This window comes from Bidens hawaiensis, unplaced genomic scaffold (genome assembly GCF_021521415.1).
Source record: "Bidens hawaiensis isolate Kalapana, Puna unplaced genomic scaffold, B.hawaiensis_p1.1 tig00001576_1, whole genome shotgun sequence".
NCBI classification, from domain to species: Eukaryota; Viridiplantae; Streptophyta; class Magnoliopsida; order Asterales; family Asteraceae; genus Bidens; species Bidens hawaiensis.
The window spans coordinates 1,575,856-1,642,536 of record NW_027491089.1 but is presented as its reverse complement, the minus strand read 5'-3'; the positions used below and the strand labels follow the sequence as shown (position 1 = coordinate 1,642,536).

Genomic DNA, 66,681 nt, shown 5'->3' with positions numbered 1-66,681 from the left:
ACAACACTTCTACTCCTTGCTCGTACTTCGAGAAATGAACTTTATGTTCCATCGTGTTAATTGAGGTTAAGTGAGTGTTTTTGAAGTGTGGATGGATGAATGGGACATCACCCCATGGCTGCCTATTTATAGGCTAAAATTATGTTTCTTCGCGTCGCGCGAAGCATTTCAATCTTGTCCATATGCGTAGCGCAAAGCACAAGCTAACCGCCATCGAATACTTTTGTCTTTCGTGTATCGTGAAGGATTCATTCGCATAGCGCAAAGGACATAGTAGGTCTGATGAGTCGACATCTAGGTTAGCCACGTGTCATCACGTGGTAACATGTGTCCTATGACGCGTTGCCACATGCCGTTGCATGGTACGATTACTTCATGACTACTTCGCGTAGCGCGAAGTAAAGTAAGTGATTTCTTCGCGTCTCGCGAAGTGACTAAAATTCAAATATTTTCATTTTAGACTCTTGACTTCTAAGCTTGACATTTTTAACCCAAAATTTTAGAGATGTTAATTATATAATCACTCTACTTGTATATATAATTACTCAACTTGTTTGTCACAATTAGCATGTTAATTTCATTTGTATTTGATACAAACCCAGTATATCTTAATCTTAAATATATATACACGAAACCTTTATAAGCTCTCTGGTTGCTAAGCCACCTGATTGTTTTATTTGTAAATGGAGGCTTCTCATGCATTTGACCCGAATTCATGGGTATGCGTCTCACCAAACCCAGATAGCCTTAAACGGGTTATAACTTCTCATTTTATTAAAAATTAATTTTACCAAATATTATCATATCAAATAGGGGTATACTAAAAATTAATATCCAAATTAAAAAAGAGAGAGAGAGAGATTACCACTATATATAAACAAGAACTTTGGTGCCGCAAGTGGCCTATTGGGCCACTGGCGGCACCATATTGGTCGATTAATTTTGTTTTTTAGTTCAGTTACCAAAATAAACGTAATGGAAACTGACCAAATGGTTATAACTTTTTTGTTTTAGTTTCAAGACCATAATAAACTTGAAAGAAAAAGACCAAGTTTTGCACTCGCGGTATTATTTAAAGCCCATGATCGATCGCTTGGGTTTTACCAATGTGCAAGTTTATCGACCGAAACAACCCCCCCCCCCCCACACCAATCGGTCGTTGGTCCACCTCAATTTTTATATTTTTCATTTTTTTAGTTTCGGTAGCGTAACATACGTAATCAAAATCGACCAAATTCGTGTCAGTTTACCTTCTCAGTGATCGGACCGACAACGCTTGGGTTACCATCGTCCGGGTTTGACAACCAAATAAACATCGTTTAGATATTTTGTTTTGTTATATATTAATGTTTTTATATGTTAATTTTGACGAATTAATTGTTTGGGTTTTAACGCTCAAATTGTACCAATGGTGTCTATAACGAATACAACTGGTGCTAACCGAAACCCTGTCTATATCGTGTCGACTCATCGTCGTAATGCTCGGGGCTTACCAAAACCCTGGTTTCAACATTGGGGTTTTGCCAGCTGCCCCGACGTAATGTGTTGGGTAGAAAAAACTAATTATCTATATTTTATAGTAAAAAAATAACCGGGACATGTATCTCACCAAACCCATATAGTTTTTAAATCGGGTTATAACATCTCATTTATTTGTGAAACATTTTAACCATAAAATCATAAGTATATTATAATTTTTTTTTACAATAAATAAAATTAAAATCCAAAAAAAATGTATAAATAAAAAATATATCAATATTAACGGATAATGTAAAACAACTATGAAATGGTTTAATCAACTAGTAATAAATATAACTAAAATAACAAATCAATTAGTAATTAATACATAATTAAAATAACAAATCAATTAGTAATTAATACGTAATTAATACATATTGTTCCTTATAACCCGTACAAAACATAATCCTAATCCATTGCCCTTTTCAACAAATTAACACTAGTGGGGAGTGGTTTAATGCATATTTAAACTGTCATGTCATCTTAACCTATGTTGGGCGTTATAGTATACCCCCATGGCGTAAGTGGTATAAACAACTCAAGTCGTTTGTTAGTTACTCGAGGTCGACTTGTTTCAAGTTAAGCTTAAATAAGCTCAAGCTTAAAGTTAAGCTCAATCCAAGCTTCGCTTATCAAACTCAAACAAACTCACGTGCTTAGTTCTAAGACCCTCTTTAGTGGGGCACTTCCCACCCTCAAAGCGCCCCATAGAGCCGGGAACACCGCCATCTCGGCCGCTATGGGCTCTTGGGAGTGGGAATACCAATTCGAGGTGAAGGTGAAAACGTATCAAATGGGGATGACGATGGTGACAAGGAATGTGAAGATGAGCTCGATGGAGACGAAGACGGCGAAGAATATGAAGACGACGAAGACAACAAAGAAGACGAGAAATGAGTAATTCCTACGGGGAATGTTTCGTGCTCACGAAGATTGGTGGTCGAATTGAGGAAGAAATTGTGGTTAAGTGGCAAGATAAGGAGTACCCGGTTTGGGTGGTATAGGGGATGAAAGCGTGGGTGCCAAACTTCTATGGGAATACTTCTTCCGCCTGGTCTAGCGACTCGTCAAGTGGAACGGAGAACTCGGGTAACAGGGAGGTGGTCATGGAAGAAGGTGAGTTTGTGCCAACGTCGTCGGAGACGCCGGGAGCTGTTGGGATGTCGAATGGTTGGCCGGAGGTAGGGGTACAGAAGGAAGGTGTAAGGTCTAATGCATATTTGATGTTAATGAGGTCGGCGGTAATAATTTTGTGTTGGATAAGGTGGGACCTGTTACCAGATGGGGCTTCAGAAGGTGGGCTGAGTATGGGCCGGGTGTTCACACCAGCTTCAAGAAAGTGTAGAGCGCCCGGTGGATTTTAATGAAAATAGTGAGGGGGGGCTTAGGGGAATTCTGTTTTCTAATTTAGATGTGGAGGCGAGTAAGTCGACAACAGTGGTGGTGAATGGTGAGTTCGGGGATCCAAATATGTCGGATATGATTGTGGAAGAGGTATCGGTTGAAGAGCAGTTGGGTTCTGGTGAGGATTTGGACATGGATGATCCTAGTAAGTGGTTGGATTTGGAGGTGGATGAAACAATCAAGGTGGGTGTTGACTTAGGGTTGGGTTTACAAGATCATCGTGAGCTGGTCAGAGCGGTAATTGAAGGTGAAGGTGGTTTTATTGGTTCCTCATGAATTTTCTGTCGGTAAATGTAAGGGGGGTTTTCGAGTCCAAGAAGGCTGACTGGATTCGAGGTATTAAGACTTCCAATGGGATACATTTCATTGCTCTCCAAGAGACGAAGGTGACTGGGTTCAGTCATTTATTGTAACATATTTTGTGGAAGATCGATATGTGAATTTGACTCGGTGGATGTTGTTGGTAGGTCGGGAGGTATTCTTAGTTTGTGGGATCCCTCATATTTTTCTAAAACATGTTCGTTCAAACACCGTAGATACTTGGTTACTAGTGGGATTATAAAACCGTTGGGTTGTTTGTTGAGTATCGTCAATGTTTATGCTCCGAATGACTCTGCGGAGAGAAGAAAATTTTGCCAGAGCTATTGGAGGTCAGGAGGTTGATCCTGGGCATGTGTGTTTTAGTTTGTGATTTTTGCTGTCAAGAAAGAGACTTTAAAAAGTTGGAATTGGTGGGGGAGAGTAGACCCATGTCGGAGGAGGAGATAGAGGAGAGGTTGGAGTGTTTGGCTTTTGTGAAAGGGGTCGAAAATTGGACGAAAGTGGAGGGTTCGGTGGGCTGTAGATCGAGATTCCTAATATACATGGGTTTAGTAAAGACAATGCATTTTGTTCTTTATATATGTTATTTTGGTATAATCACGGTTCGAGAAGGTTTCATTGTCTGAAATTAATTTCTACACTTGTGGAATTATCAACATTAAGTTCGTTAAAAAAAAGGGGGAAAGAAAAAGAAAGAAAGACGGCTCCAAACAAGTTGTACAGTTTAAAAGCTAAACAGCAATTACCAGATGAATAATCTACTTCATCATGTTCTACAGGATTTGTTACCTTCAGGATATTGTTGTTGTCTAGTCCTCTGCAACAGAAGCATTATTGTAAACGTCAACAGTAACTCGCTAATCTTACATCCAGGCTGCATACAAAGAATTGATAAACATGTTAGTAGTCATATTATTATCTAGTAATTAGTATAGTATATTTAATAAAAATGATTAAAAAAACAAACAAATTTAGGATACAGAAATTACCACCTAAACTTGTGATTAGATTCCAAAGAACACCATCTATCATGCCACGATAGAATACAGCAATGGAAAATTAAGTTAGCTCAAAATCCATTGAGATAAATTACAGACCAATTTTATCGTAAGCATTACTGCTTGACATTTTTCAAAGTTCAACACATAAAAGAAAAAGAGTGATTTGACATAAACATGTTAATACTTTAAGCAAAAACAATGTCTATTAGAAAGTTAAGTAACAAGCAAAAAGTACATAAACAGACGCATACACTGCTTGTTGGATTAAGGGAAAATGTTTAAAACTGTTATAAAGGGTAACTTTTTACATGTTTAAAAAGAGTGATTTGACATAAACATGTTATGCTTTAAGCAAACACAATGTTTTTAAAGTAAAAATGACCCAAGTGATTTAAAGTAGGCTAACTCATTTTGTCAAAAATGAAGTTAATTTATCCATCTAACATCTGTTAGATACGCTAGTTTAACATTTTTTACTTAAATTTTTCATATGAAGATGCCAAGTGTAGAATGTAGATCAACAAAAAACATAGTTATTAGAAGCGACCCTTTTGCGCCTAGGCGTTTTTTAGTCGAAGCGCACCGACAGCGACTTCCTTAAAAGTAGCAATTTTAGGCAATTAGTCGGCACTCGGTAGTTGCTATTTTTTAGCTTCATTTTTATTTGATTTGTTTTTTATTTATCACATAACTTAGTTAAACAACTTACATAAACTTAATGGGTTTAGCAAAATTAACTCAATATCGCCATAAATGATCGATCTCTAGTTATTCAATATCACAAAGCAAGAAGCCAAGAACAAAGCTATAAATTGATCGATCCCTGGTTTTAATATTTATTACTTTTAAGAAAATTTTGTTTTTAAGTATGAAGAATTTGGTTATTTTTGTTATTTTTTTATAATTTTGCTACTTTATGTGGAGGATTATGGTTTTAAATATTTTTGTATTTGAAAAAAAGTGATATTTCCCATTACAAATTTTGTTTTTGATTTTTCTTATTTAAGTGCGCGTTTTTTAGGCCCACGCTTTTTTTACTCCTAGGCCCTCAAAGAGACCTATGCGCCTTAAGTGCGCCTAACGCATTTGATAACTATGACAAAACGACAATCAGTATCGTATATCACACACGTATAAATAACACAACATCATCATCATCATCATCATCATCGTACTCAGTATATCCCACCAATAGCAAAGCTATGGTAGGGTCTGAGGAGGGTAAGATGTAGATAGCCTTACCTCTACCCCATAGGGATAGAGAGGCTGCTTCCGGTAAGACCCTCGGCTCGATAGTAGTTTGGCATCAAGCCTTGGACATAAGGCACATAACACTCAATCATCGGGACACCGGCTGATTAGTGCATGTACCCTTGTCTTTCGGCTATCAACGCCACCACATGATGCCTGATTAACCTTCCGTCACTATCAGTAGTCATAAAAATATACAAACTAACCGCTATCATAACTCTATAAAACCTATTAATGTTCTAACTAAATAACCTTAGTATCTCTTGGTTTCATAGCTATGATACTTTGGCAGCATGCCAAACAATAAAATATGAAAGATTAAATATATAAGTTTAACTAAGTATAATAATTTGGCCAAAAATGAAAAACATACCTCTTTCAATCTTGAAAAACTTTACAAGTGAACCCAGAAGAAACAAGATCACAAACCGCATCTCTTAATCGATTGAAAGTGAGGGGGAAGACTGATAAAGGGGGGTTTAGTTGCAGAGATATATGAAAGGACAAAACTACCCTCACATGAGCCTCACGTGATGGGATTTAACTGACTTTTTCTAACCCAGTTAGCGTAAAGGACAAAACTTGTAGGAAAAAAAAGTTTAAAGTACACCGCCTGCAAGGAAACTAAAAAAAGGACACGAACCGTAATTCGTCTTATTTTAAAGGACAAAATTTGTAATTCTGTCTTCTTTTTTTTATAGAAACATGTTAAATAGCCCAAAATTACATATAAAAAATCTATTGTCATCTGGTATGATAACAATATCTTATTTTTCTCACAACTAAGATTAGTTTAATAACATTATTTTTGGTATTTTAACTAAACTTAAATTAATGATTAAATCAATAAAATGAGAACTTATTTCGAATTTAACTTCAACATTATCGTATTTATCCTGTTTATTTTTTCTCGAAATTAAGATGATATGTGTGTATCATCATTGTAAACGGCCATGTTAAGAATGACCAATGCGTGTGTTAGTATTCTCCAATGAAGTTACATTCACGACATGTTTCAATATATTTACATTATGGTTGGTTTATTTTAATAAACAAATCATGTGTACTAGTTTATGTTATAAAAGAGAGTATCTAAATAACTATTTATTTAACTGAAAGTGAAGCGGAATAAATAAAATTTTGGAAAATACGAATCCAAATTTTAGAAAAAGCCCCCGGATTTTTTACTCGCTTTGGGCCACCAAAATGGTTGGGCCGGCCGTGGTCTAATTAATATTGTTCTTCTAAGTTCTAACGGTTGGACCAAGCTAAGCTATTTAAAAAAAAACGAGACAAACCGAGCCAAGTTTAAGTTTTCAACTTTGTTTAAAATCCCAGCCGAGCCCAGGTTTGCCCTAGCTTGATTCAGCTCGCAAACAACCTACGTGAAAGTAAAAAATAGCTTGCGTTTGTACCTAAAAAGACGACAAACGGAAATTTTCTCATAGTATGGGTCACAACTGGAAATATGTAGGTGTCACAATAGTTGAATGTCACATAACATCTTGAATATAGAAAGAATGTCACTTGATGCAAATATGAGAGACGTTTTATATCGTACTTCAGTATTGTATCCCCAAAATGTGTAAGATATAAACTTCTAAGACTTTATAAAAATTATCTTAATTTGTATCTTATACAAATTTGGAAAGTTGTTACTAACGTTTTTGGAACCTTTAGATTTCGTGCTTTTGAAATGTATGAAATTCGGACGGAATGTTGACATGAAACATGAAACTCAATTTTCTCAAAAGTTTATGTCAAGTGCACATCAATTTGGTATTTTTGGATGTTTAAAAATGTATTTCATGGTTTTATAAACAACTTTATTTTTGGTTATATGACCGTGTAGTTGAAAGAGAAGGCGTCAAGCACTCAAGTCCTGAATTTTGTTTAAACAAAATAATAACTAATTATTATAACATGTAACAAGTTTTAACAGGAATAATTGTATCTTACTCGCTTAGACTTGGAACCTGACCCGGAACCGGTTCCTACCCGTATTAGGCCCGTAGGTACGACGTGGTATGAGGTTTTTCCCAGACATGTACCCGGAACCGCCCAGACACGCTAGAACCAGTTCCATCAAGAGGTATAGGTGATCAAATCGGGTTGGTCAAAGGAACCGGAACCGGTTCAGAACCGGTTCCATTAGTCAACATCACTGTTTAAACCGGTTCCATGGTCGAACCGGTTAGGGAACCGAACCGGTTCCCCAACCCTCGGACCCGGAACCGGTGGAACCGGTTCTGACCGGTTCCTAAACCGGTTCTTACACTGTAACCGGTTCCAACCGGTTACAGTGTAAAATATTATTTTTTTTTCGTTTTTCGTTTCCGCTGCTTGTGTAGGTGATGATTTGTGTTCTTCTGATTTCTGAAGAGGCTCATGCTACTTTTGTTGTTCACCCACAGAGCAATGGTAAACAACATATTGACAGTCAGCGTGTTTGAATTGATTAGTCTGTATCGTGTATCGTGTAATGGTGAACTTAAATCTGTATCGTGTTACATTTGTTGAGTTTGCTATGTATTATAGTCTTTTGGCTTACGCAAGTCAAATGCTGAATTATAATCAAGAGCGGTGTTATACGATTCGTATTTGTATAACATGTTAAATAAAAAAAACAATTAACATAAAATTCATTTTATTTACTTTAAGAAGTTCAAAAAAAAAAGGTTACATGTTTTAAAATATTCAAAAACAAACTAACAAAACATTAAACTTATAAATATAAAGTTGTGACATATTATTTCTAGAAAAGCTTCTTGTTCGTCGTAATTATTGAGTGGCGACTTATTCATCAGAATTACTTGTAGAAACGCCTTCTTGTTCGTCGTGCACTCGAACATCAAGTGGTGTTTCGTCTTCCAGAGTGGTTACGTGTTGAACACGATCGATTGAGTCCAAGTGATCCTTCAAGCAAATGCACATCTCCACCGACTCCGAATTCAGTCTTGTTCTTCTCACCGATATTACCCTGCCACTAAGAGAAAAAGCAGATTCCGAAGCTACCGTAGAAGCTTGGGCGGTTAGTAAATCACGGGCCATGGCGGCAAGAATCGGAAACTCGGTTTCCTTTACCTTCCACCAAGCCAAAACATCAAAAGTGCCATATTCCTCTTCGGATAAACCGGTAGAGAAATCATATGCACTATACCTTCCTAGTTCGCTTGAAGGGGTGTTACCCCTTTGTTTTTTAGCCGTTACGTTGCGATGAACCCATTACACCAAATACCTATTTATACTAGTAGTGGGGTGTTTGGGGAGCCAAAAAACGGCCATTTTTGACCCCAGCGGTCAAAAAACGGCCATAAAACCGTTTCCCAACGGCTAGAACTTCTCCAACGGCTAGAACCGGTTCCGAACCGGTTCCGGTCGAACCGGTTCCAGAACCGGTTCCGGTTCGGTTCCGGTTCCTACCCGGTCTACCTCCAAAAATGTCAAACCGGTCCCGGATGGTCGGGTTGAAACGGAACCGAACCGGTTCCTACGAAAAACGGGTAGGAACCGGTTCGGTTCCGGTTCGGTGGTTCGGTTCCACCGAACCGGTTCCACCGAACCGGTTCCAGGAACCGGTTTTGTTGTCCACCTCTATCAAGAGGTGCACAAAAAACCCAAACCCGGAACCGGACCCGAAAAAAAACCCAGAACCCGTATCCGACCATATTCGTAGGGTACGAATAGGGTATGCATTTTAGTACCAAAACCCATACCCAAACCGGACCCGATCTGTACCCGGTAATACCTGAAAACCCGAACCGGCTCCATACCCGAAACCGGGTTTTTCAAATACCCAATCTATCCCCGAAAAATAACTGGAAAATACCCTTAAAAGTGCAACCCCAAAAAATTCCAATCTATACCCGAAAAATACTCTGAGAAAACCCCAAAAAACCCGAAAATATGGTTTTTTCAATACCCGGAATAGGGTATTCAAATACCCGGTTCTATACCCGACCTGAACCCGATACATAGGGTATGGTTTTTAGAGGCAATACCTAGACCCCAAACCCAACCCGGGCATTGCTAATACTTGATTTTCCAATACCCGATCATACCCAAACTCGGGTTTTTCTAATACCCGGTTGAATTTGTGCACCTCTAGTTCCACCTATGTGGTCAAAACCCGACCCAACCCTGCCCAAAACCAGAATAAAACCCCAGTTTGTGCACCTCTACATCTAACTTGTCTTTGCCGAATCGAAAATGAAGTTCGAACAGTACCAAAAATACTTACTTTCATATGTTAATCTGCCCACATCTCTCTAGTCTCTACTACATAAGCTAATCATAAACTTTCCATTATAAACAAAACACCTCAAAACCCAAAGCAAATTCATGAAACCATTTGCTTATAATAACATACTTCCACCATTCACTCTCATTAACCTCACAGCTTTTCCTTAGAGCATCTAAGCTCATGCCACAAACAAAACAATGTATCATACACATCATCTTCATCACTAACTCCATCACCATCCGCAACGCTTAAAATAGTTTTCAACCAATCCTCATGCAATGTCGAAAACTCCGACCGTTGTTCACTCGACTTAAAACTCACTCCAATCTTCGTTTTCATAACCTCTGCGGCCTTCGCGGCGGACTCCACCACTGTTTTGGGGATTCCTGCCATTAATGCCACTTGCATACCATAGCTTTTTGGGCAGGCGCCTGCAGTTAGACGGTAGAGGAAAACTAACTCTTGGTCGGGTGATGACGAAGTGTTGGATATGGGTTTGAATGTGCATGCCATGTGTTGTAATGTAACGTGTGGGTGGGTTGCGAATTCTTTTGTGAGTGGGTGGTAATGTGTTGCGAATAGTAATCGGCAGTTTACTTTATCAACGAGATGACGAAACACCTGCATTATAAACAAGGGTGTGAATAACTTAGATGACACGGGTTTGGGTTTAGTCTAAACAATTTAGGCCAGTTTCTGGTTAAACGTGTTTGGTCGACCTAATAGGTTCACTGGTTGACGCATTTAACTTGTTTAATTCTAAAACTTTTTTTTCAAATTCTGTTTTATGTCAAAAAAATTGCGTTTAAATGCAATATATATCCATCGTGTATCTGAAAATATTTCTCCTAAACCACTCATTTTAGCAGCATATAGCCTTTTTTAAAAAGAGTTAAGTTTGGTTTTCGCGTCTGAGTTTTGTCCATTTTAAGTTTTTAACTACTTACCGAGGCCATTTCTTTGTCTTTCCATGGCCCGTGGTTTCAAAATTTTAACCATGTTCGTCCATTTTGCTAACTCCGTTAGATTTTACTGTTCAGTAGAAGAGAATTTAAGCCATTTCATCTAAAGGACTGTTTTGTTGAATATAATCGATATAACTAAATATAATTATTTATGCTATTAATAATTATAATAACACTGTTATACCAATTTAAATTAACCAAAACAGGCCCTGAGATAAAAATGACTAAAATGCCCTTGTACTTAACAGCTAGTAAAAAGATGAAAATGGTTAAAAGTTCGAAATCACATGCCATGAGAATACAACCAAAAAAATATGGTCTTCGCAGTCAAGTAGTTAAATATGGCAAACCTAAGAGACGAAAGCCGAATCTAAACTCTTTGTAAAGTTTAAAAGAAAGTATACTCACAGCATAAGCAATAGCATATCCATCAAAAGTGCTCGTTCCTCGGCCCAGCTCATCAAGTATAACAAGAGAATCTTGAGTTGCGTTTTGCAAAACCGATGCTGTTTCTGTACATTCAATCAAGAAGGTACCTAACAAAAGAGGAAGAGGTTAAGAAGTTAACAAATTAACAAGCAGACACTTCAAAGGTATCAAAATATATATTTTTATAAGCAATTAGTGTGCCAAATATGATTACAAAAATTATATTATTCTAATAATAACCTGTAGGATTGTAAACAAACCGAAAGTTCGGTGATTCGTTTGTAAACCATGTGGCAAGAAGTTCGTTTATATAGTAAACGAACGAACATGAACAAAAGTTTGTGTTCATTTGGTTAAATGAGTTAATGAACAAACATGAACAATGTCTTATTTGTTCATCTATGTTCGTGAACATGAAGGTTCCTTTGTTTACGTTCTACATTTGCAATTGTTTAAGTTCGTCCGTTTACATTCGTTAACTTAGGCTAGTTTTAATAACTTTTTAAGCCCAATAAATTGTTCACATTTACTTTTATTGGTTTTAGCTCAGTTATGTCCGTTCAAGTTCTTGAATCGTCTGTTTATATTGTTACCGAACTAACGAAAACGAGCATGAACACATTCGTTTTCTTAACGAACTAACACGAACAAGAAAACCTTGTTCTTTAGATGTTCGTGTTCGATCATTCATTCGTTTGATCAGTTAAAATTAAACAAACGAACATGCACATGCTCCACTTGTGTCCGTTCAGGTAGTAACTTACTTTCACCAGTCATTATACGATCAGTAGCACCGAGACGTGTGAAAATAATATCCGCAGGTGACAAAACACACGTGTCACAAGGAACATAACAGCCCAACTGCAAACAGCAAAAAAACCAAGTTAAAACACGGTAAAGCATGGAGATAACATTTATAATGTTACCATCAAAACTTACCTGAGCAAGAATAACAGCTAAACAAGTAGCACGAAGAAGAGTTGACTTTCCGCCCATGTTTGGTCCGGTCAACAGCAAAGTCCGAGGACTGTATCCAAACTCATTATCTCCAAGACACAAGTCATTTGGAACAGGTGTTCCTCCACTCTCTCCAAGAGCATAAGGATGCCATAATCCTCTCATATGAAGTGTGGGCCCCGTTGACCGTTGACCAAAACCCGATGAGTTTGATCTTGAAACTATCACAGGCCTAGACATGGGCATGCATGAGAAATTTGCAATCATGGCAAAAGATCTAAGCACATCAATACAGCTTAAAGCAAAGATGATTTGAGACCACTCGTTAGCTTTCTCCATTAATAGTTCAATAAGAATTGATAGTATTTCAGCATCCGAGTCTTTGAGTTCATGTGCCTGGCATCATATATCATGTCAGTTATTCGCACACACACACATGCATATGCATGTTTGTTAATATGAAAATGAAAAAGTATGGCCTATTGGCCTAAAACACACAATGTAAGGTTTGTACATTCAATACAGTTTTGAATTAGGCTACCATTTGACTTGGAAAGCTTGTAAAACACTAAGGGTAAATTGGGAATACTAGTAAAAAATAAGGGGTCAAATGGGAAAACTAGTAGATTATTATCCAATTTTGGAAGTATAATTATAATCTACTAGTTTCCATTTTACCCTTAATATTTAACAAGTTTTCCAAGTCGATTGGTATTCTAATTCAAAACTGTAACTATTCAGTTTTGTAAGTGTATATTATAATCTACTAGTTTTCCCATTTTACACTTAATGTTTTACAAGTTTTCCAAGTTGATTAGTATCCTAATTTAAAACTGTAACTGTCCAGTTTTGGTCCTTTTGGAAGTGGCTAACTATAATCTAGTAGCTTTCCCATTTTACCCTTGGTATTTATCTACTTCCAAAAACTGTATAGTTAGAAACCTTAAAATCAAAACTGTATTGAATGTACAGCCCTTAAATTAGGCAGGTTGCGCAAGTTTGTTATTGGATCAAACAGGTAACTTTTATAATGGTCATGTTAAATTTCAACACTTCCGTCCCTATTTTTTATAGAAAAAAATTACATCTATATATAATTAAAAACTTAAGAGGTTTAAAAATACAATTTGGCTGATTTTTGACCCATTTGACCTGATAAAATAATAATAACCAAAGTCAATTCACTGTTCATTAGTGAATATGTTAAAATAGCCACATCTATGAGAATTAAGAAAATGTACAACATATATTATTGAGCCTATATGGAATGAATTAGCCACTAGAAACTTGTACAAAAATAACTACAAAGAAATCATATGAATATCAAAATACCTGATAATTAGGAAAATCACCGTCTACAGCTGCTTCAAATTTGGTTAGGAATTTATCGAGGCCATCAGTCCCACTTAGCATTGGAAGTGTGAATACTTTTAAAAATAGTGAGAATACATTATCTTCTTTTTGTAAAAGCATCAATAAATCCATTCCAACTCGAAGACCTTTAACAAGAGATCCAAATGCTTTCACCTGCATCATTGAAAACCATAGTGCAATATCCGGTAAATACAAAATAAGAAGAAAAAATAACCATAAGCACTATCTTGTTTCATTTCTTTATTAGTGCATTTTTCAAATAAGCTGGTGAGCTTAGAAACAATATAAAGTAAGTCAAAATATAAATTTTACTAGACATGTTTGCTTGCAATAAGGTAATGTTTGATAAATCTGCTATTCTATTTTACAAGTTCAGTAGCAATGAGCAATATACTTGCTAGTTGCTACATTTGCATAAAATAAATAGAAAAACACAATGCAACGGCAAAAGAAAAAAAATAAGCATGTGAAGAAAGAGTTTTAAGAAAAAGAACTTGCTTGATAGTATAGGTGGCAAAGTCAATTAGGAAAATTAGTTAAAAAGGAAACGGGTCAAATGGGTTGAACTAGTACAACCAGTTAAAAGACACCCAAAGTCTAGTTTTATTGTATACAACAACAACCATACCCAGTAAGATCCCACAAATAGCAATGCTATAAGCAGGTTTGGGGAGGGTGGGATGTAGGCAAACCGTACATCTATCCCAAAGAATAGAGAGGTTGCTTCCAGAGAGACCTCGGCTCCAAAAACCATGTGTATCGACAATATAAAAGGACAAAGTTCAACACAACACCTTTGGATATTAGAGAGTATTGAAAAATTAAATAAAGCTAATATTAAATAATAAAAACATTAGTCATAATAAAAATAAATAAATAAAGGTAGTAATAAAAGTACTGGATATTAAAAATAATCTATTATTTAACACTAAAACTAGATAAGCATATAAACAAATTGAATTAAGTTTAGTAAGTATAAGAAACAAAATATAAGAATACTAACAACAACAACAACAATAATAATAATAATAGTAAATTAAAAAGTAATACAAATAAGGATATAGAATAAAAATAAAAACATGATACAAAATAGATAAACTTGAAGATATATGGGGTAAGAAAAGGAAATATCATAATGATACGTGACAAAAATAAGGTAAAGAGAAGTCTCTAAGACATTTGTAACCAAAAACTATACAACCTCCATATCCCTAGTTTGATGCATAATATGACCATTGAATAAAATGACTTTCCAATTATTGTCATTTGTCCATGTCATTATCGTAACACTTTCAGAAATAGATTTTTATAATATACTACTTTTCCAGTTACACCCTTGATTACGCTTATCACCAAACTTTGCAGGTTTTCCAAGTCAATTATTATATTAGTTGCATTAAGGGTAAAATTGGCATTCTGCTAATTAGAATCTGCATTTACTTTACACATCTTAAATTGTGTTTTTCTTTTAGTGGACAACTATTTTGGGGTGACAGAAGTAAAAAAAAAAGTCTTCAAAAAAAGTGTTTTTAAGTAAAAAAATGTCTTTAAAAGCCTTTTATAAAGTAAAAAAGTTGCTCTATCAAATGAATAAAACAAACGACATAAAAGATTTGAGATTAACTTAAATAACAAATGCCAGCATAAAAACAGGCTTTCATTTTTTGGTGTGAATAAAGAACAGAGAACTTACTCGTTGCTTTAATATTTTGCTGCCAATCAAAGGCAATAAGAGTAAAGCAGATGACTTTAAAGTAGCTTTAATTTGTCCAAGAAATCTCTCTAAATGTGGAACCTTTTTAAGATACTGAGCAGTAACCGCCACTATCTCGGCACGTCCCATCAATTCTTCAACCACATTAAGCCTATTATTAATTTCCTCTGCATCTTTCAGTGGATGGCATATCCACCTCCGTAAGAGTCCTTTACCGGATAATGTCAAACAGTTATCAAGATATTTGTACAGTGTTCCTGCAATATGACATCAGTTGTTATGAGAAAAACAAGGATGCTTGTACTAACTTGGACAGTTTGTTACACTATAATTATGTTATTGACTTGCCTGATGGTCCACCATCTTCACTATTGCTAAATATTTCAAGATTAGCCATTGTTTGACCGTCCATTCTAAGGCATCCTCTGTAGACTTCATAGGGGAAAAGACTTCCGTTTTGTAATGCATCATCTAACTGCTCAAAGTTGTATTTGTTGATCAGTGTATCAAAATATCATGTCCAGTAGACCTCAGACAATGTTATTAGTGTGCAAAAAGAACCAAAAACAGAAAACCAAACCGTATCCCTAACCGTAAAAAGCCTAATCAAATTGTGAATTTGGTTTCCGGTTCAATTCCTAACTATATCCGAATTGTAAATTCTGTTTTTGGTTTGGTTACCGGTTCCACAAATCTTGCTTATTCAGATAACCAAACCGAATTCAATAGGATTAACGAATAATAACTGATTTAATCAGATAACCGGTCGAAGCAAATCGGTTGAATTCGGTTCAGTTAAACACATTTCTGATTCAGATTGGTTTCACGTTAGAGACAAAAAATTCAAAACTGAAGAAACCAATGAACACCCTCTGCATAAATTCACATGTCTAAGTGTGTAACTTTTCTACGGAAGAAACGGTTGAATTAACCTGAAAAACTTATTGCCTGATTTTTATTAATACATTGTTAAATGACTAAAAAAGTTTATTTCAAATGCCAAGTCTTTGAAATAAATAATTTAGTAGGGTTTTGCATTAAAAAGTAGAACTTGAGTGACTACCAACCCAGTTGATCCATTTCCTTTTTAGCTAATTTGTTTTGGTTTTGCTTTTGCCCATTTGACCCGGTAGATATAGAAAATAACCGATAATAATCCTCGTACAAATGAGTCAATATTAAGGATAGCCATTCCAGACACATGGAAATACAACACCTATCCGACACAATATAAACGGGTTAAATTGAGTCTGAAACCGTTTAGGTCGGGTTCGTGTTGACCTAAAAAAACCACTCAAAGCTACACTTAGTTACACAAACCAATTGCACCACTATTCAGAAATGTGACCTCTATAAAATCTATCCTTTAGCCTGGATAAATGACTGGTAAGTCCACCAAGAGCACATAATGCAATATCCTGGTGAGCCACTTCATCAAGTGCACGATCCCACACATTGGAGGAACTTCTAAAGTACCCTTTCAGTTGATAAAAATTTCTAACTTCAGAAGAATCAACAAAATCAGTGAAAGGTTGTGCTGGAGTCAATTGTGTGACAGAAGAACCTACAAAAGACAAATTTTAAAACAATTTAGAGGTTAGGATTTTGAAAACAATCATTAAAAGAAACTATTTTGTTGTCATATATAGAAATTAAAGACAAAGAAAACATCATTACCCATAATTGAATACTTGTTAAGGGCTTTCTGAGTCTCTTTAGACAACCCTGCACCAAATATTATTTTTTATAACAAAGCATAGACGAAATATGATAAATAAAACTGGAGGTTAAAAAAAGGACAGTGCGGGTAACGGGTCAAAACAGGTTCAAGTTTACTAAAGAATTTTTTACACTGATCAAAATGAACCATGTCATGATGTCAGATTGGTTGACCCACTAACATTTTTGAAACAATTAATGTGCTATGTTAATATGAGTCTGACTATACAAACAATATTATTACACTAAAAATTTGTAATGTTTGAAGAAATGATTTTAGAGGTTGTATGCATTAATAAAAACACTTGACCCATTCAACCCGTTTGAGATAAAGCAGCCCGCAAACGAACCTATTCAAACGTACGAAGGTTCAAACTGATACATCTAATATAAACTTTATCATCACTCCTTACATAGTCAAATAGATGCAGAAAATTAATGGAGACACACCTTGATTATCATAAATAACTTCTGCTGGTGACACCTGTATGACAAAACCAATTGGAAAAAGGTTAGTAATATATAGGTTGTAAAGTTTTAAAATGAAATCTTCAAACATGACTTGATTATCACAGGCTAATTCAGGTACAGTTCAAAACAATCAATTTTAGTACATATCAAACTGGATTGGGTCCTATGAGTTGGCCCGTAACGCTTTGTCCATAAATTACAACTTTTAACTAATAACAAGAGTGTATATATGTTTTAAAAAGGTATAATACTTCAATAATAATAGAACTTTTGAGAAAGATGATTTAGAAGGTTTTATGCATTTAAATTACACTTTTGCCAACATTGACTCATTTGGCCCCTTTTGTTTTCAGCTATTTAAAATAGTATCCATATGACCCGTTTGATATCAAACAACCCAGATCAACCCGTTCTTAAACAGACGGATCCAAATTGGCACATCTAACCAAAAGGTGTACCTGCATCAAAAGAGCCCCTAAAGCTGCACAGGAAGCATCATCAGTGACAGATCCAATCCAGAACTGTAAGGAGGCACAGTCAACAAATGCAAATCCATATGCAGTTGTACCCTCAGCAAGATCATGTGTACCCTGCACAAAAAAGTAAAGGCAAAGTGACATGGCTATAAGTATATACCACAAAACCTTCACAGTATGCACATCAAAAAAAATATGTTAATTATAATAACATTTGTAATAAGTTGATAGAAAAGTGGATTTGAAGAAATCACTACACTTTGCAGGAAATAAATAAATATGTTGATTTGAGCTGTCAGATTAAAAAAAATTGTTTACTTTTCTGTAGTCTTAAATAATAAATGTGCTACATAGTAAACATAACTACATAAGTAATTTTAAACAAAATATACTTAATTTGTCCACATTAAGTAGAAACTAAATTATGGATACAAAACAATTACAGCAATAGATGTAAATCAGTACCTCCTTTAGAGAAAGAAGATGAACAGCTTGTGGCCCAATATTACCATAAATCAAAGTTGATGGTGTAAGCACCTGTACTAGTTTTCTTTGAATTACCTGTAGATATTTACAAAAAAAAATTAAAATGAGACATTATCTACAACAAAGAAAATATGCCATTGCTCAATAGCGAAGTAACAATAGTAGCACAAGTGACAATACAAGCGATTATTAAGTTGTTAATGCAACATTTATCAACTAGTAGCATGCTCTAAAAAGAAGTTCAAGATATTTTATGAGTAAGCATAAGGGAATTTCAGTTTATTGTGACAACAAACATTTCAATCAAGTTTGTTTTGTTTTGTCTAATGTGAAATAAAACTAATTTAACAGAAGTTTAAACCGTGATCACAGTGAACTTACAGAAGAACCTCCTCTTGATTTTGCTTGATCTGCTGTTTCCATCTGCTCAACTCGCCCAACTTTATACCTTCACAATTTTTATGTTAAAATAATGAATAACGATACAAAGGTAGTGCATGAGTATGTAATAAACCTACAAATTCACATTTCAATAAACTAGATGTTTTGACCCGTTACCAGTCCCTCCCATTTTTCTCTCTCAATGTAAATGGTCTGACAAGAATATTGTAAATGGCAGTATGCAGTAACTTACATGCGAGCAAGAAGCTTTTCAATAGCATCGTCAATTGCGTGCTCGGTGATACCAACCTGAATCACAAGACAAAAAGTAGATGCTAATTTATTGAGATAACTTCAAAAGAAGACATGAATCACAAGCAACGAAATATACTTATCTAGAAGCTTCTCGGCACTGTGAGGTTTCATAAACTTGTGACTAACACTCAGAAACACAGAGTCACAGACTGTCCGAACCGAAATTAACCGAAACCAGCAAAACTAAACCAAAAGTACCGAAATCTAGGTTAAACACAGAAACGTACAGTATGTACCTATTACGAAGACTCAGAACTATTAGGTTTCATAAACTTACGCGTAATACACAGAAACACAAACTGTACGAACCTAAATTAACCAAAAACCGTAAAAACAGAGCAAAAATTAACCTATAATTAACGAAACCGGACCAAAATTAGCCAAAAATCTAGGTTAAGCAACGAAATGTACCTATCTCGAAGCTTCTCAACGCTATTAGGTTTCATAAACTTAAGCCGAATACTAGAAAACACAGACTGTCCTCCATCATTTCCACCTTCAGCATTCACCTTCGTCGAAAACAACGGCCGCTGCTCTTTCTCTGGCGGAGTATCCGTTCCTCTAATTTCATCGGAGGAGGACTGAATAATAATAATAATAAACAAATGTCATCCTAAATTGGTGGTAAGACTCCCGTTTTCTCTTTAAGGCTGCATGTTCAATTATTGATTTATGCATTTATCATCTTTATTTTTTCTCCATTGTTTTATTTTCTGCGATATGGCCTTTTTGCAACACAAAAATAAATCAAAATCAACCTTTTATGAAATTAAATGGTAAATCATTTTGAAAGAATAGAATATATAGAAGACAATGAACTTAGATTAGTTTGAACATATAAAATGTGAGTTCATTGACTATAATTGTTTTTCACAACTTTCATGTGTTCTTTATTCATTTGTTCTTTATGTAGTTGATATTTTATAACTTTATTACATCATTTTAATTCAAAGTTCTACTCAATTCACAACATAATAACATACACCAATGTAAAATTAAAAATTAGGATTGTTCATTGAAAATAATCAGGGGGTGAGTGGGTATAAATTGGATGAAATGACGGTATTGCCCTTACGTGAACAACACATGACTTAACTTAACGAATAAATTTAACAGAGGGCTAAAGGATAAACGTTGTAGGATTTTGACACGTAAAGGTCAAAAAAACATCTAATTACATATTAAATGATAATGAGTGAAATTTAGGTTAAAGAATAAGTACAAATTCTGTATTAACAGGAATTAACGCGATTTCGATTAGTATTAGCTATGATCGTTACGACCCGAAACTAAACTTAAAAAAATAAATTCAGCATGCTAACATAGTTATTTAATAATTAAAAAAACAAAAAAGTTAGTGGCACGCGTATTATAAAATAAATTAACATATTCATTCTGTGTGTAAACTCAGGTGTTGGTAAAACCCGAGCGTTACAAAATTGAGTCGACGTGAATTTGGTTAGTGTAAGTCACGTTCGTCACGGTATAAACAACGTTGGTAAAACCTAAGCGTTAAAACCCCCCAAAAAAAGTTCGTCAATTTAACATATGAAAAATATAATATTTAAAACGACACTTATTTACTCAGTAAAACCCAAACGTTGTAGTTTCCGGACGTTGAGGCGTTAACTCGACGTGAAATCGATTGGGTTTGGTTACGTTCGTTATGTACCAGAATTAATATAAATTATAAAATTTGATGTGGGCCAATGGAGTGCCGTGGTTCAATAAAACTCGGTGTTATGAAAACCCAAGCATTGATGTAGTGACTCTACGCAAATTTTTCCGGTTTTCGTCATGTTCATTACGATGTCTTAACTAAAAAAATGTTTGGTTACGTTCGTTACGGTACCATAACTAAAACAAACAAAAAATATATGAGGTAGACCGATGAGATGGCGTTGGACGATAAAACTCGAGCGTTGTTGCTTCTGGACGGAGAGGCGGTGAGTCTACATGTAGTCGGTTGGTTCCGTCATGTTCATTATGGTACCAAGACTTGACAAATTTTTGGCGTTCGGTCGGCTCCATTACGTTCGTTACGATAGCTGAACCAGAAAAAACAAAAAGAAATGGCGAAACAATAAGGTGTCATCAAATGGGCCAATGGGAGTCTTGCGGCACCAAAGTTCTCATTTAATTTATAGTCATAATTAGTTTGGATAATTGGACCTCGAGAAAATTCTAGTGATGATCAGATTGGGAAATTATACCCGTCTTGATATTGCTGGCTAAAAGGAACATCGGAGTAGAATCTTTACTTTGTCCAGCTTGTGGAGAAGTGGAGGAAACAGTTGAACATGTTTTTGTGTCGTGTGAGTTGGCTCAATCCGTATGGCATACATTGTGGTGGTGTGAAATTCCCTACATTTTTGCCCTTTTGTATACGAGTCTATTGAATCCTCACAAATTTACTAAATTCTCAAAGCGAAAGAATTACATGCCATCAGTCTCGTTTATGTTTGGTGCCTTAGGAAGCCATAGAACAAATATGGTGTTTAATTGGAAGACGATTATGGTGAAGGTCATTCTAAGCTATTTATTTTATGGACAAGAGTTTATCAAGCGGGGCGTCAATTTCGTGGGTAGATTATTGGTGAGTCATATAATAATGGTCTCCCATGCACGCATGTCTGGGCGGTTGTATTCAGCATGTACATTATGATTTGATAGCTAGGTGGCGGGCGAGCCAGCCAGGATTCTTTTTATTTGCGACGTCCAGACCATATTATCCCTTAATCGCGCCAATACCAAACGAGAATTGTACAACCAGATGGCAGCGCTGATACCAACTCACTTATTCGCCACTTTATCTACCCAGCCACTCACCTCTACCACTCAACCTATGTTATACCCATCACTTATCACTCACTACCGTTAAATATATATTTTTAACATTATTAAATAAAATGCACAACCCTCCTATGCAACATTACTAGATGTATAACAACGCAACCACAACGAATGATAAGCAGGACGGTAACCACACTAAAATAACCACGTCGTAAACCAAAATCACAGTTAAAATCCACCCAAAAAAGGGATCAACTCAACAAAAACAACACAACATAATCACCTTTTCTAAATCCTTTTTCTTTTTTTAAATTTTATAAAATCCAAAGTTCACACCTTACAACTTCCCAAAACCTTAATGGTTTAAGCCATTACACATCCCACATTTTACTAAAGTTTAGACATAAAAGCACAACACTTATACACCATTACAAAACACCACCAAACCCAAAAGATAGGGATGCTATAAAATAAAACTCTTTCCTTACCACAAGAATATATTTTTTTTAATAACTTACGCGCCTCTTTTTTCTTTTTTTTTTGGTGAAAAACGGATTGGAAATGTTGATTTTGTCGTCAACATTTATAACCATCCGTTTTTCAAGAAAATGGTGAAACAACATCATTTTGAGCAGATTTTGAATACTCGTCTTGAAAGGGTGTAACGTTAATTCTATATGCAGTCGTCACCGGCCACCCTGCAAAAACATACCCGCGGACAAAAGAATGAAAATTTAAGAATAAAGAAAATATATACCAACATGTTCAATAATTTATACCACATAGAATTAGAAAGCAGTGCTGAATCAATAAGAGAATAAGAGGTGTGACAGATTATAAATCATTCAGCATGTCTCTCTCTGAAACTTAACCACTAAGAGTTGTAACCGAACACACTCTACCTCTGACCGATAATGGTTAAGATGGTTTACCTCTTTAACCATTCAGACCTAAGGTACCTCTTAACTATTAAGAGGCTACAAACGATAGAGAGGTAGCCTTCAATGACCATTAAGAAGCTACCAAATAGCCCCGTAGCCTCTAAATCATTCAGCATGTCTGTCACTGAAACTTAACCATTAAGAGATGTAACCAAACTCACTCTTAACACTGATCGATGCAGATGTATTTAGAGGCTACCAAACAGCCCCCATAAAGGCACAATCAATTTCATAATGCAAATATAAAGCAAAGTATACGTACCGATAAAAAGTTGTAAGTTTCAAGATATAGTTCTTCCATAACACATGGATGCTATGTACAAATTCTTTGACCATTTTTCCTGATATAAACATATAAACAAAGAATCATATAAATGTAAAATAAATCAATCAATTAAGATTTGATGTAGGTTCATATTGCACCTCAAATATTAAATTAGTATTGTGAAAATATAGTCTTGTAATTATATCTAAACTAGGTATTTAAAGAAAAGCATTAAAATTGTGATAAAAAGTGTTTAGGAGATTATCATTGTAATATTTTTAAACATTATTTATGTGTAAAAACATCAAAATTGTGCACAAAAAGTGTTTTGGGGCCCGACTCAACCCACACCAAAAATTTCATCATTTAAGCCCATTTTGACACCTCAATATATTAATATAGTTTTCGTAATCATATTAAAAAAGAATATTTTAATAATTATGCGCAAGAAGCGTTTAGGGAACCATTTTAACACATGCAAAATTTTTTACCATTTTGATGGAATGTCATCCTTACTAGATCTCGATATACAACGCATGGACTATCTTATAACTCCCTGTATCTTGACAATATGAGCAAGATACCATTTTAAGAAACGAGAATCTGAAAATAATAATACCTTAATATGAGTACACGGAAAAGAGGTAGTCCTAAGCGTTTCTTGAGCAACATCTTGCACTCTCCTTTTTGATGCACTAAGAATAAAAGCCGCTTGATCCTCGTTGGCGGCTGCTGATGTAATCCGGTATCCATTTTCCCATCTTCTATGAATCCCTTCGCTAGGGTACAGAAAATCAAGTTCCACCACCTGCACAATTCAAATATTTTTAAAAACTTTTCACCTTATTAACTGATTATTGTACAAACACACAATAACTAAATTAGTTTTTTTTTAGTTTCAAAAAAATTTAACTATTTAATGACTTAAGGTGCAGGTTCAAAAGGGAACCACAAAAAAGTGGGGAACTCGGGAACCATGTCTTTTACATGTAAAAAACAAATAAAAAATTCATTTTTACATGTAAAAAAGACATTTTTGCATAATCTTTTTTCAAGCGTTTACATATAAACACATGTAGAAGCCGTTTTCATTAAAACTAATTTAAAAAAATCAGTTAAAAAAAGATAAATAATCATATTTTTTACAAAAATTAAATTTTTTATTAGAATGTCTTCTACATGTAACTATAAGCAAAAACTTCAAAAAAGTTTATGCTAAAACTAATTTTTTGCATGCGAAATCGAGTTTTATATTATTTTTTTACATGTAAAAGGCATGGTCCCCACTATAATTGGTAATTGTTAATTGTATTAACTGAATAATCTGTATACAATAGGAGGCCCTATATATATAGGACATATATTACATCTAATATTAGAAAATCAATTACATATATAACACAAATCTCTGTCTAATATTCCCCCTCAAGCTAATGACGGGGAGCAACTTTTAGCTTAGATCTGAGAAGTAGAAATCGTTGTAAGGATAGGGGTTTTGTAAACACGTCTGCGATTTGATCATCTGTCTTGATAAACTGTATTGAGAGCTTTTTTTGAGCGACCCTTTCTCTAACAAAATGAAAGTCAATCTCCACGTGTTTTGTGCGCGCATGAAAAACGGGATTGGCTGATAGATAAGTGGCGCCGAGATTATCACACCACAAGATAGGTGGCAATGTCATAGAAACGTGAAGCTCCTTTAGAAGTGCTTCAAGCCATGTTAACTCAGCAACAGTGTCTGCTAGGGCTTTGTATTCGGATTCTGTAGATGACCGAGAGACAGTTTGTTGTTTACGAGCACGCCATGAAATAAGATTGGACCCAAGGTAGATGGCATATCCCCCTGTGGATCGACGGTCATCGAGAGAGCCAGCCCAATCTGCATCGGAAAAGGCTGTGAGAGACCATTTGTGAGCATCAGTGTAAGCATGAACAACAGGAGCTGACTTTTGTTGAATCAACAAACCAAGATTAGATGTTCCTTGAAGATACCGAAGAATTCTTTTGACCGCAGACCAATGATTTTCTGTAGGGGAGTGCATAAATTGACAAACTTTGTTGACCGCAAAGGTTGTCAGGTCTGGTAAGAGTTAGGTACTGTAAAGCCCCAACTGTTTGTCTAAATTTCACTGGATTGTCAAACTGAGGGCTATCTCCGAGAGCTAAATTAGAGTTAGGAACCATAGGCGAGTCAACAGGTTTTGACTGAGAGAGACCTGCTTTTTGAATGATGTCAGCAATATATTTTTTCTGTGAGAGAAGCAAGTCATTGCCTTTGAAGATTACCTCAATGCCCAAAAAGTATGACAACCGACCCATGTCTTGGATCGCAAAAGTAGTGCTCAACCGTTGAATGATGTGGTCAATGAGTCGGGAATTGTTGCCGGTGAGAATTATGTCATCCACATAAACAAGCATATATAATAAGTGACCATTATGGGAATAAATAAATAGTGAAGGATCTGTTCTAGACCCGTGAAACCCAAGTTGTAACAAGACTCCCGAAAGACGATTGAACCAGGCCCTAGGAGCTTGTTTGAGGCCGTACAAGGACTTATGAAGCAGACACACATGATTTGGCTTTTGAGGATCGATAAAGCCTTGTGGTTGTCGTAAGTATACGGTTTCCTTGAGATCACCGTGAAGAAAAGCGTTTTGAACATCTAATTGGCGAAGAGACCATTTCCTTGTAACGGCAAGCGACAGAACCACACGAACCGTGGTGGATTTTACCACCGGACTAAATGTCTCATGATAATCAATTCCCGGCTGTTGGTTAAAACCTTTCGCCACTAAACGGGCTTTGTAACGTTTTATATTCCCATTTTCATCATGTTTCAGCATGTATACCCACTTACAATCAACAACATTAGCATTAGGAACCGGTTGTACTAAAGTCCATGTACCGTTTCTCAGTAAGGCTTTGAATTCCTCTGTCATGGCAGCACGCCATTGAGGACTTTTGTTAGCAATGGCAAAGGTGGATGGTTCAGTTGAGGAAGAGTGAGTGGAAGTGTGAAAAGCAGAAGCATTGTAGGAAGTCCGTTGCTTAGGATTTTGTCTTAGATTTGGAGGGCGTGTACGTTGTTGGGTGTCGTTTGTGGTGGGGATTGAAGTGGATTCTGTTTGGACAGAAGGTTGAGTTGATGATGGAAAGGATGTGGTAGTAGATGGGGCTGTTCGAGCAGAATTTTGGTAAGTCTGGTAGGCTGGAACTGTGGGTTGAGTAGCCATAGTAGAGCTGCGCTGATAGGTGGCAACAGGTGGGGCTGTTGGTGGGGAGTTGTCTGGTTGGGGCGAGGTAGTGGGTGTTTGGACAACATTGGTTCGGGCTGAGGGTGATGATGGTTGAGCTGAGTTGGTAGTTGGTTCAGTTTGGGTGGGAGTTGATGAGTGATGATGTTGGTCGTTTGTAGAAGATGATGGTTGTTCATATGTTGTAGGAAAGGTGTAGGAGAAGATGCTCGAAGGAAAGGAAAATGTGTTTCATTAAATCGTACATGTCGAGCGATGTAAATACGATTTGTGGTAGGATGTTATTAATAGAAAGGGTTTTATTTGGTGAATTAAAGGTGGTGGAGGCAATATGAAGAATAGGTAAACTGTTGCCATTACCAACAAGAAGGGAATCCTTACCAAAGTAAGGCTCAAAATTGTCAAAGCCAGTGAGATTAGGTGCTGCATGACTGTTTGCACCAGTGTCAGGCAGCCATGATGATGATGCTTGTGAGCGATGATCAGCAAAGTTCGCTTGTGGAGCGTTTCGTGGTGGACGAATTGTTGCTGGATCACGATTTGGGCACATAGATGGAACGTGCGCAATGCCACACCTGTTGCAAGAACCATAGACGGTATTCTGATTAGACGCCCAAGCAAATCTGGAATTGTTACCTGATGAGGAGCCCGTGTTCCGATTGTTGTTATAGTTTCCTCCCGTGTTCCGGTTGTTGTTATAGTTGCCTCGTCCACGTCGGTTGTTGTTATATGAACCACGGTCACGGTTGGACTGTCCACGAGCACTGTTATAGGCCTGATTTTGCTGTTGTGCAGGTTTCACATTGAAACCTAACTGTGTCATCAGTTGTTGAAGTGATTGTACTGTTTCAGGAGGGAGTTGAAGGTTGTTCTGCGAAGCTGAGTCACGGCTGGTTGTAGCCATGATAGCTTGGGTAACAACAGGAAGAGTGGGATCAACCTTCTTTGTCATGTATTCATGATCAGCGAGTAGCCCAGGTAATTCCAATAAGGTAACAGGAGGGTGTCGGCCAACAAGGGTGGGCTTCAAGTTGTTGTATTCTGCCCGAAGGCCTGAAATAATCAGCATAACATCTTTTTCTTGCATAGCTTCACCAATGTTTGCTAATGCATCATTATATTCTTGGGCTCGTGTGATATAAACAGCTGATGATTCATCAGGTTGCATCTCCATCTTGAGGAGTTGGGTTTTCAGTGTGTACTCTCGAGAAGATGTATGCGGTGCGTAAGCACGTTCCAAAGAAAGCCATAGGTCACGAGAAGTATCACCTTGTACATGCTTAAAGGAGGCTTCAGAGATCGTTGACAGCAAGAGCATGCGAACGTGGGCATCATTGGAAACCCATGTTGGGTAGTCAGGGTTCGGTTGTTGTGTGGGTGGCTCTGGATCTTTGCCAGACGAGGAAGAATTAGCAGTGATGGTTTGGGATGGACATGGAAGAGAACCATCAATGTAAACATACAGGCCGTTGGTGATGAGAAAAGGTTTGATCATGGTTTTCCAATATCCATAATTGGTGGGACTTAGGGTAAACCCGAACTTGTGAGAGTTGTGGTTGGTTTTCTCCACTGTGGTGAAGGAGATGATGGCCATTGTTAAGAGGTTTGGAAGAACAGAAAAAAAAAGAGAGGCGGCTGTTAGGGTTGAATGATCGGTGGCTGTGATACCATATAATTGGTAATTGTTAATTGTATTAACTGAATAATCTGTATACAATAGGAGGCCCTATATATATAGGACATATATTACATCTAATATTAGAAACAATCAATTACATATATAACACAAATCTCTGTCTAATATCCACTGAACTCACCCCAATGACTTAACAGGTAAAACCAACCAAGTATTTATAAGTAATTAATTAAATTGTTTAAATTCAGGAATCCAGATGTGTAATAATAAATTAAACCTTTATTAACAAAAAAACATTAGGCCTAAAATTTTAAGCCCAACTTCATTATTTTGGGCCCAAAGCTTTCAAGCCCAAAAGGTAAAACCGAAACCATGGGTAAACCTTTAAAATAGAGTTCGGGAAGGGTAAGATGGATAAAACTTTAAAATAAAAAAAATGTATAAGTAAAAAAACTAAACCTGATTAGTATAGCTTGCATCACGAGACATCACAATGCCCCATTTATTTCCCGCAGTGGTCATTGCAGTGACCAAAAAGCCTTCCTTCCATTTCTTGTTGATCCACTTGAACGGAAACACATCACTTACTTTGTATGATTGTTGTGTATACGGTGTCCCTAATGACAGGTAAAATCAAAAAACCGTATAAGGGTATATCGGGAAATTCAAAATCTTGAAACTTGACTAAACTTTAATTCAGAACTTACCCTTTGACATTACAACCAACGTGCTACCATTCATTACACCCGCGAGTGATGTGATGTAGTAATTCTTCTCCCAGTGTTCCATGATCCATTCCTTAAATAGAGGGGCAAAACGGTCATTTGGGTATTATTTTGGACAATTATTTTGGAACGAATCAAAATTAAAACATGGATAGTAATTCCAAAAACATAACACAATTTAAGATAGAACAAAGAAAACTTTCCCCTATATGCATTTATAATAACAACCGACTTGGAAAACTTGCAAAATTTAACTAGACAATTAAAATAAAATAGAAAATTTAGTAAAGAATAACCACCCGTATTTTTTTAACTGGATAATTATTTTTGAACATGGAAATTCCAATGCATAACACAATTTAAAATGCATAAAATTTGACACACATTTTAGTTAGCATAATGACAATTTTACCCTTAATGCATTAAACAACTTGGAAAACTTGCATGATCTAATTTAACAATTGTTGATCCACTTTGTCAAAACCATAAATTATTACTATTACTATTACTATTAGTCTATTATGTTATTATTATTATTATTATTACTGCTACTACTATTATTACCTTGCGTAAAAAAACAGGGGATATATCATGAACTTGTGCAGTGAACCCCGTCCCCGCATCCATAATTAAAGCCCAAAGATTTTGAGCCGATGCTACAGAACTAATGTAGATCCCATCGTTCTTCCCTTGTTCCACATGCTGATGTAATCTTGAATCCTTTACATTGTATTAATACCTATAATTCAAATATATATAGACGATAAGAATGATTTATCTATTTATCTATCTATTTATATATATATATATAAATATATATATACAACTATTCTTGAGTTCTTGGATGAATAAAAATAACAATTATGTAAAAATTTCTCTAATTTAAATTTGTATATTACCAAATATATATCTTTAAAGCCATGAGCAGATTGAAAATTAGTTAGGCTTGCAAACGAACCGAACAAACACAAACATAGCATGTTGGTGTCTGTTCATTTAACTTCAAACAAACGACCGAGCAAGAACAATTAAACGACCGGGGTTTTCTTGTTTGTAAAATAAATGAACATGTTCGTGCTTGTTTATGTTCGTTTGTTAACTATATCAACGAATGTTCCACGAAGACAAATGAACGTACGTCATGTGTTCATGTTCGTTTGTTTGACTAAATGAACAATTTATTTTGTTCATGTTCGTTCGCTTAATAGATAAGCAAACTTCCTGCCAAACGTCCATGAAATGTTCGCTGAATGTTCGGTTCATTTACAGGCCTAATAATTAGTAATTTAACTACATTAAGAAAATCTAGGGATATAGCTTACAAACATTTTAATTGAAAGTAAAAGTATTTCATAAAAAAATACAACAGATATATCATCGAAAATTTTAACAATTAATGAATAGATCTAAGAATATATAAAATTGTCAAACCAATCAAACTCATACCTTTGTTTCATCGGTGTTCTTGACGTAAAAACACATATCCACTGATTGGCTGGAGTTCCGAGCCTAATTTTCTTCCTAGGCTGAGTGTCTTCCAAGCTACTAGGCATTCTTCCCCTCTTTTGTCCAACCTAAAACACATATAAACGAATAAAATATTATATGAAAAGAAACTCATTCATTTTACTAAAAAAAAGAGATTATTACTGAAACAATAAAACCTGTAATCATATTTTACACACTAGTTATTCATTTAAAAGAAACTTATAAAAGAAAAAATGAAGACCAAACAGATTGAAAGTCTCCTAAACTGTATTTATAATTTGCATAAAACAATAAAATATAAAAAATCAATTCACAAAAAAAATTAATTATTTAAAATTATTAGTTTGTAATCATGTTTACACATTTATTATTAATAAAAAAGATAAAAAGTTAACAAAAGAAGAAAATGGGTCAAAAGTTGCATAAAACACCTAATCAATTACTTTAATAAAAATGTAATTATTAATAAGCATTAGTTTGTAATCATGTTTATACGTTAAATATCAATAAAAAAGATACATTTTTAACAAAGAAGAGAATGGGTCAAAAGTTGCATAAAAGATAAATGGGTCAAATGTTAATAAAAAGATGAAACATTTTACCAAAAAAAACAATTTAGAAATCAAAAACCAACCTTTATGGCGCCATCTATTCTTAATGGGCGCAAAGATGCATTAGAAACCAAGCAATTTTCAAACAAAGCAATAAGCTTTGAGTAGTTAGGTTCTTCATCAAATTTCATATTTGTCACCATTTCAAGAAATTAAGGTGAAGGACAAAAGTAACAGAGATTATCGGGAGACGTTGCCATCTTCTTTTTACAAACAAGAAACCCTTTGTTGTCACCCTGCAATATAAAATAAAATATATATAGTCAATAAATAATGCCAGCAATGCAATATTATTCATATTTTATCGACAAACTTTTTATTCAAATGACTCTAATTTTAAATGACTAGAGATGTAAACGAGCCGAGCCAAGCCCGAGCTCGACTAGGCTCGAGCTCGGCTCGTTTTATTAATTATTATAAATAATTATTATAAATTTATTTATAGACAATCTGTTATGACTTTTATATATTGTTTAATTATACATTATATGTTATATATTTAATTATTTTATCATAATTTTAAATATAACTATTATTTTTTAAAAACTTACATTTAATATATTAAAAAATTAAAAAAACTATAAAAATAATAGAATAATTCAGGCTCGCGAGCCTGCTCGAGCCCAAAAAGTATAACTCATGCTAGGGCTCGTTTATTAAACAAGCCTACTTTAATACTTGAGATCGGCTACCTAAGTATTGGAAAACAACACATACCCAAATTTGAAATCAACAAACATTGTATTATTTCCAAGAGAAATATACCGAACTTTACAAATTGGCTGCTTTTTTGGTGTTTCTTTCCTAATCACATTTTCGTTTAAGCTTGACTCGAACTCGTTTAAGCTCGACTCGAACTCGTTTAAGCTTAGCTCAATCCGAGCTCTTACCGAGCCGGTCTCAAGTAGTTCACTACATCCATATGTACATCCCAACTTGAAAACAACCAGTTTAAAGTTGACCCGTGACGACCCGCCCGTTTACACCACCTCTATAGTAAGCTAATGATTATTTAGTAAAACTGTTATAATCACCTAACTAGTCAATAACACTACTTTTTTCCGTTACAATTTAATTAGGGCTAAAAAGGTTAAAAAATTAACTCACAGTGAAACCTTGCCAAGGTAGTTTTCCTTTTAGGAGAAATATTAATGTATAAGCCAACGACTCAAGGTCATCTCTTCTGCTTCCCGTTCTTCCTAAATGAGCATGCACGCTTGCGTATCGTACCGTCCCCCTATGAAAAAAATGCAACATTTATTATAAAGAATCCAACTAAAAATTGTATAAATACACCATAGATGAAGCAAAGAACAAAATAAAAATAATAATGCTAAAAAAATGCAAGCATTTAGTCATGCCAAGCCGCTCGTGAACTACTCAAGATCGGCTAGTCCAGCTGGTTAAAAGCAAGAATTGAATAGAGCTTTAACGAGCTTGAGCCTAAGCCTAAGCTTGTTTCATAAACGAGCCCAAGCCAAAGCTTCACTTATCAAGCTTGAGCTGGATCGCAAGCTTAAACGAGACTACTATTCATACAACAATTATTCGATGTAATAGATATATATTTTTATAACAAATATTATTATAAAACTATGATAAAAATAACTAAATCAATATATAGTGATATATATAAAAAGTTTAGTAAAATATACACAAAAATAAATTTAAATGTAAATAAATTATTTATTTATTATTTAATAAACACAAAACAAGGAGAGCTTGGGGTCGGCTCTTTTACAGTTTACAACCCTAGCCAAACTGAGAAAGAAATCTTGTCCAATTGGCATACCGATAAATAACAAGTTTTAAGTTTTCGCAATTAAATATTTTAAATGCTAGATAATTAGACAGAAAATAGTCATTTCCGAAAATGACTCGTCATCATTGATGCGATACTATTACATTTATTACTAATAATACTACGATCAGATACGTATGAAGATTACCTGAAAACATCAGGCTTTTGCTCATAATCAACATGATTACCCGAAGACGTATCCCTCCATTTTGAGGCTGAAATGTGCAATTAAATGGATCTTTATGACATGAATCTAATATACATCTAAAACACAAACCTTGAATGATATAACAGAAATATATATATATATATATATACCTAATCCAAGATCAACCAAATACAACTTTTTCTCGTTGACCGTCCCTGGTTGACCAAGTAAGAAATTTTCTGGCTTTATATCTCCATGAACGAAACTGAAAAAAAAATAGAAGATTAAAAATATAAAACACAACCCGAATCGATCGCTTATGTAAACAGTGGGAAAATATTGTTTAGGCATACCCTCTTAAATGAAACTGTTCTAATATTGATAAAGACTCCACCGCTATGCAAGCAACCATTTCTTCTGAAAGACTGCAAAAAAAAGTTAAAAGTACATTTTACGTAACAATAATAAACGCAGAATAAATTTTAACGAAACTAATTTAAAAATGTAAACTTTCTCATACACTTGGTTGCTAGAGTTCCAAACATCCCACAAACTCGGGCCCAGCTTGTCCATAACCTATAACAAATAATAAAAAAATTTAGAGGCGTTTAGATAATTTAGGATAAATAAAAAAATTTAAAAAAAGTAGCGAACTCACGAGGATATAATAGTCTCCGTGGCGGCCTTTGTAATGGACCATTGGAAGTCCATAACAACCATTGAGAGCACTTTATGAGGATAAAAACATCAAATAGAAATTAGGGTTTGTGGTAGTAAATAACATTCAAGAATCATAAATTAATACTAGATGAGGTATTTTTGGCCCATTTGCTTATTGCTTATCACTAACGGATCAAACATGTAAATTAAGAATATCAGACTTAAGAAAAGGTATTACATTAACATTATTGCTGAAATTATACATTTTTTTTGTATAAATCTGACACTAATTATTTCTTAAACATATAAGATGTTTTTCAGGTTAAAAATCGTCCAAAGTGCAAGCATTTAAAACATTATATTATTACTAAAATAATTTATTTTGTGCGCATATTTGACACATTAATTACTCATAAAATTTAAGACGCGTTTTCGGGCTAACCTAATACAAAATACTCGTTTTGACCTATTAGGTTAAACGTCGTCCAAAGTATATTTTTTTTATAAACAAAAAATGATCTTTTACTAAAATAACCTTTTTTTACATATTTAACACGATAATTATTCATCAAAAACTTGAGACGTGTTTTTCAAACCATTTTGACCCATTGCTCAACCACCCGAGCCTGTTCATTTTGCCCCCTATAATAAAAACATCACTTACTTATAAACTTGCCACTCATAAGGAGGACTATAATTGCATCCCTTGCCATTCCGATGCTCCAACTTCAAAGCAACCTACATTCATGCTCCACACAAAAATATGTAAACATAATACAAAACAAAACACCAAGATAATAATAAAATAAAAAAACATAAATAACATGTACCTCAATGGCATCGGGGCCCGTAATTCCCGAGCCACCTGTCACCCTTCTACCAACATAAACTTGACCAAAACCTCCTTTACCTAACTTTCTTTCTAACTTGTATGCAGGAGAATTGCCAACTTGCACCTTAAAAAATAAAAAAATATCTATATAAATATATCATAATATTCCTACTAAATATGTTTCAACATTCATATTGAGATGAGAAAACAAGCAAGCAAGTTAGTTAATGGGTCAACACAGTTAAATCTTTATCTGCGCAGGTATGAGTGACGAATACGTTTTTATATTTTGTATATAACTATTACTCATGATTACAAAACCTATATTGTTTATTAATAAGATAACATCTTTTTATTAACTTTCGGTAAACGTATGGATTTAATACACCTGGTTTCATTAATTTCTCAGATTCTTAACAGCATAAGGCCAAAAATAGCAAGCAGATGCTCTAACATTTAAAAGACACACTTTAAACGGTAAACAACAGAAGGCCAAAAATAGCATGTCATTAAAACAAGATACGACAAGAACTGTGACATCAAGAAATAGCTTTTGTAAAGTTTCATTTCAAAATACACATGTAGAAAATTTACTAAAATCGGGACCAAAATGTATTTTTATGCACACATCCCAAAAAAAAATCGTCATAATCAGACAATTAGATTATGATTGTAATAATAAAGCTTTTGTTATCATATTTAACACATAATAATTAATTAATTATTAAAATTTTTTGCGAGTTGACTTAATCCACCCCGTAATAACGAATTACCATTTTCTACCAAAATCAAATTTGACGAGTTACACGTTCTGGCCATTTCGCCAACTCCATTTAATGAGAGCAAATATAAATATAGAATAGAAAAAGACAGCAATACCCTTTCAGGAACCGGGCTCGTGCTTCCTTCCTCCTCATCATTAGCAACCAAATTTTCACCTCTACCGACAACCAATTGATCACGCAATGCCACATCCAAATTCAGTTGGGGTGCACGTCCTCCAAATAACCCAACGTTATTAATATTGTTGTTGTTGTTATTATTAATGTTGTTATTATCTTGATTAACGATAGCTCTGCCCCGACCTCTGCCAGCTGGCCTCGGCATTGGTGCTTTTGGTGCCTGAGCTTTACCCCTGCGCCCCCCACGACGAGGAGCGGGAGCTACAACAACATTATCATCATTATTATTATTAACATTGACGGTTCTTTTAGACTGGCGAACTCCTCGTCTCAAATCAGGCATCTTTTCCCATGCACAAAGAGATACTCTCCAGCCTCAAAATTTATTTAGACAGCAAATCTACAAAACATCAAAGCATTTACTGAAATCAATGCTAAATTACCATACTGCCCCTAGATATCTAAATATACAAAATCTCAAATAGAATGAAGGTTTAGACAACAAATATAAAAAAATAGAAAAGAAAATAAGTAACTTTTTAAGCAACTTAACAACTGATTATTGAGGTTATTGTGAAATTACCAAATTATTCCAAGATATAAGCAAAAATGGTTGATAAACCTTGAAAAGCTTTATACAATATATCTACAAAACAAACAAAAAAGTGAAACAACTTAAAAGCTTTGGATAATAGTATAAAGAGTCGTATTAAAGAAAAATGATTGTTGATATAAATTGGAAATTATCAGATTATTCGTATATAAACGCAGCTGATAACCTAATTTAATTACGGTAATCATGCACGTATGGTCACACCTCGGTAACACGAGGTTTAGGGCATGTTGCGTGTTTGAATTCATTTGCAAATTAAATACAATCAAAATCTTTGAAAGGAAAACGCTGTCAGGACATTTGAATTCATTTGCAAATTGCAGATAAAAGCTTACTCGTCAAGATCCGGTATTACGTGTACACCTTTTGTATTAATGTAACATTTATTAAATTTCAAAATCCATAACGTCGGTTTCAAATTTTCATCACTAGTTGGAAAATCCGACTCAACGGAATGGTAGCAAATGCCTTGTTATTTTATAATGTAAATCATAATGTATTTCTATGCTATAGCATATGATACTTACGCACGCATTTTATAAAACCCTAACATGTCGAAGCTAAAAACTGCATACATACAAACAAGAACACAGAGACACTTTTGATTCAAATAAGATTTGAAACAAGATACAAAAAACCGAAAAAAAAACAATGATGCTAAACACTTAATAACAGGATCATAACTGATGATTTTAACTTACAATCCACGATACCATATTCATAAAAAAAAATACGTGGACTTCAAGAACAAAATTCAACCACAAAAACCAAATCTTCAATCTGCAAAAAGACCTCTATTTTCATAAAATCAAAAACCCAACTCTAAATTCAATCAAATAAAACAAAAAGACTCAATCTTGCTTCACATAATAATATTCAAACACACCCAAAAATCATCCAACAACTTCCAAATTCAAAATCACTAACAAAACCATCTAAAAACTGTATAAAACAATCATCAGATCAAATCCCACGACAATCAACAACGATCGGACCATAAAGCCACAAACTTTGATAACAAAACATCAAAAACACCCAAATGTCAGTATTCACATAAACAGTATTTAAAAATCAAGAACACAGTATTCAAGATTACACCTTTGATCAACAAATTAATTATTGATTTGATGTGGGTATGATGAAAACAGGCTATTAAAACTTAAAAAGATTGAATTTTTATTAAAAAAATTATTTGAGTAAAATTAGCAGTAAAAGAATCAAGAACACAAAATGGGTATTTAAGATTACACCTTTGATCAACAAATTGATGATTGATTTGATGTGGGTATTGTGAAATGAGACGATTAAACATAAAAAGACTGAATTTTTATTTAAAAAAAGGTTTTACATAAACAAATAAACTGTAAAAAAATCAACAAACACAAAATGGGTATTCAAGATTATGGCTTTGATCAACCAACTGATGATTGATTTGATGTGGGTATTGTGAAAACAAGCGATTAAACTTTAAAAGATTGAATTTTGATGAAAAATAAAGGTTTTATGAGTGCAAATAAACTGTAAAAAAAATCAAGAACACAAAATGGGTATTCAAGATTATACCTCTGATCAACAAATAGATGATTGATTTGATGTGGGTATTGTGAAAACAGGCTATTGAAGTTAAAAAGATTGAATTTTTATTTACAAAAAAAATAATAAAAAAAATATACAAAATGAGTATTCAAGAATCAAGATTATACCTTTGATCAAAGAATTGGATGTTGATTTGATGAAAAGATTGGATTTTGATGATGAAAGAAAGGGTTATTGTTGTTGTTGTTGGTAAATAAGATTATTATAATTTGTGAATGGATGAGTAAATAAGAGACGGTGTGTGCGGTCGAAGAGGAGGAGACATGGCGCATGGAAAGGTGTGTAATTAGGAAGGCGTATGATAGAAAATCATCGGTTATGAGTTTTGAGTGACTTTGAGTTCTAGTACCGTGTACCACGTTTTGGGGAGTTGTTAGGGCTTGTAGAATTTGAATTTTAATAGTGTGTAAGTAGTGGGCTTTGGTTTAAGCCCAAATAGTTTTGGCCAACTCGGGGGCCTTTATGTTAAATGAAGAATGAAGTGCGGTTTTTGTCCATGTAATTTGTCAGATGAAAATTCAGTGCTTGATAGATTCTTGTTGTAATCATGTCTAGTCCACTAAGAGGGTGTTTGTTTTTTCTCAAAAGAGCTTCTTGTCCTCTTTTGACTGTGCCGCGCAGACCATGCGCAGACATTGAGGCTTGAAGACTCTTTGTTTTTTGGAAGACAATTCACTAAAAAAGGTCTAGGCGCCCTCTTCTTGGCGCAGACATGGACCAGTCACTTCTCACATCTTCTAAACTCTTTCACCTTCACAATAACATCAGACATTAAACCCTAGCTCCCATATCCCACCCTCTTCACGTCACCCCCTCTCCCCACCTCCGGCGCCACCCTCCAGCCCTACCTCCGGCCTTCGTACTCTCCAGCCCCATCTCCACCGCCGCACTCCAGCCCCACCTCCGCCACTGTCATTCCTCCACAGCAACGGCTCTTCCTCCGGCGACCTTTCTTGTCCATTATCTATCAACAAGGTTCAATTTCTTTACATTATAACAATTGTTATTTTTTATTTGGTGAAATTTAATTTGTAAGGTTAGGCTTTTATTATTATCACTAGTTAATTTTAATTGCTAAAAATTTTTATGCACCCCAAGTGTTTGATGAAATGCTTAAACGAATTATGGACTACTTGAAAATAGAAAAAGTGTTAATCAACAATGCTAGTTTACAAAGGGGTTGTGTGATTGATTAATATTGTGTTGCTAGACTACAAATGACTTTCAATCGCGGCTAACATGATTAGAAAAAGTCTTTTAAGTAATAGTTGTGGTCATCGAATGTGAAACAATGTTTTGATCTTGTTAAATTAAGATAACGAAGCTGAATTTTTAAGTTGTTGTCCAGAATTTTGTCTGTCTTTGGAATATTGTATAAAATCAATCGAGTGTCCAATTAAGGTGATTCTTTTTTGGTTGGAAACCTTATTGAGTCTAGTTTCTCCAAAATTTTAGGACAAAGAAAAATATGATCATTAGGTGGGTCAGATTAGTTGATTACAGCAGCTGCGCAGAATATAGATGCACATAAATAAAGCTTTATAAAATATTTATTAATGTCAAACGTTTCTATACCTTTGGGTTAATTTTAGGATATTGGTTTATAATGGTTTCTGGTACCTAATCAAGTGTGTTCGAGTATTATAATTATTCAGATATGACCTTATATAAGTTTTGTACAAATTGGTCAAATGTGTGGAATTGTTTTTGATATAGTACTAATGTTGGATTTCAAAGGTTGCACATAATGTATTCTAATACTTAATTTTGTACAAACGCCACTGGACTGTATTTGCCTTATAACGAGCTATGTGAATTTTTTTGATTTTTCTTGTTTTATGTTAGAGCTTGTATGCGGCGGTCATATTATGGCCTTATACACTATTAAAACTAACTTGTTGTGTTGTAATATGTTGGGTAAAGCTTTCGTTGTGACCAAATGATGTCGATCAACCACTCGGGGCGAATCACGAACATGCATCACGAAGAAATGGTTAATATTTGTAAATGGTTATAAAGGTCGAGAAGTTTACTTTGTCATAATCTAAACATCTATGTCTTATAAATATTTTGTCGATAAAACTATTCGTTGATGTTGTTTTATAAACAAGTAATAATAAATCATAATAATTGCGCTTCCGCATCTTTTTAAATTAATATATAGTTGTTTAAGATTGTGTGTGTTACAAAAAGAATGGTAGGGTTTTATAATACTATTACTAATTCAATAATTAGAACACATTGAAGCTTCAGATTTATATGTGTTTTATTGCTTTTGATAGCATGACATGAGTAAATTTTGTGGATGTGTTATGAATGTTTATGTTTGATTTGTGTCTTATAAAATTGTTTATGTTTAGGTTTGATTTGTGCCTTGAAAGGCTTTTTTAATTAATTTTCAGCTTCTTTAAAAATTTCAGTTTACTTTAGCAGTCTGCAGATGTCAAAAAAACAAACAGTCTTCTCCTTGCATACTGCAGAGGTTTGGTCCACCCCTTCTGCTTCAGATGCCTGCATATGTGATCCGCAGAATGCATACATTTTACATCTGAAAAAACAAACTAACACCTAACACAATTTAGTTATTCTGTTAACTGTTTATAAAAATATCAAAATACCACTGAGTTGAAATGAGACATGTTTATGATAAATTGTGTGAATGGGGTTTGAATTGGGCCTTTTAATGGGCTTTGATTTAAGCCCATATATGTTTAGGCCCAACTTAGGCCCTTTTATTAAAATGAAGAGTAAATTACGTTTTTTGTCCATTTAGTTTGTCAAATGGTTTAAATCTTGCCATTTAAATGTCTGGTATTTCATTCTTGTTGTAATCAAGTTTAGTCCAATAACACCATCTAATTGTTTTGTTATTGTTTTTATAAAAGGATTAAAATACCCCTACACTAAAATGGGACTCGCTTATGATTATCGTTGAAAACACGATGTTAAAGTTTAGTTAGATCTATTGTTTTGGTAATGACTTACTAAATGTGACTTAAAATGTTACTAGTAATCGTCTTAAATCATGAACCAACAATGACCTAATGTGTTAGAAGTTACGAAATGGGTGTAAATATTATTCATAGCCCTTTAAACAAAGCAACAAGAGTGGAAAAGACTTCACCTAATGGTAAAAACACAAAACCCAAAGTGATGTAGAATGAGCGCCCGTTGTCTATTTAACCGACCGTGGAAGCGATTGTCGTGTCAACACTTTGTTTGGAGATGTCTTATGCAACATTTATCTTCACCGCTTTTGCTCTAACTAATACACATACATGTGTAGATAGTATCTTTGTTACTCCCATCATATTTCAAGCATCAATTTGAAAAGATATTAAATACGAACAAAAGTAATAATTGCCCTTATGTTCAATCTTGTAATACTGTGAAGGTGTCACTAGTGTTGTTTTGGTGATTTTTTTAGTTTGTGAAGTGTTCATTATCTTGATATAGTGTTAATTTCTATTTGAGAGTTAGAACACCATGGTGACATAGTGAATGTTGAAGAGTTGTAAAGACATACTATATTGACATATTGTGTTGAAAAATATGATCATCACCACATTGGCTTAGTGAAACGGGGTATTGGTGATCCATGTCATTTTAGGGAACGACTAGTGGAGAAAATCCCGATTGGAGAATCAAGGAGAAGACGTAGGGTGGATTAGTAAACATCCATTCGAATTGATATAAATCGGCTTTTTGTCATCTATATCCCTTAAAATGTTTACTTATCCCATATATATTACATTTGTGTTATAAGTTGTAACAAGAGTTTATCAAACAAGATTGTCAAGCAAAATTTAAGAAAACCTATTTAACCTTTCTTCTCTACAATTATATATATATGTGTGTGTGCGCGTGTATGATTCATTTCCTATAATAACCTTAACGGATTTTAAGAACTTAAGAACCAATTGAGTGGATTATATCTATACACATCATCATTTCTTTAAAATATTGAAAAATCTTTGGTAATCAAATTATTCTCTTTCTTTTAAGTATATTATCTATATAGATAAAAGTTGAAATGTCGGTGCCACAAAAGTGTTTTTTCTGAATATTATTAGTTCAGTTATGAATCTAATCTAATCATTTTGATGTTAAAGCAATAAAGACGGTGTAGCCTAATTGGTATTGTGCTATATATTTGGGCTTGGTCTATGGCTCTACACGCAGGTTCGAGGCCTACATCAATCATGAAAGCAAAGCAGGGAAATTTTTTTCTTTACCTTCCTTTTTTGGATATTTCTGTGATTTTTGGTGGAGAATATCCTTTTTTGTATTTGTTTTCCTTTTTCTTATATATACATTTTTATTGTATATTTTAAAAATATTTAAACTTGAGGAATTTATTATTTGGGTTTATTTTCGGAACCGTAACAAATATATCGACACATGCCGAATTCACATCGAGTCACCGTTGAAATGCCCGAACTTGAACGATCGAGTAAAATCATTTTAGATATGTTACTTGTGTCATAAGCTATATAAATGTCGGTATCGGTATCGTAACCAAGTTCATGTCATTTTGAACATAAGTTGTACGTGTGTCGATATTATTTTGGATGGTTACATATATTTTCTTTATTAGTGTCGGTTTTGTAACGAAATTAATTAACTGATACTGTAACAATTCGGGTTTCCCCGTATTTCATTTGTAATCGTTACCCGACCCATTTACGGGTCCGGGCTTTCTCATTAATAATATTCCCGCAATTATCAAGTTAAATTGAGTATTTTATTATTTATTTATAAATATAACTTTTATATTTTGACATTTTTAACCCACATTATAAACTATGAACTTCTCTTGTACCCATCTTCAAACTCCATGGTCCTTTATGTAAATAACCCATATTAGACAAACTAGATATCCATGATCCAAATCCGAATCCATATTCAATTTCTTATACCTGAATTCATAATTGTTAGCTTAGACCATAATTTTCGCTATAAACGTGTTAATTGATCTCGTAAATATAATGTTATTGTTATCATCGACCTCACCATCGTTATCAATTAGGAATTCTCCGCCAAAATCGTTAATCATTATCCGATTTAAAATTCAAACGAAGCCCTAAAATCGTTTTCCTATATAAATGATCATATAAACGAAATTAAACTTGCATGCACATTCACCTACACCTCGCCGTTCATAACCCTATAAATAATTGTATCTGTTTGGCCATTTACTTGCTCGTTGATACTCTTTGTTGGCCGGCGTCTGTTTGAACCAATACACCCTCTTCCGTTCATCAACTGAGGTAATTGATCTGTGCATTATGTTCACGATGATGTGGTGATCATAAGCCCTAACATCAATTAACCCAACATCAAACGGATTAACCGATTGATGTTGTTAGGGTTTTTAATCAAACTTTGTTGAATCTGTTTCCGTTTATATTTAATGGGTTCTGGTTTATGTTGCACGTCGCTGGTTAAGACACTTGGTTATGGGATGGAAGGTCGCGGGTTCGACCCTACCACCCCGTTTTTTTAGTTAATTTTGATATTTTTCCTTTTTAAAAACATTTTATTAAGTATAATAGTAATAGTAATTATTAAATAAATTATTTTATTAAGAACCGACTATAAAACTTGTGTTTCTCGCATCTTTCGTCCGTGTATGTACGTATATGTAAACAAATATGTATATATACGTATATATAATATCACGTAAATTAATATTATCAATCTAATATATATATATAGAGAGAGAGGGAGAGACAAAAGGTAAATTTTATATATATTTATGTAATTTAACAAACTAATAATATTTTTAAAGATGTATTTTACTTTTATATAATAAAAAAATATAATATATTTTAAAAGGGTTTACAAACTAATAATATGATATTAATTTAATAAAATATTAATCATCGAACTCTCATATTCGATCTAGTTCATTAACTTAGCGTATCAGTATTATATCTTTCTTTATAGGTTTTATCTTCAACGCGTGATTTCCACGAATTATCATTCTTTATATTCCCTTTTCACATTTGCTCATCTATTGAGGTGAGTACCACATTTAGGGCTATTCAAAAAGCTCACGGCTCGAAGCTCGCTCGAAAAAATCTCAAAGAAAGCTCGCTCGAAATCGGCTCGATTGTAAACGAGCCGAGCCTGAGCTAGCCCCGGCTCGACTCGAGCTCGCTCGATTGGCTCAAACTATTTTATTTTAATTTATTATATATATATATACATGCATATAATTATCTAGTCCAAAACCCAAATACATAACATATGGCCTATCTAGCCCAATAAAAATCCATCTAGCCCAATACAATTAAAAATCCAAAATGACCAGCCGCTAAAAAAACATCGATTAGCATTTACTAGTTACAATTATCTAACCCTAATCTCACTCTCACCACTATTAGCCGCTCAGAAAATCCAACAACACATGATTTAGGTTCCAGCCGTCTATCATCGCTATCACCTGAAAGAAGACATATTCTAGGGTTCGTTCTCTCAATTCACTATTTTCTATGTAAACATGTTATGTTAATCTTGTTGAAAAGTTTGATTCTTCTCATGTTATGTTAATCTTGTATCCGTTTTTAGCTTATAAACGTTTAATTATCGTTTCATTGTTCATGTACTCCAACATCTTGTCTCTAATTGTGTTATCAGATATTCAGATTCATGTTTTACATATGAAAACTCTAATTTATATGTGTCTCTTTATTTGTATACTAATTTATATAATAAAGTTATGAAAACTGTATGTGTCTTTATTTGTTTCAGATTCATGTTTTAAAAATGCACACCGTACGAAGCACATTCATGTGTATGTGTCTTTATTTGTATTCTAATTTATATAAATGAAAAATCTAGGCCAAGTTTAACAACAGACTAACAAAAGTCAATGTGTTTGAACATATATTTATACTTCTTTGCTTTTAGACAACATTATACTGTATAAATTGGAGTTTAAGCTTAGGTTTGGTAAGCATCTCTTAGTTCTAATGTTTTTACCTTTTTTCTCTTTTATGGATGATTTATTGTTTAAATTTGTAGGATGTCTTTTTTTAAAGAATCTGTTGGTGGAATCGGGACTCAAAGTAATGAACCTGTTGATTTAAGTGATGGAGAAAGTGTGAAGTTGGTCGATGGTTTGGGAGATGAAGTTAATGAGCCAAAGTTCCTCTAAGTTTCCTATTTTAAGCAAAACGGCTCGTGATATTTTTTCCATTCCAATTACTACTGTCGCATCAGAATCTGCTTTTAGTGTCGGGGGTCGTATTTGGATGATTATCGCAGCTCTCTCAAAAAAGATACGGTGGAATCACTTGTATGTGGAGGTGATTGCATAAAGGGGGCCTCTAAAGTAACCTTGCAAACACTATACGTAAGCTTATATTCACATTTTTGTGCATTTACACCTATTTAATTTTTGTACTAACATTGTATTATTTTTATTTGTAGCAATCTGCAAAAGATGAAGAAAATTTGGAAATAGAGATACCAACGAATGATCTTACAATCAAGTGACAAGGTATTTATTAATTAGGTAGCAATTCTAAAAATTGGTTATGTTGATCATGCAATTATACATTAGTTAGCAATTCTAAGCTTATCCCTTTCTTATTTTTAGTTTATTTTTATAACAGAAAACTAGACGTTTAATGCGGGAGTTGTGAAAGTTTGGAACTGTGGAAGTGCAAGTTGTTGCGGGCCTTGCTTTTGAACTTCGTATTTTGTTGAACTTTGAACATGTTTAATTTATTTTGTATTTGGTTTGATTTAGAGGTGTTGAACTTATTTTGTTTTCAATGGTGTTATTAGACATATTGAACTTACTTTGTATTTGGTTTAACACGATGGTGTTGATCTCAAAGTCTTATTTATTTATTTTAACACGATGGTTGCATAACATTATTATTATTACAGGTAAATTCGAGCCAAATCGAGCCGGGCCGGCTCAATTTAAAACTGAGCCGAGCTTGAGCTCACAGATTAAGATTCGAGCTCAAGCTGGCCTTGGCTCGGGCTCGGCTCGTGAACAGGCCTAACCACATTCCACTGTTTTACTTGTTTTCAACGTTTTGGGGACATATGTGTCGCATTATTATTTCTTTATTTTATAATACTCAAACTACAACTATTGTCATTTGTGTTAACAATTTTGTATCATACTTGTTACGTGCTTACATGCTTACTGTGAATCGCATTCGGAGAGGTCCAGCATAATATCAGAATAGTATGATCATACGACAGTCGTAATAGCTATCGTGCTTTTGACATCTCATTTATCTTACTCATTGGTTGAATTGCTTTTCTTATTTGACTTGTTGCAATATTTATTATTCTGTTATATATACATTAAAATTGGTGTGTTGCTCACTCAACCTTGTCTTGACAAAACTACTTTATTTTTAACGCATATGCATGTCATCATGTGGTGTGAAGTTAGTTCAAGTTTTGAAAGAAAACTTAAGAATCAAGATAGAGAAATAAACGAGACATTTGTTTTATGATTTATGTTTGTTTGGTGAACTATTTGTCTTTTTGGATATTGTATGGAATATTTTGTTTTAATTGAATTTTACTTAATAGATATTGAAATTTCCATTATTGCATGATAGTACGTACCTTGAGAGTTGTGAGCAATCAGTTCAGGCCCCGTCATTTTTACCGTAGGTCGGGGTGTGACAGATACCAACTGAATTCGTATATTTAATCGATTAGAAAATATACGTGTTTTTGTTATAAGAACGATGTGTTTTTTATAAAAGAAAATCAAAACCACGTATTGTTAAACTTTGCTAATATAATATTACAGAAATACTATATTAATGGTATGTAATGGATACTTACATTCATAAAATAAGTTATATTTCATATGAATTACGTCTATTTTGCATTTTTTTCATGTACCAAATAAACCATATTGTGGTATAACCATATTCGTAGTTTGGGAAATTTGACTAGTTTGTATGTGTAATTGATAATTTATGTAATATGTGTATTGTACGTAACTTATATAATTTGTGTAGTTTAGAATATATTTAGTGTATCCAACTTGTATGCAATTTCTGTAATTGGGGTTAATTAAGTAATTTGTATTATTTATGTAATATGTGAATTTTGTTGTGTTTTAATTTTGGTACCTTGTGTAATATATATGTAATTGACAATTTATGTATTTTAGTGTACTTCATGGTCGTTAATGTAATTTGTGTAATTAGTGTAGATGTAATTTGGGTAATTTATGTTATCTATTTATTGTGTAGTAATATGGGTAGCTTGTGTATTTAGGGTAATTTATGTAATTTGTCTAGTTTGATAAGTTATGTATTTGTGTATATAACTACCTACGTTGAGTTGAAAAGAAAAAAAATAGATCGCCTAAAAAAGAAAGATCTCTCTCTCTATATATATATATATATAAATAAGGAAAATATTAATTTATTAAAAATTACAATTTTTTAATTTTAAAAGTCATTAAAATTATCGTCATTTATCTGAAGAATTCGTCATGATATATCTCCATGCATAATATAATGAAAAATGGATAAGCAACTCTATTTATTTCTGTCCCATAGGTTTTAGGTTTGATTTTTTACCTGTTGATTCAAATGATGGGTTCGCTAGATTAGCTTTGCTACTCGGATTTTTAGTTGAAAAAGTGGATAACCTAGAAATAGGGGATAGTCCATCATTTTTTACATTTCTTTACTTTTGATTTATTTCTTTTTTCGGGAATTTTTTTCGTAGATTACGTAGATTTATGGTTTGATTTAATCATTTTTTATTATGTATATTCTTATTGTATCTACATATCCTTTTTCTATGTGGGTTGCTAACTCAACGATGGAGTACTCGGCTTTTAAGTGCGGCTTGTATTAGAATGTACTAACCGTTACAATTTTCTATAAATGTTAGATATTGTAATAAATTTTAACATATTTTTTATAAAAACAGATATACTTTTATCACTTAAAAATCATAATCTACCTTTTTATTAAGAATAAAAGGAAAAAAAAAAAAACATGACGGAGAAATTATGTATATAATTATTGGTATTTGAAAAAGGTGAATGTATAGTATACCTAAACACTCTTTTATAATTTAACTAGTTTGATCCTTCCGTGTTACGGGAGTTTATTTAAAGCTATGTTTTTAATCGTTTTGCTATTTTATGATGATTATTTTATTTTTTAACGTAGTTTTGTTTTAATATAATACATATATATTAGTTTGTTATTATATTTTTTTAATGTTTGGGTTTTATAAGTTGAGATGTTTGGGTTTTTTAGATTTTTAACGAACAAACATAAACGAACACGAGCATGTTGATTTTTTTAAATGTACAAACATGAACACAAATATTATCTAATGAAAAAAGAGGCGTTGATTTAGTTGACGATGGTGGGTAGTATTTGAAGTTAACCGACGATGAAGATGATAGACCAACGACGAAGAACATGTAAAGCAAATAAATTAAATTAGAGTTTGATAATGAAAGAGTTTATCAATAAATGAGATCTTATAACCCATTTGAGGAATATTAGAGTTTGGTAAGACATATAGCTTGTGAAAATTATTCTTTGATAATTAAGGGGTTATTTCACAAATAAATGAGATGTTATAATCCGTTTAAGGGTTATCCGGGTTTGGTGAGACCCATGACCCGTGAAAATTATTGTTTGTTTATGAAATAGTTTTACAATTAAATGAGATGTTATAACATATTTAAAGACTATCCGGGTTTGGTGAGACCCATACTCGCGAATTCGGATCAAATGCATGAGAAGCCTTCATTTATAAATCAAGCAATCTGGTGGCTCTAAAGAATGGGGAGAACAACCTAAGAGCGACACCTAGAATTTTATGGTAGACAATTATATAAATAGTCAGATATTATTACTTTTATCCCCTCTCTCTTAATTTAAAATTGTTCTTTAATCACAACTACAAACAAACGAGGATTTAATTGAATGTGTGTCCATGATTTAGTTATTAAAATTCTTAAAGCTCAACTAGCTTTCAAAATATCCTTCTTCATAATATAACAATATTGTATTATCCATGTGTAATAGTTTAAAAATCATGATCGGTGTTTTTTATATATAGAATGGTAACCTTATAATAATACAAACTAGTTTTAAGAACCCGCCGCGTTGCGGCGGGGCTATTCAATCTTAATAGACATACAATTGATAAATGCAAAAGACATGAACTAATGTTTATAAAAGTTAGTCTCTCTTCAGTCCTGCAACGATACAACCATCATTACTTATGGTACAAACAAATGAAGCACCCTAAACATACCCTACACATTGCGCCAGGTTAGCAATCCGAAACGTTTAAGGCTTAGATCTCCGTTACGGCACTGTTTTACAAAACTAAATGTTGGCAGACATGCTAGATGTGTTTGTGCAGGTTTCAGTTTCTATTTTATTGTTTTTAACTCATTTAAATATGATATCTCACTTCGACTCAAGTTTGACTTTTAAGCAATTTTATGCACCCTTGAATAACTTTGACTTCATTATCAAAATTAAAGTTTTATTCCCTTGCATAGAGTTCTGCCTGCTGCTTTTAAACAAATATGAATTGCCCCGCTAGTAGAATGTACTTTGTGACCCATTTACTCTTACAAATGCATATTGGCACGAATATGTGATATATCCCGAACTTGTCACTAACAATTTTGGTGTTAAACCGGGATACAGTTAACTCAAATTGACCTTTAAAGTCAATTTGCATAAGCAATATGTATTAAATATGTGACCAAGATGCCCTTTTACCGAAACTTGAATTATGTTGTGTCTACCCTTCGATTGAATGTACCAAATATGCAACACATTTCAACTTGAATCAATTTGACATGTTAGTAGTTAAGTGTGATCCCAAACTGTCTTTGGACTATGAAAATGTCAAATACATAATCTAAACCAAATTTTAATATGTCCTTTTTGCACCAAAAGGAATGCAATTTATATCAAATATGTAAAATTCAAACAAAATGAAAAACAATATATAACCAAGCTCTAAATCAGGAACCGATATGAAAAGTAATAACATGGTGCTTAAATACCAAAAAATAAAAATGTGAAGGAAATTACTTGAGGCTCAAATCTCCGCCATGACTGCAATATAAATTGCCACACCATTTAGCGGGGCATCATCATAGCCTATACTAAAGATTTAAGTGACAAACCGAGAACATAAAGCAGCCACCAAAACAGCTAAAATGGCACCTGCACAAATGCACAGATGCCTCAACAACTGACAACAAAACACCACAACATTTACCGCTGATATGAAGTATAGGTATAGTTCTCCGTTGGCCTCCTTTTAAAGTTTCTTCAAGCATGCAGTGATTCCAGATTTAAAATCATGATTATGAGGTGGATTTTGTATCCTTACTGAATGCATTATTATCAAAACCCCTATCTTGTTGATCAGCACAGGTGGACCGCTGCCACGACACCACCTCCACCAAGGGTTTGGAACCCGACAACAATTGGTCAGTAGTGGGCACCGACACTGCCACTTGTCAAGTTCTACACACATGTGGAAGAAAAAGAAGCTTTAGACGACTGAGCAACATCCTATGCAGAAGATACAAAGTACAAACCTTTATACACAAAGTACAAAAGCATATTGCAAACTCCTCCCAAAATTGTAGTATAAACTAGCATTTTGACATGCCGCGTTGCGGCGGAGTTGTGAATATGTAGCCGAAGAAACTAATAACTAATGACGTCCAAACATTTACCATGAAATCGGTCGTTGATTAACATTCAGACTTCATATACAAAACGAAACCACCTTATTATATGCTTCATTACCACCAACTACAAATCCTAACATTTGCCACCACAACACCATCTCTACTGTAGCATGCATGACCACCCAACCGTAGTAGCCGCTACCCTCTTTTTGTCTTGTCATCTCTCATTGTCTCTATCTTCTCTCTCCCACACTACATCACCACCATATTGAACAATATTAGCTTATTCACTTCTTCTGTAAGAATAATACTCAAGACCCCATTTGACATAATCTATCATTAAAAAAAAAGATTTAGCAATTATGTAGGATCCTACTTGAAGTGGTGATTAGTTCATAAAGTAAGAGGTTAGGGAAGCCAATTATGATAAGTTACAGAAACGAAATGAAATTACCTTTGCAAATGAAGCTACATCAAGTCCTTGTATAACATGTACATATTGCTAACTATTAACAACAAACCAAGTAGCCATTTATCATTAGAATTCAGAGTATAAAGAAACTTATACCAATGTGAATCGTTTTCAAGTAAAATAATAGCAGGTACATATCATTGCAACTATTAATAGCTAGTGAAATAACTATTTAGCATTACAATCCAAAGTATAAGAGCAAAGCTTCATACCCGTCGAATTTGCGTTACATGGGAACACACATTGCATTTTACAACATGATTTAGTAATAAAACCAAAATATTAGTTAAATATTGAAGCATTAAGAAAAAAAACTTGCCAGAAAAGTAGTTCAAATACATCATCATTAGTACCACAGGTCATTAGTACCGCAGGAAAAAATAGTTTGAGTCATAGGAAATAGAAAGTGTTGGTGATATAATCAATTCCAGAAGCAGTTGCAGGGTGATTAGTTTAGGGGTATGCACCCGCCTTAACATCGAGCGGGGCGGGTCAACCCACAAGATATAGACAAGAGGCTTGAAATCAGGATGTCACGAAGACACAAAGCCAAAACCTATGCGCGTGGCGCATATCACATATGCTCACGCATATCACATACGCTCGCGCATCACATACGCTCACGCATCACATATGCTCACGCATCACATATGCTCACGCATATCACATCTGCGCGTGACACATATCACATATGCTCACGCATCACATATGCTCACGCATATCACATCTGCGCGTGGCGCATATCACATATGCTCACGCATATCACATGCTCACGCATATCACATCCTCGCATGAAACATCTGCGCGTGAGAATAAAGAGAAGACCTTGCGCATCCCCGGGATAGGCGCATAAAGGACAACACAACAAATGAGACAATAGTCTAATCCAAATCAGGATAAGGACAACCATGATTGTACTCATCAAACAACCTTCCAGAAGGTATCTTTTAAGGAATAAAGAATGTGCTGATGTTGTTGACAGCTGCCAATGAAGGGTGGACAACTCAGCAAAACCCATGTGCCACCACGTGATGGCACATGGGTCAGGTAAAATACCTTGGTCAAAGAATAATCAATGAAAAAGCACCAGGTGTCCTAAGTACACGTGGCGCGAAGCAATAGGAGGAGGCCAAAAAGGCCCTAATTGGGTCTGAGCCCAATCATTGGAAACCATAATACTATAAATACCACACCACCTCCACAGTTGGGAAGGGTAAGAAAGATATTCTGAATCCTTTACTCATCTTCACATTCTTATCTTCTCCTGCAATATCTTATTCTCACACCAGAGGGTTACCCCAAAGAGGACCCCTCTGTCCATTTCTGAGGGGTAAGCTCACGGTGCTGTTCGTTTTGTAGGGGGAAGAACCCGTATCTCGGAAAACCATCGGTGATATAGCACACTCATACCCGAGGAACGTAGATCGTATACCAAGTAAGTCGATACACGTTTCTTCATTGGCGCCATCACCTGTTACAACGGCAACAAAACCACTATTTTATCAATTTTCTCTCTGAAAATCTTCACCATGGTTTCCGGTGTTCAAAACAACGATCAAGTTCTGGAGGATAATGAGCTTAAGGATGTTAATGAGGGACATCAGGTTCTGAGGGCGCCGCGTGACACTGCGCGCACCACCAGTAACCATCCCTTCAACACAACACCTCATGATCAAACTGAAACTCCCCCAGACGATCTCACGTTCCAAAATCTGACTGGTACAAAACAAAAAGGACCAATGGACCCGGAAGTTGAAACCAATGACCCTAAAGAATGGCTCATAAACGAACAACGGCGTCTAATGGACAAATACAATGAGTTGGTAAAACACAAAAAGTTAGCCGATTTAACACAAAGGCTCGCATTTGATAAACAAACCATTCAGGGAACAGCAAAAAAGACGCGCGCGCTGGAAGACGGTCATTCTGTTCACACCGAACAAGCTGATATTAGTGATGAGGAAGAGGTGCACAGCATGAAGAAGGCGCGAGATACTCATACAGGAGGTTCACAGCTTCGCGCACACATGCACATAGCACCTGGAGCCAAAGCTGATATGGATTTATACATACCATACAACCCACAAGCGAAAGCGCAAGTGGACGTAACCACACCATATAGGCCAGCCATCTTGGTAAAACATTCAAAATTCACCGAGCGCATTGCGAAGGCTCCCATTCAACACAAAACCAAGATGCCAAGTGGTTTAGGCAAATACGATGGTACAACAGATCCAGATGATTTCTTACAAGGTTTTTATAACACTGGAAACTTAGAAAGCTGGACGATGCCAACATGGTGTCACATGTTTGCTCGCTGCCTCACGGGTGCAGCGCGTGTCTGGTTCGAAAGCTTGCCGACAGGACAAATCGATGGGTTCGAAGAGCTATTGGAAAAGTTTCAGGCTCACTTTATACAGCAGCGCAGACAGACGCGCGACCCCGATGACATCATGCACTGCGTACGCAGAAATGATGAAACCATTGAAGACTACATAACTCGTTTCAATCAGGAATCTCTTGCAATTGGAGGCATTACTGAACAACTCTTGCGCGTGGCCTTTATACAAGTGCGCGCAGTGATCAACTCCGCAGAGCTCTCGTGAGCAGAGAAGGCATGCCAACCACTTGGGCTAAGCTTATGGAAGCATCGCGAGTCTTCGCGCGAAATGAAAAAAAGTTGCCCAAGAGATAAAGAGCATCGAACAGAAGCACCACGCAACAATGAAAGGAGGGGCAGACAAAACTCCGTATGGTCCAGGTTGCAACAAACCAATTATTCTCCCGCAGAAAAGCAAGCGCAACAAAGTTCACCCCACCCCAAAAAGACATTCTTAATCGCGGAGAAGGTGACAAGAAGGAAGGTGGCAGAGAGCCTAAGAGACCTCTACCAAGAATATGGACTCCCCTCACCAAAACGCCTTCGCAAGTGTTAAGCACAGAGAATGTCCAGTTTAAAAGCCCCAGGCCATTACTCCATAAGGGACCACCGAACAGTGGCAAATATTGTGAATTTCACAAATCCACAGGGCACAACACCGATGCATGCCATCATTTGAAGGATGCAATCGAAAAGGATGTGAAATCGGGCAAGTTGGCTCACCTGGTAAAAAATCCAAGACCAGAGAATGAACAACCAGACGGAGCCTCAGCCAGTAAAAAATTCAAAAGAATCTGTGTAGCTGAAGGAAGAAAGCAAGGGCAAAGATCGAGGAAGAGAAGCGCGCAAATCCAAAGGGATTGGCGCGAGCAACAAGTAATCTTTCCAAGAATCAGAGGAAGCCCGTCTATCAGCAGTCCTCTAGTCATCACTGCACACATCGCTCATTATGAGGTGTCAAGAGTACCGGTGGGACACCGGTAGTGAGTCAAACATCATGTATGAGCAATGTTTCAGGAAGTTGGATCCAAAAGACCAAGCAAGGCTCGAAGTTGTGAGTGCACCAATCTCGGGTGTCTCAAATGAAATTATTCACCCCCTAGGTCAGATACAATTCGAACTAACTATGGGGGATGAGAAGCACAAGCGAGCTGAAATTGTCAACTTCCTGGTCTTGCCCACCACTTCATGCCATAGTATGATCTTGGGTAGAGGAACGATTGCCCAATTCAACGCCATACCGTCACCAGCACATGGCGCGTTGGGGTTCCCAGGAGTAACATTTGTGTATCGAGATCATTTATGCGCAGTAACAAGTATACCTCGAGAAAGGAGAATGAAGCTTCCAGTGGCAAACAACGCGCCAGAGGAATGGATTCTCAACCCAAAATTCCCAGAAAAGACAATCACAATCGGAGCTACGATATCAGATGACACAAGAGTGAGAATGAAAAGATTGCTCACAACGTATATGTTAGTCTTCGCGTGGCAACATTCTGATATGACTGGGGTTCCGCGAGACCTGGCGCAGCACTCTCTCAACACATTCAAGTCTGTAGAGCCAATTGCTCAAAAGAAAAGAGTCATGGGAGACGAGAAGGCAAAGGCCATGAATGAGCAAGTAGAAGATCTACTGCGCGCGAATATCATTCGCCCAATACGATACCAAACATGGGTAGCCAATCTTGTGATGGTAAGGAAGAGCAATGGGTCATGGAGAATGTGTATTGATTTCAAGGACCTCAACAAGGCGTGTCCAAAAGATTGTTACCCCCTCCCAAACATTGACATGAAAGTAGACTCTGTGGTGCCATTTAAGCTCAAATGTTTCCTGGATGCCTATAAGGGCTATCACCAAATTCAAATGGCACCACAGGATGAAGACAAGACTGCTTTCAGAACGGACAAGGGTGTTTTCTGTTACACAAAAATGCCCTTTGGTTTGAAGAATGCAGGAGCCACTTACCAAAGACTCATGGACGCAATTTTCAACGAGCAGATTGGAAAAAACTTAGAAGTCTACGTGGATGATTTGGTGATTAAAAGCAGGGAGGAAAAACAAATGCTCAAAGACATCGAAGAAACCCTTCGGCGCCTAAAGGAAGTAAACATGAAGCTCAACCCGAGCAAATGCACATTCGGCGTGGAAGAGGGGAAATTTCTCGGCGTAATGGCCACCAAGGATGGTTTCAAGGTGAACCCAGAAAAGGTGGAGGCTATCCTCGGCATGCCCTCACCATCCACCATGAAGGAAGTTCAAAAGTTGAATGGTAGATTGGTATCAATTAACAGGTTTCTAGCAAACCATGCAAGCAAATCTACCCCATTCATTAACACATTGAGAAATTGCTTAAAGAAAAGCCAATTCAAGTGGACGCCTGAGGCCGAGCAAGCTTTCAATGAGATAAAGGAATGTCTGATAAATCTGCCTGCGCTCACAGCTCCACTACCTGGTGAAACTTTAACGTTGTACCTGTCAGCACCAGAGCGCGCCATAGGCGCAGTATTATTGGTGGATCGCAAGGGAATCCAAACACCAATTTATTATGTAAGTCGGGTGCTGACAGATCCTGAGACGCGCTACACCATCATAGAAAAGTTAGTTTTATCACTAACGCATGCGTCGCGCAAACTTCACAGATATTTCAATGGTCATCCTACTGAAGTCCTGACTGATTACAACATCCAGCAAGTCTTGCGATGTCCCGCGCTCTCAGGAAGGCTGACAAAATGGGCGCTGGAATTAGGGGAGCACACGATCACCTATAAGCCTCGTCCAATAATCAAGGAACAAGTCTTAGCTGATTTCATCGCAGAAATTCCTGAAGGAAAAGTCGAAGAGGCTCAGCGCGAAGTAGACCCTCCGCCAGCCAATAATGAAGAAAACGTTTGGAGATTATTCACTGATGGAGCTTCAAACAACGAAGGGTCCGGCGCAGGCCTCAAACTGGTGGATCCAGAATATCATGAGTATACTTACGCAATCAGGTTGGATTTCAAGAGCACCAACAATGAAGCTGAGTATGAAGCTCTGCTGGCTGGTTTGCGCATCGCGCGCAAGTTCGGAGTTAAAAAGCTAGAGGCTCATGTAGATTCATACCTGGTAGCAGCACAACTCAATGGCCTTTATGATGCCAAGGAGAACACCATGCCTCTGTATCTAGAGCAGGCGAAGAAACTCACAGAACAATTTGACTCTTTCAGAATCATACACATTCCACGCAGTGAAAATAAGTCTGCCGACGCACTAAGCAAGATGGCATCAACCAGCTTCGATCATTTTGACAAAGATGTCAGGGTGGAAGTAATGAGCAACCCGTCAGTGGGAGCGAAGTCTGTCCTTGTAATTCATACAACACCTTCATCATGGGTAACCCCAATAATGGAATTCTTGAAGGAGGGAAAGGTACCAGACGATCGCGCACAGGCGAGGAAGATAAGACACAAGTCGCAGAACTACGAACTGCTTGATGGTACGTTATATCGACGCTCTTATCTTGGACCGCTCATGAAATGCCTAGACGCTGAGGAAGCAAGCTATGTGATCAGAGAGATACACGAAGGAATCTGTGGAATACATGCTGGCCCGTGCATGGTGGTTGCCAAGGCAATGAACGCAGGTTACTATTGGCCAGGCATGTACTTGGACGCGTTAAAAGAAATCCAAAAATGCAAAGCGTGTCAGAGCTATGCGCGAAACACCATGCGGCCAAAGAACAACTTGATTCCGGTGACCTCTGCATGGCCTTTCCACAAGTGGGCAATCGATATTGTGGGTCCCTTACCGCAAGCGCCAGGGCGAGTAAAGTTTTTGGTAGTGGCAGTAGACTATTTCACAAAATGGGTTGAAGCCAAGCCACTGGCAAAAATCACAGCTGAGGCAATGAAGCAATTTATTTGGAGCCACATCGTATGCCGTTTTGGCCTGCCCATGGAAATCGTGAGCGACAATGGCAAACAATTCACTGACAGGAAGATATCCAGTTGGCTCAAAGAATTGCGCATCAACCAGGTCTTCACTTCAGTATACCACCCTCAAGGGAATGGCCAAGTGGAACGCGCGAACCAAAGCTTGCTGAATGGGCTGAAGAAAAGGTTGGAGGGAGAGTCCCATGCATGGGTCGAGGAGCTACCCAATGTCCTGTGGGCGCACAGGACATTAAGCAAAACCAGCAATGGCGAGTCCCCGTTCAGCCTAACCTATGGAACGGAGGCTATGATTCCAGCAGAGATTGGATGCCCATCCTAAAGAGTGCTCATGATGAGCAAGACGGATAACGAGCGCGAAAGGAGGTTGGATCTCAATTTACTTGAAGGACACAGAGAGGCGGCTATCATCAGTGAAGCCAAATACAAGAAAAAGCTAGAAAAATACTACAATCAGCGCGTGAAAGAATGCCACTTCAAGAAGAATGATTTTGTCCTTCGGAACAATGAAGCTAGTCGCGCAATACCTCCGGGAAAGATGTCTCCCATCTGGGAGGGACCTTATCAAGTCTCGGAAGAATTGGGAAAAGGCGCATACGCTTCAAAAGATTTAAATGGAAAGAAGATCCCGCGCACATGGAACGCAGCACAACTTAAAAAATGTTTCATGTAAAAGTTGTCAAGTTTGTAATCAAGGATTTTTAAGCCATTATGAATAATGATACGCGCTATTTTCTCTTAATATGCGTTCTATTACCTTTTCCATACATGTTTCACACTTCCCTTTATTAATTTTGAGCAATATGACAACATAGTATTGACATCAAACTAAAGATAAAACGAAGTAAAACATACATGCGCGAGCTTCAAGCTCAAACGCGTTAACGAGTTTTAACTCTAAAACGTCAGGGCCTTAGCCCAATAATATGAGCCTTAGCTCAGGGCCTTAGCCCAATAATATGAGCCTTAGCTCAAATTACTCATAGCATCCATCCTACGTATTGCGCAGCTGGACCATAAAAATACCTAAGCACAACTAAGGCAAAGCACATGCCGAAGCATAGTTGTTAAGGTTTCAGGTCGGGGCCGCGCATGGGATTATAATGGATATAAGCAGAGTAACACATACTGACACGTAAAGGCTAAAAAACTCATTCATAATTCCCTATAATAAATGCACGATAACGTCGCGCAAAAGAGGAACAATGAAATGCTAAGGCACGTGTCAGCATATTCAGAATATTGCAAAATAACTTGAAATATGACAACTGTTAAGGATTAAATAAAATAATTTCCTTACAGCCTTGTCCAAGTTTCAATGTGTAAGCATACCTTATATTCAACGAGCACAAACATGCAATATAAAGAGACGAATTGGGAATGCGCAAGATGCGAATAAGGGAAAAACAAAATTTCATTCCACAAACATAGAAGTTTACAAATTTACAAATGATGAGATAAAAACTACAAATACAAAAAAAAAACAAAACAAGAAGGGCTTTTCAAGTCTCTATATCAATATCAGCCTCTTCATCGTCCTCATCATTACTTCCTCCCTCAGCATCTGGCGCAGCCCGCTCCTCGTCATCTCCAAACTTACCATAATCAAGCTGTTCGTCTTGAATAGAGTCGTCTTCTATTATGATAGCATCAGGAGTAGGCCCTTTGGCCACGCCAGAGCTGCTGGTAGAGGTAGCGTTGCCCGCGCCATCATCATGGCCACCAGTCCCTTCACATTCATCAAGTAATTTCTTTAAAGCGCCAAGATCGGGCTGGTCAGCAAGCGCGGCTATCTGCAGGTCACAAGGAACAGTATGAGTACAAAAGATTATGAAAATAGGTCAACTAAACTCATTAAGGTTAAAATACCTGCTCAAGGATGGGAATTGGAGTATTCAGGTACTTCTCCCCCACCTCAGCCATGTCAGCGCAGACAACGTCGAGCTGATAAGGGTAATCGGATGGATTCTTCTTTAGCATGCCATATTCATAACCATCCTTAAACCCTTCAGCTCGACCCACCAAGCGCGACGCCGCATTACAATCCATCACAAGGGTCTGAAACTCGTCTGAGTATTTCATCGCATAAGCGCAACGAGTCACACCCTGTGAAATCAGCCATTGACGGTCCTGCGCGAGAGAAGAAACAGACGTCACAAGAGCAAGGATCTGAGAGTTTAACAACTCAACAGTTTCCTTGGCTTTTTTTAGCTCTTCTTTGTCAGACGCCGCTGCCGCCAAGGCTTCATTCTTTTCCGCTCGCGCAGCATCGAGCTCTTTCTTCAGGCGCGCAACCTCACTTTCCAATAAAGATTTGTCAGTATTAACCTGCGCAATAGTTTGGTCACGCGCCTCTGCTTCCAACTCCAGGTCACGCGCTCGACGCGTGTACTTGGCCGCGTCTGCCTCTGCCGCTTGCAGCTTCTCCCGCGCAGCTTGCAGCTCAAGCCCGCGCTTCACAAAAGCAGCGTTGGCACTTGCCCGGTTCTCGCTAAGTTCTGCTTGGAGTTTCTCAGCCCTCTCTCGGGCATCAGAAAGATTCCAAGCAGAAATCTTAGCCTTTTGCTTGGCCTCCGCAAAGACATCACGTACCTTTATATAATCATTGCGAAGCTCTTGGGAGGCAGCAAAGAACGCAGACCCAACAAAAAGGTGGTCATTAAGCAAGTCCACGCGAGCGCGGTCCTCTTGAAACCTCCTTTCAGCTGGAGGAACAGAGTGAGCCCAAAAGTCTTCACATACGCCCATGGATTGGAACGAGCTCTCTTCAGTGATATTCCAGCTCGGGCGGTATATGTGATCGGCTCCCTACAAACACAAAGCAACGCAAAGAAAGGTTTTAGTTATCTAAACATTAATTTTGAAGTCTGCACAGCGGAACAAAATAAACTTATACCTGCGGAGAACCGGCAGAAAGGTTAGCGCCAGCTGGTGAGCTCCTGCCCGCCCCATGAGAAAAAGGCTGCGCCACGAAATCTCGTGGCGCTATAGGGCTTGCGCGGCCACCATCAGAATCTTCAAAATTAACCTCCTCATCATCCTCTATAACAGGTCTCTTCTCCTGCGACTTGGAAAAATCAAAAATAGTCTCACGAGGAGGGCTGCGCGCATGAGGAGGTGAGGGAGGTCTTGACGCTGTTAGATCAGCGCGTAAAATAGTCTCCTACTCCTTAGTGATCCCATTGAGAGGAGATTCAGTACTTGTTGGAGCAGGAGCAGAACTAACGGCGCCAGCGCTAGCAGTGCCACCAGCAGCTTGTGTGCCAGCTATAATTCCTATTAAAAAACCAACAAGGAGAAATGATTCATGACTTGAACCAAAAGAAAAAATCAAACAATCAAAGCGCAATAAATACCTTGGCACACCGCAGTCCGCGAATTAAACATCGCCATGAAGTTCATTTTCCCCCTTTTCGAGGGTAAAACATGGGACTTCAAAACAACCTTCGGCGTAGCCTCGGCACCTTGCTGCGCCTGAGGTTGAGCCACCAACGTTGCTGGCTCTACAAACATTTGAGTGAACAAAGCTTCATTAATGACTATCAGAATAACGCTCATAAAACCACAAAAAATAAACAAAGTATACCTGTTGGAGAAGACGAAACAGCAGGCACAGCACCGCTTCCCTTGTCTGCCGCGCGCAGAGACGAGGTGGCGGCACCATACCTCGTGTGGACGGGAGGACTGCCCACACCTTGAGGCAAAGAAGACGAGGAAAACTTGGAAGTAAAACCCTTGGTTTTCTCAAGTCCCTTCGCCTGAGTAGGAGGAAGATTCTGGGCAACAGAGACATCATCTTTTTTCTGTTTTTACTGGCCCCTGCGCCAGTTTTGTCTTTAGCCTTGCGCTTGAGTTTTTGCGCTTCAGCTTCTTCCTCCTCCACTTCCTCTTCCACAAGCTCCAACTCATAATTAGCGAGCGCATCTATAATACGCGCAACAGAAATGTTAAAACCAAATTTGGTACTCTAAGGGCCTAAGCACAAATACAAAGGCTTACCAGGCGCATCGCTGTAAAAACAAAATTCTAAATCGACAGGGATGAACATATCATCGAAGTGATCAGGGAAAGCAACTTTCCCAGCGCGCAGCGCGACAAAGCCACCTTTCGTATGCTCGTCATAGGCGGCGTGGATGTATTCCTTGCTTTCTACATAAAACAAGACAAGTGATATCAGCAAAACGAATTATACTCGCGCAAAATTAATGCAATGAACAAACAACCCACCTGAGCCATCAACATAGATGACAGGCTCAGTCCCGCTGTCAATCCACCTCTTGCTCATGCCAACCCCCACCAACGCTTCCTCGCAAATTTTCCTGGCAGGGGATGGTTCAGCAGATAACTTCTTAACCCACGCGCCAGATGGATTCTTAAGAACGTCATCATCCGCGGGCGCGAAAGTAATCGCGCGCGTAGTCATGCGGATGGGAATCACACCAGCTTTGATATAAAAGAATTTTTCAGCCCAGTCATGAAGGCTTTTGAAGGAAACAGTGCAGCACTTAACCTTCTGACTGCGCGGTGTGAATGAGAACCAAGAATCTTGGATTTTCGGCTTATAAAATATTGAAAGCGCCCAGGGGTGGGCTCCTCGCGCTGAGCTTTGCACATGAACTCAAAATGAGTCATGCGCACTAGTCCACAGGGATGAACCTGAGATATATGAATCCCGTAAAACTGGAGGAGCGCACCTATAAACCTCGTCATTGGAAGACGAAGATTACAGTGGGTGAAAAAATGAGAGTATAAAGAGATATAGCCGGCGGGAGGATCCGCCGCCGTTTGCCCGGTCGCCGGGAGCAGACAGCCATACTCAGGGAGAAAACCCTGAGAGGCGACGAAATTATCAAGGTCAGACTGTTTCAACTTGCAGGGAATCTCATCCCATCTCTTCACCACCTTGTTCTTCCCTCCCTCCTCCGACGAAGCCTCGGCAACCCGTTTACCCTTGCTGGTCTTCTTCAAAGTAGACATAACCACTGATTTTACACGGCCTTTACTAGGGGAAATTGTGGTGTCTGGGTTATCAGACATACAATTGCGAATCGAACAATATGGTTACTTTAAACACGGAAATCTGGAAGCAAAGATAAAGGCTCTTAATCGGAATGTAAATTGAAGAAGCAAAAGCTCTGAAAATGACAATGGAGATGAAGAAAAAACCGTTCAAAAGGTTTGGTTTTATAGGCCTAGGGGAGAGAAAGAGAAACAAGTAATAATCAGATCTACGCTCACGCGCCCCCACGCACAGGCGAAGGCCAACATAAGCGCGACACGTGTTCCTGACACTGTATGAGGAGACGTGAAAGGCAACTGTAGCACCTCGAGCACGCGAAAAGTCTGACACATAACGTCTCCATCTCTGATGCATGTCAGCATCAACCAACCACGTGCATTGACGATTCGTTTCAACCAAAGGGATAGAACTTCGCGCAACGCACATATGAGAAATGAAAAAGAAAAAACAAACCCTGTTAAAAGAGCAAACTATTAAGTCTAATATCTATCTTACCTCGCTCGCGCGAGACAAGACACACATTAGACTGGGGGCTTGAAGGGGTATGCACCCGCTTTAACATCGAGCGGGGCGGGTCAACCCACAAGATATAGACAAGAGGCTTGAAATCAGGATGTCACGAAGACACAAAGCCAAAACCTATGCGCGTGGCGCATATCACATATGCTCACGCATATCACATATGCTCACGCATATCACAAACGCTCGCGCATCACATATGCTCACGCATCACATATGCTCACGCATATCACATCTGCGCGTGGCGCATATCACATATGCTCACGCATCACATATGCTCACGCATATCACATCTGCGCGTGGCGCATATCACATATGCTCACGCATATCACATGCTCACGCATATCACATCTGCGCATGAAACATCTGCGCGTGAGAATAAAGAGAAGACCTTGCGCATCCCCGGGATAGGCGCATAAAGGACAACACAACAAATGAGACAATAGTCTAATCCAAATCAGGATAAGGACAACCATGATTGTACTCATCAAACAACCTTCCAGAAGGTATCTTTTAAGGAATAAAGAATGTGCTGATGTTGACAGCTGCCAATGAAGGGTGGACAACTCAGCAAAACCCATGTGCCACCACGTGATGGCACATGGGTCAGGTAAAATACCTTGGTCAGAGAATAATCAATGAAAAAACACCAGGTGTCCTAAGTACACATGGCGCGAAGCAATAGGAGGAGGCCAAAAAGACCCTAATTGGGTCTGAGCCCAATCATTGGAAACCCTAATACTATAAATACCACACCACCTCCACAGTTGGGAAGGGCAAGAAAGATATTCTGAATCCTTTACTCATCTTCACATTCTTATCTTCTCCTGCAATATCTTATTCTCACACCGGAGGGTTACCCCAAAGAGGACCACTCTGTCCCTTTCTGAGGGGTAAGCTCACGGTGCTGTTCGTTTTGTAGGGGGAAGAACCCGTATCTCGGAAAACCATCGGTGATATAGCACACTCATACCCGAAGAACGTAGATCGTATACCAAGTAAGTCCATACACGTTTCTTCAATTAGATTCATGAAATCCTATTGTCTCTCGTCTATTATATGGAAACATACTAATCACCTGCTCATTAGACTTGAGCCACTGTATTTCCAAATATTCCAATAGGATATTCTTTAATAAGTGGTAGCACATATACGAAACCCACATATATGAAACCATTAGTAAATAGCACAATAAATGATCGCGAATAAATATTTCTTCATCTTACACCAACTTCCGCAACATAATAAGAACTGTCGAGTCTCTAGCGTTTGCATATAATAAGCCAAAAACAACTCTTAATAACATTCATATGTAAACTGCACATTCTTATGCTGTAAAGGTAGTGGAAATTAAGGTTTTACCTTGCTATATAGACCAAATCGTTCACCATGATAGACCAACTTTTAGTTACTTATTGACTTGCTTATGCGCCCCTTATAACATATGTATTTTTGCCAAGCATAAGCAGAAATTGTAAAAAAAAATGGCTATGGATGATACACAAGCCTATAAAAATTACCTGGAACTCCGACTTCACTGAGAAAATCATCAAACAAAGTGACTGAAACCATATCTGCCGTAGCATCAATGTAAATGTTAGAATGTCAAATTAATGGGATACAATTGAATATCAAACAAATGATAAATATATGGTTGACTCGTGTTGTTCAACGTTTGATCGTCTTGATATATACAATGTTTTCCATGTCAACGTTGAATATCATACAATGCCGTCCATAATAATTAATTGTCAGCCTATGATGCGTTTGAGAGAGAGAAGTTGATTTAGCTTTCTTGGACGTACCAAATCGATTTAGTGTGTGCGATGAAATGACGGTAGGAAATGTGAAGAATGGGCTGATTGGATGATGGTGGAAATGACATTACACGTGAAAAGATTATGATGAAGTAGACACGTGTATTGATACGTGGAAAGAGTATAATGAAGTAGAGTTTGTACAAGTTTTAGTTTCACAGGGTACAACCCATTATGCTAAAAAAGTTTGAAAGTGTAATATATATAATGAGATCTAAATAAAACCATGTTTGGGTTGAGTTTTTGTGAGTTCTTTATTAGTTCTCTCTTTAAGTAGAAACCCTCACTTGATCAATTCTTTATGCACTATGACATTATTATTGCATTATATCACTACTATAATTATAGTTATAAATTAGTATAATTAAGAAGTTTGGTGCCACAAAGTTTAGGTATGACTTTGACTATTTATATAATTAGTTTAAAAAATTATTCAAATTGTTGTGTTGGTTTGATGATTGATGCAAAGCTTCCTAAATCTTGTCTCCTCATTGTATGCCCAAGTTCAAGTCCCTCTTAAAGGGGTAGCTTTCATCTTTTTATGTTCTTTTTATGTTTTTTTTAAGTTATCTTAAAGTTATCCATCTATTTATTGATTAGGTTTTTTAATTTTGTATTATTTGTTTATTTTTTTTTAAATATGACAAAATTATATTTTATGTTTAGTTTTCATACGCGTAATGTACCTAATTGATACCGATGGAATTCGTATCGAGTTGTCGCAGTAACGCCAATGTTTTTGTCTTAATATTGGTAACTTGGCGTAACTATTTTTTAGGTTTAGTTCCGAAACATAACAGACATAGATGGTACTGATCAAATGCAACGACTATGTTTTATCGACCTAATAAACATTGTTTTAAATATGTATAGTGTTTGTATACTATGTTATAAGGGTATTCTACCATACAAGGTGTTTACTAATTTGTGTTTTGGGGTTAATGTATGTATAGGCACGAACCTAGCTGATACCAACAGAATTCGTTTCCATCGTTGTAACGCGGCGGGTTGCTATCTAGTTACATATATATGTAATATAACAAATTTACATAGATGTAATACAATAATATTACATATATGCAATATATGTAATTTCGCGATCGACATTTTTTATTTTTCTAATTTTTGGTAAAGAATAATAACATATAAGAAGGATGAAAGATAAAAATTAAAAATATTTTTTAAATTAAGTTTTTGCGAGTTAATTGGTTATCTAGTTCTCTCTTTTAAAGGAGCTTTGTGTTGATCCCATCCCTTTAGGGGGTGGTTTATGCGATAACACTATGTTCTTAAGTTCATTTAAGGATGGAAAAGAAATGAAATGGAAGGAAAGAAGAAAAATTATTGTGTTACAGAGGGTTTTTTTAAAAGGAATGAAAAGAACCGAAAGAGAAAAAGTTGGGTTCTTGAGTTTCATTAGATAGAGGAAAAGAAAACATGTGGGAGGAAAACAAAGAGAAATAAAGAGCAAGTTGGAAGACAACGTTTTCTTTCCAATTTGAAAAAAAATGAGAAGAAAAGAAATGAAAGATAAAATAGGAAACAAATGAAAACAAATTTGTTCTCTTTCTTTTCTTTTCTCTCATTAAGTGAACTCGGAAACAAATTAAGAGATTTTATAGGAAGAAGAAATGAGAGAAAATTCATGTCCATTGATTATGTGTAATTAATGGTTTAGATTCAGCATGACAAAATGGTAATTATTAATACCGTAACTTAAATGTTTTGTAATACCTTAACCAAAGGGCACTTGATTGGTCCGTACGTTTGGTTGTTCAAAATGACGTGGCTTAAAGTTTGGGCTCGTGGCTCGCTTGATAAAAGATCAAATAAAACTATCTAAAAAATTGATTTGAAACAACCTGACCTAAGTTGGCTCATTTTGTAACTGCGCAAATTCGACCATGGCTCGATCCAGGTCATGGCTCAGCTTGTTGGCTCGATCTTAGGCTCGTTTAACTTCAAAATCGAGCTCAAATCTCGCTGAGTTTCCTCCTTTAATTCAAGCTCGAGCTTGAAGCCACCCTGACTTGACTCGTGAACAACCATATCCGTATGTAGTGTGGGCATTTTAAGTTGTATAACTTAATCAACTAAGTAAACTATTAATATGAAGCTTTAGTGTACGCTTATTTTCATATAATTTTCATATAATTAGGCCTACATACTATTAAAATGTATGGCATAGTTCATGAGTTTTCCAAAGCTATTTTTGCTCTTAATAATGTTTTGTGATACATAAATATATTAATAACTAGTTTGATCCTCCCGTGTTACGGGAGTTTATCTAAGTTTTTGTTTTTAATCTTTTTGCTATTTTATGATGATTTATTTTATTTTTAACGTAATTTAGTTTTAATTTAACACATATATATTAGTTTGTTATTATATTTTATAACGTTTGGGTTTTTTCAATTAAGATGTGTATTTTTTAGATTTTTAACGAACAAACATAAACGAACACGAGCATGTTAATTTTTTTAAATAAACAAACATGAACACAAATATTTGTCTAATGAAAAAGGGGACGTTGATATAGTAGACGGTGGTGGTAGTATTGG

The 66,681-nt window shown here is 36.2% G+C and overlaps 1 protein-coding gene and 1 pseudogene across 2 annotated transcripts; both read right to left on the bottom strand.

Annotated features, from left to right (window-relative positions):
* Positions 1-9,662: 9,662 nt before the first annotated feature.
* On the bottom strand, positions 9,663-21,370 carry LOC143588883 (DNA mismatch repair protein MSH7-like). Its single transcript, XM_077069784.1, has 18 exons — positions 21,287-21,370; positions 19,437-19,606; positions 19,303-19,334; positions 19,086-19,174; positions 18,964-19,019; positions 18,711-18,777; positions 18,309-18,404; positions 17,826-17,957; positions 17,347-17,380; positions 16,855-16,902; positions 16,546-16,741; positions 15,526-15,656; positions 15,157-15,434; positions 13,422-13,616; positions 12,072-12,485; positions 11,897-11,993; positions 11,112-11,239; positions 9,663-10,359 (listed from the first exon to the last, which is right to left on the bottom strand). The coding sequence occupies exons 1-18, from the start codon at positions 21,368-21,370 to the stop codon at positions 9,889-9,891; spliced, it is 2,718 nt and encodes a 905-aa protein (XP_076925899.1). The 3' UTR covers positions 9,663-9,888.
* Positions 21,371-22,340: 970 nt separating this feature from the next.
* On the bottom strand, positions 22,341-37,683 carry LOC143589166 (casein kinase 1-like protein HD16; annotated as a pseudogene). The gene is made up of 18 exons (XR_013145224.1): positions 37,399-37,683; positions 35,060-35,482; positions 34,179-34,304; positions 34,013-34,086; positions 33,347-33,416; positions 33,209-33,264; positions 33,042-33,113; positions 32,859-32,953; positions 32,689-32,755; positions 31,847-31,976; positions 30,763-30,975; positions 30,087-30,214; positions 29,205-29,379; positions 28,623-28,713; positions 28,375-28,532; positions 23,644-23,832; positions 23,022-23,100; positions 22,341-22,516 (listed from the first exon to the last, which is right to left on the bottom strand). The product of XR_013145224.1 is annotated as a casein kinase 1-like protein HD16 (transcript).
* Positions 37,684-66,681: the final 28,998 nt, after the last annotated feature.

Coding starts and splice junctions, on each gene's coding strand:
- LOC143588883 (XM_077069784.1), bottom strand. CDS start 21,370: ATGTATGCCATACGGATTGAGCCAACTCACACGACACAAAAACATGTT. Junction 15,435..15,525: donor TGAAGATGGTGGACCATCAG/GCAAGTCAATAA, acceptor GTCATATTGCAG/GAACACTGTACAAATATCTT. Junction 12,486..13,421: donor GTGATTTTCCTAATTATCAG/GTATTTTGATAT, acceptor ATATGATGCCAG/GCACATGAACTCAAAGACTC.